General features: G+C 42.3%; 1 protein-coding gene across 1 annotated transcript; it reads right to left on the bottom strand.

The window, feature by feature from the left end:
- Positions 1 to 13,863: 13,863 nt before the first annotated feature.
- On the bottom strand, positions 13,864 to 40,043 carry LOC138851664 (piggyBac transposable element-derived protein 3-like). Its single transcript, XM_070081018.1, has 4 exons — positions 39,883 to 40,043; positions 16,265 to 16,477; positions 15,539 to 15,836; positions 13,864 to 15,436 (listed from the first exon to the last, which is right to left on the bottom strand). The coding sequence occupies exons 1-4, from the start codon at positions 40,041 to 40,043 to the stop codon at positions 14,030 to 14,032; spliced, it is 2,079 nt and encodes a 692-aa protein (XP_069937119.1). The 3' UTR covers positions 13,864 to 14,029.
- Positions 40,044 to 72,089: the final 32,046 nt, after the last annotated feature.

Below are 72,089 nucleotides of genomic sequence, written 5' to 3'. Positions count from 1 at the left end.
GCTGAGGAAGCTGTCTTCAGCTTGATGGACACCAGTCCAGTTCCAGCTAACAGCTGAGGAAGCTGTCTTCAGCTTGATGGACACCAGTCCAGTTCCAGCTAACAGCTGAGGAAGCTGTCTTCAGCTTGATGGACACCAGTCCAGTTCCAGCTAACAGCTGAGGAAGCTGTCTTCAGCTTGATGGACACCAGTCCAGTTCCAGCTAACAGCTGAGGAAGCTGTCTTCAGCTGTCTTCAGCTTGATGGACACCAGTCCAGTTCCAGCTAACAGCTGAGGAAGCTGTCTTCAGCTTGATGGACACCAGTCCAGTTCCAGCTAACAGCTGAGGAAGCTGTCTTCAGCTTGATGGACACCAGTCCAGTTCCAGCTAACAGCTGAGGAAGCTGTCTTCAGCTTGATGGACACCAGTCCAGTTCCAGCTAACAGCTGAGGAAGCTGTCTTCAGCTTGATGGACACCAGTCCAGTTCCAGCTAACAGCTGAGGAAGCTGTCTTCAGCTTGATGGACACCAGTCCAGTTCCAGCTAACAGCTGAGGAAGCTGTCTTCAGCTTGATGGACACCAGTCCAGTTCCAGCTAACAGCTTGAGGAAGCGGTCTTCAGCTTGATGGACACCAGTCCAGTTCCAGCTAACAGCTGAGGAAGCTGTCTTCAGCTTGATGGACACCAGTCCAGTTCCAGCTAACAGCTTGAGGAAGCTGTCTTCAGCTTGATGGACACCAGTCCAGTTCCAGCTAACAGCTGAGGAAGCTGTCTTCAGCTTGATGGACACCAGTCCAGTTCCAGCTAACAGCTGAGGAAGCTGTCTTCAGCTTGATGGACACCAGTCCAGTTCCAGCTAACAGCTGAGGAAGCTGTCTTCAGCTTGATGGACACCAGTCCAGTTCCAGCTAACAGCTGAGGAAGCTGTCTTCAGCTTGATGGACACCAGTCCAGTTCCAGCTAACAGCTGAGGAAGCTGTCTTCAGCTTGATGGACACCAGTCCAGTTCCAGCTAACAGCTGAGGAAGCTGTCTTCAGCTTGATGGACACCAGTCCAGTTCCAGCTAACAGCTGAGGAAGCTGTCTTCAGCTTGATGGACACCAGTCCAGTTCCAGCTAACAGTTGAGGAAGCTGTCTTCAGCTTGATGGACACCAGTCCAGTTCCAGCTAACAGTTGAGGAAGCTGTCTTCAGCTTGATGGACACCAGTCCAGTTCCAGCTAACAGCTTGAGGAAGCTGTCTTCAGCTTGATGGACACCAGTCCAGTTCCAGCTAACAGCTGAGGAAGCTGTCTTCAGCTTGATGGACACCAGTCCAGTTCCAGCTAACAGCTGAGGAAGCTGTCTTCAGCTTGATGGACACCAGTCCAGTTCCAGCTAACAGTCCAGTTCCAGAGGAAGCTGTCTTCAGCTTGATGGACACCAGTCCAGTTCCAGCTAACAGCTGAGGAAGCTGTCTTCAGCTTGATGGACACCAGTCCAGTTCCAGCTAACAGCTGAGGAAGCTGTCTTCAGCTTGATGGACACCAGTCCAGTTCCAGCTAACAGCTGAGGAAGCTGTCTTCAGCTTGATGGACACCAGTCCAGTTCCAGCTAACAGCTGAGGAAGCTGTCTTCAGCTTGATGGACACCAGTCCAGTTCCAGCTAACAGCTGAGGAAGCTGTCTTCAGCTTGATGGACACCAGTCCAGTTCCAGCTAACAGTTGAGGAAGCTGTCTTCAGCTTGATGGACACCAGTCCAGTTCCAGCTAACAGCTGAGGAAGCTGTCTTCAGCTTGATGGACACCAGTCCAGTTCCAGCTAACAGTTGAGGAAGCTGTCTTCAGCTTGATGGACACCAGTCCAGTTCCAGCTAACAGCTGAGGAAGCTGTCTTCAGCTTGATGGACACCAGTCCAGTTCCAGCTAACAGTTGAGGAAGCTGTCTTCAGCTTGATGGACACCAGTCCAGTTCCAGCTAACAGCTGAGGAAGCTGTCTTCAGCTTGATGGACACCAGTCCAGTTCCAGCTAACAGCTGAGGAAGCTGTCTTCAGCTTGATGGACACCAGTCCAGTTCCAGCTAACAGCTGAGGAAGCTGTCTTCAGCTTGATGGACACCAGTCCAGTTCCAGCTAACAGCTGAGGAAGCTGTCTTCAGCTTGATGGACACCAGTCCAGTTCCAGCTAACAGTTGAGGAAGCTGTCTTCAGCTTGATGGACACCAGTCCAGTTCCAGCTAACAGTCTGAGGAAGCTGTCTTCAGCTTGATGGACACCAGTCCAGTTCCAGCTAACAGCTGAGGAAGCTGTCTTCAGCTTGATGGACACCAGTCCAGTTCCAGCTAACAGCTGAGGAAGCTGTCTTCAGCTTGATGGACACCAGTCCAGTTCCAGCTAACAGCTGAGGAAGCTGTCTTCAGCTTGATGGACACCAGTCCAGTTCCAGCTAACAGCTGAGGAAGCTGTCTTCAGCTTGATGGACACCAGTCCAGTTCCAGCTAACAGCTGAGGAAGCTGTCTTCAGCTTGATGGACACCAGTCCAGTTCCAGCTAACAGCTGAGGAAGCTGTCTTCAGCTTGATGGACACCAGTCCAGTTCCAGCTAACAGCTGAGGAAGCTGTCTTCAGCTTGATGGACACCAGTCCAGTTCCAGCTAACAGTTGAGGAAGCTGTCTTCAGCTTGATGGACACCAGTCCAGTTCCAGCTAACAGCTGAGGAAGCTGTCTTCAGCTTGATGGACACCAGTCCAGTTCCAGCTAACAGCTGTCTTCAGCTTGATGGACACCAGTCCAGTTCCAGCTAACAGCTGAGGAAGCTGTCTTCAGCTTGATGGACACCAGTCCAGTTCCAGCTAACAGCTGAGGAAGCTGTCTTCAGCTTGATGGACACCAGTCCAGTTCCAGCTAACAGCTGAGGAAGCTGTCTTCAGCTTGATGGACACCAGTCCAGTTCCAGCTAACAGTTGAGGAAGCTGTCTTCAGCTTGATGGACACCAGTCCAGTTCCAGCTAACAGCTGAGGAAGCTGTCTTCAGCTTGATGGACACCAGTCCAGTTCCAGCTAACAGCTGAGGAAGCTGTCTTCAGCTTGATGGACACCAGTCCAGTTCCAGCTAACAGCTGAGGAAGCTGTCTTCAGCTTGATGGACACCAGTCCAGTTCCAGCTAACAGTTGAGGAAGCTGTCTTCAGCTTGATGGACACCAGTCCAGTTCCAGCTGACAGTTGAGAAAGCTGTCTTCAGCTTGATGGACACCAGTCCAGTTCCAGCTAACAGCTCACCAGTCCAGTTCCAGAGGATGGACACCAGTCTTCAGCTTGATGGACACCAGTCCAGTTCCAGCTAACAGCTGAGGAAGCTGTCTTCAGCTTGATGGACACCAGTCCAGTTCCAGCTAACAGCTGAGGAAGCTGTCTTCAGCTTGATGGACACCAGTCCAGTTCCAGCTAACAGCTGAGGAAGCTGTCTTCAGCTTGATGGACACCAGTCCAGTTCCAGCTAACAGCTGAGGAAGCTGTCTTCAGCTTGATGGACACCAGTCCAGTTCCAGCTAACAGCTGAGGAAGCTGTCTTCAGCTTGATGGACACCAGTCCAGTTCCAGCTAACAGCTGAGGAAGCTGTCTTCAGCTTGATGGACACCAGTCCAGTTCCAGCTAACAGCTGAGGAAGCTGTCTTCAGCTTGATGGACACCAGTCCAGTTCCAGCTAACAGTTGAGGAAGCTGTCTTCAGCTTGATGGACACCAGTCCAGTTCCAGCTAACAGTTGAGGAAGCTGTCTTCAGCTTGATGGACACCAGTCCAGTTCCAGCTAACAGTTGAGGAAGCTGTCTTCAGCTTGATGGACACCAGTTGATGGACCAGTTCCAGCTTCACTTGAGGACACCAGTTGCTAACAGGAAAGCTGTCTTCAGCTTGATGGACACCAGTCCAGTTCCAGCTAACAGTTGAGGAAGCTGTCTTCAGCTTGATGGACACCAGTCCAGTTCCAGCTAACAGTTGAGGAAGCTGTCTTCAGCTTGATGGACACCAGTCCAGTTCCAGCTAACAGCTGAGGAAGCTGTCTTCAGCTTGATGGACACCAGTCCAGTTCCAGCTAACAGCTGAGGAAGCTGTCTTCAGCTTGATGGACACCAGTCCAGTTCCAGCTAACAGCTGAGGAAGCTGTCTTCAGCTTGATGGACACCAGTCCAGTTCCAGCTAACAGCTGAGGAAGCTGTCTTCAGCTTGATGGACACCAGTCCAGTTCCAGCTCACAGCTGAGGAAGCTGTCTTCAGCTTGATGGACACCAGTCCAGTTCCAGCTAACAGCTGAGGAAGCTGAGGAAGCTGTCTTCAGCTTGATGGACACCAGTCCAGTTCCAGCTAACAGTTGAGGAAGCTGTCTTCAGCTTGATGGACACCAGTCCAGTTCCAGCTAACAGTTGAGGAAGCTGTCTTCAGCTTGATGGACACCAGTCCAGTTCCAGCTAACAGTTGTGGAAGCTGTCTTCAGCTTGATGGACACCAGTTCAGTTCCAGCTAACAGTTGTGGAAGCTGTCTTCAGCTTGATGGACACCAGTTCCAGCTAACAGTTGTGGAAGCTGTCTTCAGCTTGATGGACTCCAGTTCAGTTCCAGCTCACAGTTAAGGAAGCTGTCTTCAGCTTGATGGACACCAGTCCAGTTCCAGCTAACAGTTGAGAAAGCTGTCTTCAGCTTGATGGACAGTTCCAGCTAACAGCAGGAAGCTGCTCACAGTCTGTCTTCAGCTTGATGGACACCAGTCCAGTTCCAGCTAACAGTTGAGAAAGCTGTCTTCAGCTTGATGTTTCCAGCTGACAGTTGACGAAGCTGTCTTCAGCTTGATGGACACCAGTCCAGTTCCTGCTCACAGTTGAGGAAGCTGTCTTCAGCTTGATGGACACCAGTCCAGTTCCAGCTCACAGTTTAGGAAGCTGTCTTCAGCTTGATGGACACTAGTTCAGTTCCAGCTCACAGTTGAGGAAGCTGTCTTCAGCTTGATGGACACCAGTTCCAGCTCACAGTTGAGGAAGCTGTCTTCAGCTTGATGGACACCAGTTCCAGCTCACAGTTGAGGAAGCTGTCTTCAGCTTGATGGACACCAGTCCAGTTCCAGCTCACAGTTGAGGAAGCTGTCTTCAGCTTGATGGACACCAGTCCAGTTCCAGCTAACAGTTGAGGAAGCTGTCTTCAGCTTGATGGACACCAGTCCAGTTCCAGCTAACAGCTGAGGAAGCTGTCTTCAGCTTGATGGACACCAGTCCAGTTCCAGCTAACAGTTGAGGAAGCTGTCTTCAGCTTGATGGACACCAGTCCAGTTCCAGCTAACAGTTGTGGAAGCTGTCTTCAGCTTGATGGACACCAGTCCAGTTCCAGCTCACAGTTGAGAAAGCTGTCTTCAGCTTGATGGACTCCAGTTCAGTTCCAGCTAACAGTTGTAGAAGCTGTCTTCAGCTTGATGGACACCAGTTCCAGCTCACAGTTGAGGAGCTGTCTTCAGCTTGATGGACACCAGTCCAGTTCCCGCTAACAGTTGATGGACACCAGTCCAGTTCCAGCTAACAGTTGAGGAAGCTGTCTTCAGCTTGATGGACTCCAGTTCAGTTCCAGCTAACAGTTGTGGAAGCTGTCTTCAGCTTGATGGACACCAGTCCAGTTCCAGCTAACAGTTGAGGAAGCTGTCTTCAGCTTGATGGACACCAGTCCAGTTCCAGCTAACAGTTGAGGAAGCTGTCTTCAGCTTGATGGACACCAGTCCAGTTCCAGCTCACAGTTGAGGAAGCTGTCTTCAGCTTGATGGACACCAGTCCAGTTCCAGCTTGAGGAAGCTGTCTTCAGCTCACAGTTGAGGAAGCTGTCTTCAGCTTGATGGACTCCAGTTCAGTTCCAGCTAACAGTTGAGGAAGCTGTCTTCAGCTTGATGGACTCCAGTTCAGTTCCAGCTAACAGTTGAGGAAGCTGTCTTCAGCTTGATGGACTCCAGTTCAGTTCCAGCTAACAGTTGAGGAAGCTGTCTTCAGCTTGATGGACACCAGTTCCAGCTCACAGTTGAGGAAGCTGTCTTCAGCTTGATGGACTCCAGTTCAGTTCCAGCTAACAGTTGAGGAAGCTGTCTTCAGCTTGATGGACACCAGTCCAGGTCCAGCTAACAGTTGAGGAAGCTGTCTTCAGCTTGATGGACACCAGTCCAGTTCCAGCTAACAGTTGAGGAAGCTGTCTTCAGCTTGATGGACACCAGTCCAGTTCCAGCTAACAGTTGAGGAAGCTGTCTTCAGCTTGATGGACACCAGTTCCAGCTAACAGTTGTGGAAGCTGTCTTCAGCTTGATGGACACCAGTTCAGTTCCAGCTAACAGTTGTGGAAGCTGTCTTCAGCTTGATGGACACCAGTTCCAGCTAACAGTTGTGGAAGCTGTCTTCAGCTTGATGGACACCAGTCCAGTTCCAGCTCACAGTTGTGGAAGCTGTCTTCAGCTTGATGGACACCAGTTCCAGCTAACAGTTGTGGAAGCTGTCTTCAGCTTGATGGACACCAGTCCAGTTCCAGCTAACAGTTGTGGAAGCTGTCTTCAGCTTGATGGACACCAGTTCCAGCTAACAGTTGAGGAAGCTGTCTTCAGCTTGATGGACACCAGTTCCAGCTAACAGTTGTGGAAGCTGTCTTCAGCTTGATGGACACCAGTTCCAGCTAACAGTTGTGGAAGCTGTCTTCAGCTTGATGGACACCAGTCCAGTTCCAGCTAACAGTTGAGGAAGCTGTCTTCAGCTTGATGGACACCAGTCCAGTTCCAGCTAACAGTTGAGGAAGCTGTCTTCAGCTTGATGGACACCAGTCCAGTTCCAGCTAACAGTTGAGGAAGCTGTCTTCAGCTTGATGGACTCCAGTTCAGTTCCAGCTAACAGTTGAGGAAGCTGTCTTCAGCTTGATGGACACCAGTTCAGTTCCAGCTAACAGTTGAGGACGCTGTCTTCAGCTTGATGGACACCAGTTCCAGCTCTCAGTCGCCAACATCATCTTATTTTAATCCTTCGTCAAGTATTAAGTAATTTAACAATTTTTGAATGCTGCAAAATATTTTTTTTCGTATTCTTTACCTGGAAAAAATCAGCACTCATAATCTTATGAATTTTGTCTTGTTATTAATACTATTGAGACTTTGACCAAATGAAAGTTTTTCTGCATATTGTGTCTTCATTTCATTCAACTATATAATTTGGAAGAGTTTGTAATTTTTTTTAACTTGCAGTGATTTAATACGTAATATATTTTTTTTCTGCTTCTGATTTAGATAAAATCAGAAATGTATGTAGCATCAGCATTGTTAATAACATCAGTTAATAACTTCAGAATAGTACATAACATTAGTGTTGTACATTAAAAAACGTTGCATCAGTTTGAAACTTCTGAGTTGACAAACATTACTGTTGTTCATAATATCGTTGTACTCAGCATCAGTATTGTACATAATAAAGTTGGTAGAATTACCGAAAATATGTAAAGTAAAAGGACACAAGTGCAACTAATGTGACATTTTATTGTGGCAACGTTTCGCTCTCCAGGCTTGATAAAGCTCCTGGAGAGCGAAACGTTGCCACAATAAAATGTCACTTTAGTTGCACTTGTGTCCTTTTACTTTACAGTACTGTACATAACAGCAGTACTGTACAGCTGCGAAAAAAGTTCCTATACCCTCTCTGCTGGGCAGAAGTGACGTCTGGCAACTCAGACGTAGTAAACACAGCAGTAAAGACAATTTTCGTGAATGAATTAACCCAGTTCGTAACGACGATAGTGATTGATTGACAAAATTAATTGCCTTTACTTTCTGTGTTTACATATAAAAGAAGATTTATGAATAAATAAATGAATTAATTACCTTGCAGTGCTCCTCTTAGTATTTGGCTGACTCCACTACTACTACTACCACTACTACCACTACTACCACTACTACCACTACTACCACTACTACCACTACTACCACTACCTTTCTTCTTCCTTTCCTACTATCTCTCTTCTTCCTTTCCTACAACCTCTCTTGTCCCGTCACTGTCTGCTGGCCTATATATACTCCCTCCTTCTCTTAAATGGTCCAAGTCGGACCGAAACGTTGTCGTAAGCTCCTATGTGTGGGTTATTTGTCTAATATAATATCCAGAATTAAAAAAAATATTTTAAAAGGTGACCGAGTATACTGAAAGGGTATTGTTATGATGGCAGGTCCATAATCATTATACATCAGTCACATATACTCAAGTGAATCATAATTGTTATGATGGCAGGTCCATAATCATTATACATCAGTCACATATACTCAAGTGAATCATAATTGTTATGATGGCAGGTCCATAATCATTATACATCAGTCACATATACTCAAGTGAATCATAATTGTTATGATGGCAGGTCCATAATCATTATACATCAGTCACATATACTCAAGTGAATCATAATTGTTATGATGGCAGGTCCATAATCATTATACATCAGTCACATATACTCAAGTGAATCATAATTGTTATGATGGCAGGTCCATAATCATTATACATCAGTCACATATACTCAAGTGAATCATAATTGTTATGATGGCAGGTCCATAATCATTATACATCAGTCACATATACTCAAGTGAATCATAATTTTGCTGGACGAGTTGAGTCAAAGTGTGAATCTTGGTTTACATGTCTTACACAATATTGGTAATTTGTATGAAATATAATATAAAAAAATATTCCAGGAATTATCGTGTGCTACTTTTTATATTATTTAACACATAAATTACAGCATACACTCGTTCTGTAACTTTATAATGAAACTAACGCCACACACACACACACACACACACACACACACACACACACACACACACACACACACACACACACACACACACACACACACACACACACACACACACACACAAACATACACATCTCACTCCAAACCGCATGCTACCAACAATTACATACACATTCAAGAGTACACATACTTATAAGCATATTTGCACTATTCCTCACGGCTGATTAAATTAAACAATATTGTATAATCAATGTAAGACAATTAAAGAAAAATCTTCATTATATAATTTTAATATTCTTAAGAAAATAGAATGCTGGTTTACAGTATTTTGAGAGTTAAGGTTAAGGTAAAGACACTCCTATCAATTATTTAATGAAACATTAAATTTAATTAGAATTAATTATTAAACAGTTGAATAAGTCTCTCAGTTTTCAAATACTTGTCTCGCACATTCTGTAATGATAATAAACCACAGACACAAAACAAAAATTCTTGAATGTGAGGGAAAAGTTCAGTAGATAGGAGTGGTGGAAGTATGAATGAATGGTAGTTGTAGTTTGTTGGGCAGTTTGCTGGTACAGTTAAGGTGGGTGCCTAGTTCTCGCTACCCCCTCCCCCCCCCCCACTTCGATGACAGGTGACGAGTGTGTGTCCAACCTGTGGTTAGTCACTTGACTTGCGGCTCCCATCGAATCTGTAAGTATTCGTTCCAGTCCTGTCTCAGTTATTATGTGTTTGGGGATTTGGTTTCAGTAAAAGTTTAACTCTTGCTTAGAGTTTCAGACTCTACTTTATTCCTGCCTTGTTGTGAATTTACGCAGTTATAATCCTCACCATTCCTTTTAAAGGCTGTACGCCTATCGTGTGTCATTTATCGAGTGGTGTGCAGCTGTTTCCTTTTTTTCCATTTTCAGCCTTGATTGTCGGCTTGCGTCATCCGACTCATGCGGGATAAAGAAAAGGGCAGCGTCTATCTTGCGACGATAAAGAGACGTCACCTGGACACGTCTACCTACACTGGGCCCCTCTTCAACACGTAGCCAACCACCCAGTCAGCTAAACAACATTCAAGCAGCCTTGTCCCAGCTGTAACTACACCAGCGTTCATTGTGGTTCTTGACTGGCTACTTAACTGCTTCAACTGTATTGTGGTGTTCCGAGGATCAGTCAATCTAAAAAAAATATTTTGTGTAGAATTAAAAAAACTAAAGCATTTGATTTATAGAATTTAGCAAAAATTAAAAATTCGTTAACTTATGTTTTAAAGTAAGGTTTGGTCTGGAAATAAAGCTTTCTATATCATTGTCAATGAATAAAATATATTTTTTTCTTGTGAAGCATACATTTTAAGGGAGTTTGGCCTGTTGGGCAAGTTAGCGTTGTATATTTATTTGTTTAACCCACCAGCAGTATCCTACCAAGGAAAGATGGGACAAAAAAGAAGAAACACTTTCACCATCACTCGCATCATCACCGTCATGTCCAAAGCGCGCATACATTACAACTCGTATCCCCTCCATCAGAGTGCAGGCACGTGCGAACGTGCAGGACGTGCGGCCAGCAGTAACTGCCTGGTTGATCACTCCCTGATCCACTGCGAGGCCTGGTCGTGGACCGGGCCACGGAGATTTTGATCCCCGGAACACCATCCAGGTAGGTAGACTCCAGGTCCACACCATCCCTGAACTCAAGTCCGACCATCCTCTAACAGATTTATACAGTCTTCAAGTTATCCTATTTAACTCTATCCTCTCTAAATGCTCAAACCACCTAAGTACCTCCTCCAACCCTCTGGATAATATTTTTAGTAACCCAACACGCCTCTTAATCTCCAAACTATCAAGTCTCTCCATAATATTCACACTGCACATTGCCCTCAGGCACGACATCTCCACTGCTCCACCATTATCCTTGCTGCAACATTTACAGCCCATACTTCACACCAATGTAAGTGTTGATACCACTATACTTTGATACATTTCCATTTTTGCCTCCATGTATAACATTCTTTGTCGCCAACTTTTTCTCCTTCTCATTTCTAATGGTTCATCTTGTCTTTCATGGACCCTTCTGGCGACAAGTCCACTGCCAGATATGTGAACACATTCACTTCTTCCATGCTCCCTATCTGATATCCAGTCTTTCATTACCTAATTTTGCTGTTACTTTCATTGTTTTGCTCTTTAAAGTCTATCGAAAACCCACCAACCAAAACGATCTTCTCCACTTCTACTCTCACCACGACACCAAAACTAAACGTGGTGTAATTATAGGCTTCTTCCTGCGCGCACTCAGAATCTGCAGCAATGAGTTCCTGGAGGAAGAATGCTCTATAACTGAACAAGTATTTTCTAAACTTCACTATCCTCGTCACTTCATCAGAGACTGCAGACGACGGGCATTAAACATCTTCAACACACCCAGAGAAGACACTGCCGAGAAGAGATACATAGTCCTCCCCACCAACTCCATTGCCAAACACGTTTCCAACATCTTTTCCAATACCTCATTCCAAGTATCTACCTCCACAACTACGACCATCAAGGACATTACCAGTAATAGACAGGACAAGCTTCCATCCTTTGCAGGGGTATACATAATCCCTTGTAATGGCTGCAGCAAATTATATGTGGGCGAAACATCAAGAGACCTCGAAACACGTATTTCAGAACACCAATACGCAAGCAGGTCTGACGATACAAGGAATGCCTGTGTACAACACGGTAATTCACACAACCATTTAATAAACTACAGAAACTCAAGACTTATCGCCAGAGAAGACAACACTCAATACCGAAAAATCCTGGAATCATCACTCATCTCTGTATCCAAAAACTTCAACCAGGACAACGGCTTCTATAACATAGCTGAACCACTTGCGAAGAAACTTCTTCATCGCTATCCCACATAAGAGCATAGGAATGGTGGAACACTGCAGAAGGTCTGCTCACAAACTTATCCACTCTCCCTTCCAAGCTACCCAAGATTTTAGAATCTATAACCCCACTCGGTAGATCATCAGATGCAGCATTCTCCACCTGACCACAGCATTCTGAACCTGACTATAAATACTTGCGTACCTTTCACCCCAGGTAGATCTGTTTGTGACTTGAAAAAGCCCACTGTGTGGGCGAAAAGTTGTCAAGAAAGGTTCACATTATACTGCATGTATGTTTATATTTCCAGTTTCTGAAGGGTGAACCAGAGTTTGCCACAGAATTACATGGGTTGAATTACTCTGGCTATCTTTCTTCCTATTACTGTTGCCTCCCTCTTTAAATGAGTTTATGTTGATGAGCGCTAACTTTTAGAAGTCTTCCCTTTAAATGTTTCCGTTTTCTCATAACTTTAAATGGGCAAACTGTCCGGTGGGAGGCTACCCCATAATTGACAGTGACATGTATATCACTGGCAATATATTTATGTATGTAAATTTACTGATACCACAGCGAGGAGAGGCCGATTTTTTTATTATTGCCACGTTAATTTCATTTACGCTGTTGCAACATCAATGCTTGTGAGATTTTTCGAATGATATAATATTCATCCTTCTGGCTATGGGCTCTGGTGTGCCCAGCTGGGGACACTTTTTGCTCTCTTCTCACTCTCTCTCTCTCTCCCTCCCTCACTCACTCACTCCAGTGAAGACGTCCTTTGGGAACGTACTTGCTTGGACATCCTCCTCTTTTCTGCAATTATGCAAGCTCCTGATGATGTGTTGATTGTAACTCGAAAGGCCTAGAGCTATCATTCTACTCTCCCATGGGGGGAGTAGAATATATATAATTATATATATATATATATATATATATATATATATATATATATATATATATATATATATATATATATATATATATATATATATATATATACCCGGAGCAAAGGTATTCAATAAGAATGGTAATGCTTTTCTGTCCATCCCACCGAGAAATGACAATAATCCTCCGCCCCTCCCTCTAGCTTTATATATGATATCATCTAAACCTCCCCCTTTTACCCTGGAAGTATCAAAGAGTTTCATTCATAATTCCACTGAAGGAGGAGAGAAACTCGTTCTCATATTGAAGATTCGTTCAATATTAACTCAACTTGATCATTTACTCTCGTTTTATAGGTCTTAAATGTAGTACACATACAGTAGAACACTTATCATTATATTGAATTAACCTTCCTTTCTGATCAGCGAGCTTAATACTCACTTGATCAATTATCTTTTTATTAAGTGGTTTGTACATTGTGGGGTCATAATTAGATCTTAATGTATTAATATCAACTACTCCCAAAAGAGATACCAACTGATCGCCAAAATTAATGGGATCAATCAAATCACTATATATTAACATATATTTAATACCTTATTCAGGATCGGGTGGGTTTACCGCCTTCACACCAGACTCGTTAAAAATAATCTCTTTTTTATTGGTAAAGACATACAAAATTTCATTACCTGAGAACCCTAACATATCGCTTCCTTTATCAAATTCCAACCCCACATAACAGCTAGTAATATCAGAAGGTAGTATAATTTTTTTTTTCAAGTTAATAACCACTCTGTTTATTCCTGGATGATATGTGAACACAATTGAGTTTTTGGGGATGATAATACCCGTTATATGTTTAACTGCTATTAGCAGATTTTCATTAATATCCTCATTTATTGCCTCTAAAATCCTTGTCATATCACCTCCAATAATTTTGAACATTAAAATGGTATAAAATACCGACAGGTTGTTAGGTAAGACACATATGCAACAGTTAGGTATCTTTATTTCGATACGTTTCGCCTACACAGTAGGCTTCTTCAGTCGAGTACAGAAAAGTTGATAGAAGCAGAAGAGACTTGAAGATGATGTAATCAGTCCATCACCCTTAAAGTTTTGAGGTGGTCAGTCCCTCAGTCTGGAGAAGAGCAATTCTAAGACATATTTATTTGTGATCATTTTTTGAGTTTATTTATTTTTGGGCCATAAAATGCCCTTTTTGGCCGTATCAAATATGAGGCACTCCCCGACAATGGTTAAACTGTAGGTGACAGATCAGGCATCAAATTTGATGCAAGCCTGAAAAAGGTATTTGTCTAAAAGAATCATAACAGCTGTTATAACTGATAATTAAAGGCATAAATTTACTTTTAAGGTTTATTCATAAACAACTTGGGTAAACAAAAGGCACAGAAACTTGATTTCAATAAATTTAAGACATTTTTAGTAATTGACATTTTATAAAAAAATTGAAAAAAATGTTACAAAAATATTATCAGAGGAATTTAAGCATGTTGTTGCCTATGGAATTCCAGGAAACAATTCCTCATTGAATTTAGACATAAATTAACCTTGCAGAAGGAACAAGCAAAGGAAGAGTAGGTCCTCTTGCTCTTGGTGTTGCAATGTTTACATGAAAGCCTCTTTGCAGAAACTCGCCAGTGTTTTTGTGTTTCATCAAATATTGTATCATTAGACCTTTTTCTATGCCGATTGGGAATGTCATCAACTGAAGAAGACCTTGAAGAAGACCGTGAAGTTGAACAACTTGGAGATATCAGGCTCCTTGGGATTCCATTGGTTGACTTTCTTGCAGAATTGGAGATGGAAAACCGAAATTCCTTGAGGTTCATGTATTTCTCTTTCAAAACACCACATTCACGCCTGTACAACAACCAGCCATTGACACAACAAAGATCAATGACATATCCAAAGAGCCTCATGTACCAGCGTTTTGCTTTGAGTGGAGACTTGTAGAGATGCACCAACATATCATTCTTATCTATGCCCCCCATATGGGCATTATAATTCTTTATCACTGCAGGACAGTCAACTTTCACCTTTTGTTTGAGCTCCTTGCTGTACCTCTTTATCTTTGTCACTGGGTTGATACCAATATCATTAGTCAGTAAAGTAACAATCTTACTGTCTTTCCAACGTACAGCAAGGACACTATCCAATGAACAGTAATCCATAGCACTCCTTTTCACCTTTGTTTTTTCCATGTCATTGACAGACATAAGTGGTGGTTTTCCAATTCTGCTGTCCCTTGCAGTGCCTGTGTACCTGCAATTGAATGTAGTATGCAGATATTTCACTAGAGGCAAACTGGTAAAGAAGTTATCTGCATAAATTGCACTGGTCTTTGTGTGGTCCATAGTCTTTGCAAGGCAAATAACAACCTTGGAACTTATAGGCATTTTCTTCTCCTCCTCTGTTAGACTAACACTGTGATAATCAAATGTTGTTTGACCTTGATACATCATTATGTCATGTATAAATCCATCATCGCTGGCCCGGCAAAATAGTTTAAACCCCCATTTATCAGGCTTGGTCCTGATATATTGCCTGAGATTTCCTGCTCTTGTTCCCTTATATCCTACCATTACCTCATCAACTGATTGCTTTGGTGTACCTGGAACTGTTAGGCATGCTTTTCTTAGACCTTCAAACAGTGGTCTTACTTTATGGAACCTGTCAGCTGTTGCCTTGGTATTATCATTTATATGAATAGCTGTCCTTAGTGACCTAAACCTTTTAGATGTCATAACAGTTGTAATATCAGGATGACAATGATTATGGGACCAGTAATCTTCTAAAGAGGGCAGGGTGTCCATACTCATGAATATCAGAATTCCAACAAATTGCATAAGCTCTTCACTAGTGGTGTTGAAGTTAGTATTAACATCTTTCTGTGTTGCATACAAGTTTGTGTTAAATACAAGGCTTTCTTACATTTCTGCAGTAAATAATTGACCAAAATATTGAAATGGTTCCTTGATATGTGTTGGTACCTCATGTTTGTAGTCAGGTAATGGAGTATTTGTTATGTCAAGTTTGCTCCAGGTGGCATTAGTGTTGTTGACAGTTGTTTCATCTACCTCAACCTCATCATCTTTAACTGCTTGTTTTCGTACATTTCTTCGTTTTACATTAACTTGCCCACTTCTCTTAGACAAATTTTCATGTTCATCTTCACTTGAAGAAGCATCATTTGCCTGTGGCTCATAATCATCTCCAGAATCCACTTCCTCATTAGGGTCACTGTCATCATGTAACTCTGGCACGATGTAATCCCTTCTTCTTTGAGCCCTTGATCCATAAAACACACTTGTGTTCAATTGAAATGAACAGAAAACACAAAATGAGCATTCTATATGAGCAAATATCATAAATTTACAAGGTAAAATTACTCATATTTCAATGAATTTGATTCAGCATGCAATTGTTAGCTATCAGTGACAAAGACGGTCTAATTATGATCTGTTAATCCATGATATATGATACCTTCATTGGCCCATTTCTTATCACCATTGTCAGGCTGAGCCTCAATATTGACACAAAAACAGTAAGTGATAATCTACCATTGTCAGGCCGGGCCTCAATATTGATACCAAAAAGGTAAACAAAACTTCAAGTGCATTTATTTGTTACTTCTCAATGCCTCAGGCAATTCATTTACATCTCAAAATGAAGTTCAAACATTCAATAATGCACTGGAAACACATTCAGAAACTTACTGACATTCTGGAGTGGTGTAAATTGGTGAAATATCAGGAGAGTGAGGGTCGAAATGCTGCTCCTTCAACAAGTCAAGCAGTACTGAACACTCAAGGAGCTCCCAGCCAATAGCAGAGGACAGTACCCGAGTGACGCCACCTTCAAGCTCCGCCCAGAAGGTGTGTGATTGGCTGGATTGAGGCGAGAAGTCTCTGGGAGCATATGCTTTGTGTCTATGGCGCCATGAAAACCATGCTTTTGGTGCCTCATTATTGAGGCACCGCCCGGTAAAGGGTTAAATATTTTAGGGTCTAATGGTATTTTATTCTTAATCAAATTCTTGAAAATCTCACTGATACAACTTATGTGTGTTTTCTTAAACGGTTGTAATAAACTTTTCCGTTGATTGCCTGGGAGACTATTAAGTAATGTAATTAATTCTTTAAATTTTTCTAATAATGATTTTTTCATTGTACCTTCAACAAATCTCCTTCTTTGACCCACGAATTAAAAGTGGAATCATAACCTTTATTAGATACCAAATAATGCGTAATTCCACCAATTTTTTTTCGTTTCAATACTCTGTCGATAATATATTCTGGAGGTGGTATGACTGGGTTCAATTCTTCGCGATAAAATGTTCCTTTAATCTTTTCACCTTTCAAATCTTTCAAATGATATGTTGTTATAGGTTGAGAATTATTAATTCTATATATTTTAAATATTTCCTCTGTATTTTGTGTGTGAAACCCTCGGTTAAACGCGGATGATCTGCTAAGAGTCACTCTTGTTGTGTCTCCAACAGCCAATTTCTTACTGATTCATTTCTTATTGGATCTTCCATTTTTATAATTTATCCGAAACTGATTCCTTATATCATTCAATGTCGTAACACCATGGACTTGCAATGGGGTTTTACCGCCAATCCCCGAGTGTGGAGTTGAATTATACGCATCTACTAAATCATTTAACACTTTTGAATAATTAAATGTATTGGCACTTGTCATATACTTGTATAATTTACGTTTCAACGTTTGCAAGCCTCTCTCTGCAATGGAAGCTTTTGTTTCTTTCGAAAATACATGATATAACTTTATATGCTTACTCTGGAGATAATTCTGTACCTGTTTATTTAGAAACTCCCTGCCTTTATCTGTAAATAATCTCGATATATTCTTCGCCTTTTCATTCTGCAATATGTTTTGTAATGCATGTAAAGTGCTCGGTCCGTCTTTCTTTTTCATGAGTACTGCTTGTAAATATCTTGAAAAAACATCGATACACACGAGAATGTATTTATATCCATCATTATATCTGGATAATTTAGACATATCACCCAAATCACAGGTTAATATCACTCTGGGTTTGGGAGCAATTATTTTTCTACGAGGAAACTTCTTAGGTTTAAGAACGTATAAAGTATATGATCTTTCTGAATTTAAGAAATTTCTGACCTCTTTCAAGGTTATGGACGGATCAATCTTTTTTACAGCTGTATATAAACTGTTTACACCAGAGAATGATCCCGCAGAACCAGGATCTCTATAAACCTTTTCAATTAATTTTGCTCGCTCCATTGGTATACAATTTCGTAGGAATCCTGACGTAACACATTGGTTCGCAACTGTAATGCTTCTGGTGTATTTAATGCAAGGTCTATGAAAAAATAACCAAAGGGTGATCGTTTTATAGCAGATTTATATATATTTACAAATTCCTTATTTTTTCCGAACACTTGTCGCCCCAGAATCTCTACTTGTCCAAGATCCCTCATTTTAAATAAAGCAAAATGCGTGGCGTTTAAAGCCATGGTACGACTATATCGTCCTCCGTGAAATATATTTTGAGTAATCAGAATAATGCTTATATTATGATGTCTACCTTTAGTAAAACATTCGAGAATAATTTCACTGTTACCAGCTTTTAAAAATAGATCATCAACAATAATGTATTGTATTTTCATCAGATGATGCAATGACATTCTGCGGGTCAATAATATCTTTACTTAATGTTAATTTATGAGATATCTCTGAATCTTGTTCTAAGGGATGTGATGTCACCCCGCATATTATAATGTTATGAAATTTCTCATGGTATAACTTTATTAATTTTGATGCGAAATAAGATTTGCCGCTATTCGAATAACCGGCAATGATAATCCTTGATGGATAACGAAATATATCAACGTCAGCAGATGTGTATGTTGTCAAGTTCAACATCTTCCCCTTATTATTTTAAAATGAACTAAAAGCTTCCTCCCATTAAGTTGAATGAACTAAAAAGGGTGTTTACCATAGAAAGGTTACTTGTACACTGTAAGTGTTAATGGGTTTTCAAGATATATAATACTTTTAGTTCAATAAGGGGACGCAGTTAATGTGGGAGCGGGACTGCCTCATCGAAATTAGTTACTTTAGGGTGGCGGCTGACTGATCTGTGTTGACCCAGGTGTGATTTTTCTACCTTGGGTGTGAATCGCATTACACAGTGGCGTCAGGGGGGAAGGGGTGGCCCATATAAGCTCAATGAGTCTCTCAGAGCGAGGAAAGTGTTTCTATTCGGAAATCGAGTAAATATTTCTACCTTGGGTGTGAACCGCATTACATGCCGTCTGTCTGTCCTGAGTTGACCCAGGTGTAGGATAAGGAGATGGCCGTGTGATTTTCTACCTTGGGTGTGAATCGCATTACATGCCGTCTGACTGACCTGAGTTGACGCAGGTGTTCGGTAAGGAGAAGAGCGTGTGATTTTCTACCTTGGGTGTGAATCGCATTACACAGTGGCGTCGGGGGAAGGGGCGGCCCATATAAGCTCAATGAGTCTCTCAGAGCGAGGAAAGTGTTTCTATTCGGAAATCGAGTAAATATTTCTACCATGGGTGTGTTTACCAACAAGAAAATAATGTTCGATTTTACGATAAAGTTTTCAAAACTAATTTGGAAATATCCAAAAATGGAGTCGTTCAAAGTAATTCTGGAGTACTCTAATGTATTTTGGAAGTGTTCCAATATATTTTAGGTTAGGTTAGGTTAGGTTAGGTTAGGTTAGGATAGGTTAGGTAAGGTTAGGTTAGGTTAGGTTAGGTTAGGATAGGTTAGGTTAGGTTAGGTTAGGTAATGTTAGGTTAGGTTAGGTTAGGTTAGGTTAGGTTAGGTTAGGTTAGGTAAGGTTAGGTTAGGTTAGGTTAGGTTAGGATAGGTTAGGTTAGGTTAGGTTAGGTTAGGATAAGATAGGTTAGGTTAGGTTAGGTTAGGATAGGTTAGGTTAGGTTAGGTTAGGATAAGTTAGGTTAGGGTATGTTAGGTTAGGTTAGGTTAGGTTAGGATAGGTAAGGTTAGGTTAGGTTAGGTTAGGGTAGGTTCGGTTAGGTTAGGATAGGTTAGGTTAGGTTAGGTTAGGTTAGGATAGGTTAGGTTAGGTTAGGTTAGGTTAGGTTAGGATAGGTTCGGTTAGGTTAGGTTAGGCTAGGTTAGGTTAGGTTAGGATAGGTTAGGTTAGGTTAGGTGTGTGTGTGTGTGTGTGTGTGTGTGTGTGTGTGTGTGTGTGTGTGTGTGTGTGTGTGTTAGGTGGTCATAGAGTTTTGTGAATATCTTGATTATAGTGATTTTAGTGGATTTGAGATGCATTTGTGGATGTGAAATGTGATTTTTTGTGTGTTCTGAAGAGGTGTGTTGGGAGATGGGTGAGTGGATGTGAAGAAAAATGCGGGTGAGATGGCGAGGTGTATGGGGAGGGTTGTAATTAGAAATATGGGGAGATTTTACTGAATATAAAGGTAATGTGTGAATATTTTAAAAAGAAATTATAGAAATGAAAAGTTATGATATATTGGAAAAGAATGGAGGGTGTTGAAACATGTCGCAATAGTTGGGTAGTTGATGCGAGTATAATATTAATTTATGTGGATACAAGGAGATGGGTATGGAGAGGATTTTATTAGAATTTTAGTACTGTAGGGAGGAATGTGTATTACTTTTAAGATTCAGTAAAAAGAAGGGGGAAAAAACATGTGAATAAATTGGTAATTGATGTGGGTTGTGGGTAATGTAGTCGAATTAGAGATGCTGAAAAGTGGTTATAAGTTGTTGTTGTGACTTTTTCTGATGTACTGTGTCCCCTTATTAACTTTAATGAACTAAAAAGGGTTAAAATGAGAAAAAAAAATTGTGGGATGTGGGTGATGTGGGGTGTTGTGACTTTTCTGATGAAATAAGTTGAAACGAGAAAAAATTGTGGGTTGTGGGTGTTGTGGGTTGTTGTTGTTGTGACTTTCTGATGTACTGTGCCCCCTTATTAATTTTAATGAACTAAAAGGGTTAAAACGAGAAAAAATTGTGGGTTGTGGGATGTTGTGGGTTGTGGGTTGTTGTTGTTGTGACTTTCTGATGTACTGTGTCCCCTTATTAACTTTAATGAACTAAAAGGGGTTAAAACGAAAAAAAATTGTGGGTTGTGGGTGTTGTGGCTTTTCTAATGAAATTAGTTGAAACGAGAAAAAATTGTGGGATGTGGGTGATGTGGGGTGTTGTGCCTTTTCTGATGAAATTAGTTGAAACGAGAAAAAATTGTGGGTTGTGGGTGTTGTGGGTTGTTGTTGTTGTGACTTTCTGATGAAATTAGCTAAAACGAGAAAATGCCTAGTCTGGAGACTGAGGGATGAGTTGTAATTTAATGAAAAGTGTAAGTGCAGATAAATTAGAGATGTCAAATCTTATTTGGGAGTACTCAAATAGTGTTTTGGAAATGTTCGAAGGTGTTCAAAGGTGTTTTGAGTGTGTTCAAATGTTGTTTTTTGAAGGTGATCAAGGGTGTTTTGATTGAATTCAGCGTGTTTTAGTAGTATTCAGTGGTGTAATTGGGAGTACTCAAATAGTGTTTTGGAAATGTTCAAAGGTGTTCAAAGGTGTTTTGAGTGTGTTCAAGAGTGTTTTGAAGGTGATCAAGGGTGTTTTGAAGGTGTTCAAGGGTGTTTTGAAGGTGTTCAAAGGTGTTTTGAGGTTATTCAAAGGTGTTTTGAGTGTGTTCAAATGTTTATGAGAGTGCTTTGAAGATGTTCAAAGGTGTTTTGAAGGTGTTGAAGGGTGTTTTGATTGAATTCAGCGGTGTTTTAGTAGTATTCAGTGGTGTAATTGGGAGTACTCAAATAGTGTTTTTTGGAAGTGTTTCAGTGTTGATTGAAAATGTTCAAAGGTGTTTTTGAAGGTGTTCAAGAGTGTTTTGAAAGTGTTCAAAGGTGTTTATGTGAGTATTCAAATGATTTATGAGAGTGTTTTGGTGATGTTCAAAGTAAAAGTGTTTGAGTTAGTTTTTGTGACTTTTTCTGATGTACTGTGTCCCCTTATTAACTTTGGGTTAGTTTGAGTTAGTTTTTTGTGATAATGTTGTGTTGTATTTTGTAAATAAATTGTGGGTATTAACGAAAAAATGCGACTTTCTGATGATGAAAAATTTGGGTTAAGAGTGAAAATGTTTTCGCTATGATGTAGGTACTATATCCCCTTATTAACTTTAATGAACTAAAAGGATCGACAAGATTCAGCCTGTATGTGTGACGTCACTGTCATAGGGGGAAGTCGACAAGTTTCAGCTTGTGTGTGCGCGGTCATCGCGTGACGTCACTGTCAGAAGGTGAGTGTCCCCTTATTAACTTTAATGAACTAAAAGGGTCGACAAGATTCAGCTTGTATGTGTGACGTCACTGACCGCCGAGTAAACACCCTTCTTAGGTCATTTGACTTGTTTAGACCTGTAGTAAGCATGCTTACCCCCAGAGGGGGGATTCAAAAAACTTGATCCGAGGAATTGGAGAATTTCGAAACCCCATAGGGGGATCCAAAAATTTGATCCAAGGAGATCATAAGAATTTCGAAAACCCCATAGGGGGGGAATCCAAAAACTTGATCCGAGGAATTGGAGAATTTCGAAACCCCCATAGGGGGGAATCCAAAAACTTGGTAATATTGAGAAATTTTTGGGATTGGGGGGGTGGGGGTGGAAGGAGGGACAATCCAAAAAACCTTGATCCAAGGAGATGGAGAATTTCGAAAACCCCATAGGGGGGAATCCAAAAACTTGTATTATCGAGAAAATTTGATCCGAGGAGATCATAAGAATTTCGAAAACCCCCATAGGGGGGAATCCAAAAAACTTGTAATATTGAGAAATTTTTGGGATTGGGGGGTGAAAGTGGGAGGGGGAACCTTAAAAATTTGATCCGAAGAGATGGAGAGCACAAGAAAATGAAATTCAAAAAAAATTCGAAAAAAATCGGAAAAAAATTCGAGACGCGGGGGCGATCCGGACGACGCTGCAGAAGGCGCAGCAGAAGGCGCGGGCGGGGGTCGCGAAGGGCGCGGGCGGGCGCGCGCGGGGGTCGCGAAGGGCGCGGGCGAGCGCGCGGCGCGACGGGGGGGTCGCGAAGGGGGGGTCGCGAAGGGGGGGTCGTGGGCGGGGGTATTGGTTGGGGGGGTCAAGGGTGAGGTAGTCTCGAGGGCGAGGTCAAGGTCAAAACCGGAAGTAACACCTAGGTGTGAAAAGGGGATGCCTCAGAAGAAGGTCCTAGACCGGATACACCGCTCAGTGGAAGGCCCTAAACCGGATACACCGCTCTGTAGAAGGCCCTAAACCGGATACACCGCTCTGTAGAAATTATGACTACTTATATATATATATATATATATATATATATATATATATATATATATATATATATATATATATATATATATATATATATATATATATATATATACATATATATATATATATATATATATATATGTATGTATGTATATATATATATATATGTCGTGCCGAATAGGCAGAACTTGCGATCTTGGCTTAAATAGCAACGCTCATCTTGCCATATAGGACAAGCGAAAATTTGTGTATGCAATAATTTCGCCAAAATCATTCTTAACCTAACGAAAAAAATATGTTTCACTGTGTTTGCTTACTATTAAATTATTGTAAACAAATCTAAAATATATTTAGTTGGGTTAGGCTAAAATAAATTACTCTTGTTATAATAAGGTTAGGTAAGTTTTCTAAGATTCTTTTAGTGCAAAATCATAAAATTTTACATTAACATTAATGAAAAATATATATCTTTAAACGTATAAGAGAAAATTTTAGAAAGGACTTAATTTTAAATGAGTTCTTGCTAATTGACCAGTTTTAAATATTCGGCACGACAGATATATATATATATATATATATATATATATATATATATATATATATATATATATATATATATATATATATATATATATATATATATATATATATATATATAGTAACCCCTTCTCCTGTAGACATTTACTATAAAACTGGGATGCTTAAATGTGCGTGGATGTAGTGCGGATGACAAGAAACAGATGATTGCTGATGTTATGAATGAAAAGAAGTTGGATGTCCTGGCCCTAAGCGAAACAAAGCTGAAGGGGGTAGGGGAGTTTCGGTGGGGGGAAATAAATGGGATTAAATCTGGAGTATCTGAGAGAGTTAGAGCAAAGGAAGGGGTAGCAGTAATGTTGAATGATCAGTTATGGAAGGAGAAAAGAGAATATGAATGTGTAAATTCAAGAATTATGTGGATTAAAGTAAAGGTTGGATGCGAGAAGTGGGTCATAATAAGCGTGTATGCACCTGGAGAAGAGAGGAATGCAGAGGAGAGAGAGAGATTTTGGGAGATGTTAAGTGAATGTATAGGAGCCTTTGAACCAAGTGAGAGAGTAATTGTGGTAGGGGACCTGAATGCTAAAGTAGGAGAAACTTTTAGAGAGGGTGTGGTAGGTAAGTTTGGGGTGCCAGGTGTAAATGATAATGGGAGCTCTTTGATTGAACTTTGTATAGAAAAGGGTTTAGTTATAGGTAATACATATTTTAAGAAAAAGAGGATAAATAAGTATACAAGATATGATGTAGGGCGAAATGACAGTAGTTTGTTGGATTATGTATTGGTAGATAAAAGACTGTTGAGTAGACTTCAGGATGTACATGTTTATAGAGGGGCCACAAATATATCAGATCACTTTCTAGTTGTAGCTACACTGAGAGTAAAAGGTAGATGGGATACAAGGAGAATAGAAGCATCAGGGAAGAGAGAGGTGAAGGTTCATAAACTAAAAGAGGAGGCAGTTAGGGTAAGATATAAACAGCTATTGGAGGATAGATGGGCTAATGAGAGCATAGGTAATGGGGTCGAAGAGGTATGGGGTAGGTTTAAAAATGTAGTGTTAGAGTGTTCAGCAGAAGTTTGTGGTTACAGGAAACTGGGTGCGGGAGGGAAGAGGAGCGATTGGTGGAATGATGATGTGAAGAGAGTAGTAAGGGAGAAAAAGTTAGCATATGAGAAGTTTTTACAAAGTAGAAGTGATGCAAGGAGGGAAGAGTATATGGAGAAAAAGAGAGAGGTTAAGAGAGTAGTGAAGCAATGTAAAAAGAGAGCAAATGAGAGAGTGGGTGAGATGTTATCAACAAATTTTGCTGAAAATAAGAAAAAGTTTTGGAGTGAGATTAACAAGTTAAGAAAGCCTAGAGAACAAATGGATTTGTCAGTTAAAAATAGGAGAGGAGAGTTATTAAATGGAGAGTTAGAGGTATTGGGAAGATGGAGGGAATATTTTGAGGAATTGTTAAATGTTGATGAAGATAGAGAAGCTGTGATTTCGTGTATAGGGCAAGGAGGAACAACATCTTGTAGGAGTGAGGAAGAGCCAGTTGTGAGTGTGGGGGAAGTTCGTGAGGCAGTAGGTAAAATGAAAGGGGGTAAGGCAGCCGGGATTGATGGGATAAAGATAGAAATGTTAAAAGCAGGTGGGGATATAGTTTTGGAGTGGTTGGTGCAATTATTTAATAAATGTATGGAAGAGGGTAAGGTACCTAGGGATTGGCAGAGAGCATGTATAGTTCCTTTGTATGAAGGCAAAGGGGATAAAAGAGAGTGCAAAAATTATAGGGGGATAAGTCTGTTGAGTATACCTGGCAAAGTGTATGGTAGAGTTATTATTGAAAGAATTAAGAGTAAGACGGAGAATAGGATAGCAGATGAACAAGGAGGCTTTAGGAAAGGTAGAGGGTGTGTGGACCAGGTGTTTACAGTGAAACATATAAGTGAACAGTATTTAGATAAGGCTAAAGAGGTCTTTGTGGCATTTATGGATTTGGAAAAGGCGTATGACAGGGTGGATAGGGGGGCAATGTGGCAGATGTTGCAGGTGTATGGTGTAGGAGGTAGGTTAATGAAACAAGTGAAGAGTTTTTACGAGGATAGTGAGGCTCAAGTTAGAGTATGTAGGAAAGAGGGAAATTATTTCCCAGTAAAAGTAGGCCTTAGACAAGGATGTGTGATGTCACCGTGGTTGTTTAATATATTTATAGATGGGGTTGTAAGAGAAGTAAATGCGAGAGTCTTGGCAAGAGGCGTGGAGTTAAAAGATAAAGAATCACACATAAAGTGGGAGTTGTCACAGTTGCTCTTTGCTGATGACACTGTGCTCTTGGGAGATTCTGAAGAGAAGTTGCAGAGATTGGTGGATGAATTTGGTAGGGTGTGCAAAAGAAGAAAATTGAAAGTGAATACAAGAAAGAGTAAGGTTATGAGGATAACAAAAAGATTAGGTGATGAAAGATTGGATATCAGATTGGAGGGAGAGAGTATGGAGGAGGTGAACGTATTCAGATATTTGGGAGTGGACGTGTCAGCGGATGAGTCTATGAAAGATGAGGTGAATCATAGAATTGATGAGGGGAAAAGGGTGAGTGGTGCACTTAGGAGTCTGTGGAGACAAAGAACTTTGTCCTTGGAGGCAAAGAGGGGAATGTATGAGAGTATAGTTTTACCAACACTCTTATATGGGTGTGAAGCATGGGTGATGAATGTTGCAGCTAGGAGAAGGCTGGAGGCAGTGGAGATGTCATGTCTGAGAGCAATGTGTGGTGTGAATATAATGCAGAGAATTCGTAGTTTGGAAGTTAGGAGGAGGTGCGGGATTACCAAAACTCTTGTCCAGAGGGCTGAGGAAGGGTTGTTGAGGTGGTTCGGACATGTGGAGAGAATGGAGCGAAACAGAATAACTTCAAGAGTGTATCAGTCTGTAGTGGAAGGAAGGCGGGGTAGGGGTCGGCCTAGGAAAGGTTGGAGGGAGGGGGTAAAGAAGGTTTTGTGTGCGAGGGGCTTGGACTTCCAGCAGGCATGCGTGAGCGTGTTTGATAGGAGTGAATGGAGACAAATGGTTTTTAATACTTGACGTGCTGTTGGAGTGTGAGCAAAGTAACATTTATGAAGGGGTTCAGGGAAACCGGCAGGCCGGACTTGAGTCCTGGAGATGGGAAGTACAGTGCCTGCACTCTGAAGGAGGGGTGTTAATGTTGCAGTTTAAAAACTGTAGTGTAAAGCACCCTTCTGGCAAGACAGTGATGGAGTGAATGATGGTGAAAGTTTTTCTTTTTCGGGCCACCCTGCCTTGGTGGGAATCGGCCAGTGTGATAATAATTATATATATATATATATATATAATATATATATATATATATATATATATATATATATATATATATATATATATATATATATATATATATATATATATATATATATAATATATATATATATACATATATATATACATATATATGTATATATATATATATATATATATTTATATATATATATATATATATATATATATATATATATATATATATATATATATATATATATATATATATATATATATATATATATATATATATATATATATATATATATATAGATATATATATATATATATATATATATATATATATATATATATATATATATATATATATATATATATATATATATATATATATATATATATATATGTATATATACATATATATATAGATATGTATATATATATATATATATATATATATATATATATATATATATATATATATATATATATATATATATATATATATATATATATATATATATATATATGTATATATATATATACATATATATATATATATATATATATATATATATATATATATATATATATATATATATATATATATATATATATATATATATATATATATATATATATATATATATATATATATATATATATATATATATATATATACATATATATATATATATATATATATATATATATATATATATATATATATATATATATATATATGTATATATACATATATATATACGTATATATATATATATATATATATATATATATATATATATATATATATATATATATATATATATATATATATATATATATATGTATATATACATATATATATATATAAATATATATATATATATATACATATATATATATATATATACAGACACCGTTATAGCAGCATCATAAATTAGGGTACACATTCCTGCATGCCAGTATTCCAGTACAAAAAAATGAATACATACTAAGCACAAAATCTTTTATACATGTCCACTCTACATCTTCCTTAACAATTTTAATTGAATAGTAAATCATCTTCAGAACACAAAAAGTTATCATGATTCCTCACACATACAATAATGCAATTACAATTTTCCTCTCTAAATAATCAGTTACAGGTTGTAATAAAGTTGGTAGAATTACCGACAATATGTAAAGTAAAAGGACACAAGTGCAACTAATGTGACATTTATTGTGGCAACGTTTCGCTCTCCAGGAGCTTTATCAAGCCATTACAAACAATACATGCACTGAACGTCTCAAAAGTACTTACACAAGCTAACACCAGAGTCGCCATCGCTTCTAGCACTTCAATAAGGGATCTAACCAGGACACAATCCAAGCACCACGAACCAGTCAATGCAGGAGTTTACACTATTCCCTGTGGAGGCTGTGACAAGATTTACGTAGGTGAAACAGCAAGAAACCTCGACACCCGCCTCACTGAACACATGTACGCATGTTGAAGATTGAGACACTTATGCAGCATATGGGAATCTTTATTCAGGAAACGTTTCGCCACACAGTGGCTTCATCAGTCCAATACAAAGAGGAAGGCGTAAGGAGAGGAGGAGAATGAGTTAATCAGTCCCTCAACCTGGAGTCGATGAGTTCAGTCCATCAATCTTGTAGAATGTACAGCATAGGGCCGTAGACGTGGCTTATATACTGTAGTGAGGTGACGTGAAGCAGGTGGAGGCGGGGTCATAGTGGTACCATCCACTAGTCGAAGTAGGTCTTCGTCCAAAGGTTGAACAAGTGTTGAAAAATTCTTTGTAACAAGATCCCATGATGCTGCAGAGTCTGACAGTTGTGATGAATGGTTTGAAAAACCGACAAGTTGAAGATTGAGACACTTATGCAGCATATGGGAATCTTTATTCAGGAAACGTTTCGCCACACAGTGGCTTCATCAGTCCAATACAAAGAGGAAGGCGTAAGGAGAGGAGGAGAATGAGGTAATCAGTCCCTCAACCTGGAGTCGATGTGTTCAGTACATCAATCTTGTAGCATGTACAGCATAGGGCCGTAGACGTGGCTTATATACTGTAGTGAGGTGAGGTGAAGCAGGCGGAGGCGGGGTCATAGTGATACCATCCACTGTTACTGTACTGGTCTTCTCTGTTACAGTACTGGTCTTCTCTGTTACTGTACTGGTCTTCTCTGTTACAGTACTGGTCTTCTCTGTTGCTGTACTGGTCTTCCCTGTTACTGAACTGGTCTTCTCTGTTACTGTACTGGTCTTCTCTGTTACTGTACTGGTCTTCTCTGTTACTCTACTGTACCCATTCTTCTGTGTTACTGTACTGGTCTTCTCTGTTACTCTACTGTACCCATTCTTCTGTGTTACTGTACTGGTCTTCTCTGTTACTATACTCCTCTTCTCTGCTACTGTACATAAGAACATAAGAACATAAGAACGATGGAACACTGCAGAAGGCCTACTGGCCCATGCGAGGCAGGTCCAAGTCTCCACCGGCTTAGCCAATGCACCCAACCTAGTCAGGTCAGGTCACATTGACTTAAGGGAGGAACACGGCAACCGACCTGGTAGCACAAGCTATCAGGTCTAACTCACACCCACCCACATCTACTCATGTATTTATCCAACCTATTTTTAAAGCTACACAACGTTCTGGCCTCTATAACGGTACTTGGGAGTTTGTTCCACTCATCCACAACTCTATTACCAAACCAGTACTTTCCTATATCCTTCCTGAATCTGAATTTTTCCAACTTAAAACCATTGCTGCGAGTCCTGTCTAGGCTAGATATTTTCAGCACACTATTTACATCCCCTTTATTTATTCCTGTCTTCCATTTATACACCTCAATCATATCCCCCCTAATTCTACGTCTTTCTAGAGAGTGCAGTTTCAGGGCCCTTAGTCTATCCTCATAGGGAAGGTTTCTGATACATGGGATCAACTTTGTCATCCTCCTTTGTACATTTTCCAGAGAATTTATATCCATTCTGTAATACGGTGACCAAAACTGTGCAGCATAATCTAAATGAGGCCTAACCAAGGATGTATAGAGTTGAAGAACAACCTGAGGACTCCTATTATTTATGCTTCTTGATATGAAGCCAAGGATTCTATTAGCTTTATTGCGAACACTTATGCACTGTTGTCTTGGTTTCAGATTACTGCTAACCAGAACTCCTAAATCTTTTTCGCAATCCGTAATATTAAGATCTACATTATTTAGTTTATATGTGGCATGGTTATTGTCCTGTCCAACATTTAGAACTTTGCATTTTTCTATATTAAACTGCATCTGCCACTTCTCCGACCACTGCATCAGTCTATTCAAATCTTCCTGGAGTGCTCGAATGTCCTCGTCAGAATGAATTCGACGGCCTATTTTGGTGTCATCGGCAAACTTGCCGATGTCGCTCTTTATGCCCTCATCTATGTCGTTTATGTAGATTGTGAACAGCAGGGGGCCCAACACTGACCCCTGTGGAACACCGCTCGTGACACTTCCCCACTCTGATTTCTCCCCATTTATGCAAACTCTCTGCTGCCTATTTGTCAACCATGCCTCTATCCAGGAAAAAATCTCTCCTCCTATTCCATGTGCTTTAATTTTCCTCAATAGTCTCTGATGTGGGACCCTGTCAAAAGCCTTACTGAAGTCCATATACACAATATCATATTCATTACCATGATCTACCTCCTCAAATACCTTAGTGAAAAAAGTTAATAAATTCGTAAGGCAGGAACGCCCCTTTGTAAAACCATGCTGAGATTCGTTGATTAATTTATGCTTTTCAAGGTGGCTACGAACTGCCTCGGCAATTATTGATTCCATAAATTTTCCCACTATGGAGGTTAGGCTTATTGGTCTATAGTTCGAAGCAAAGGACCTGTCACCTGTTTTGAAAATAGGTATCACATTTGCCATTTTCCACTTATCTGGCACCATGCCAGTTTGTAGTGATATGTTGAAAAGATTAGCCAAAGGTGTGCTAAGCTCCTCTTTACATTCCTTTAGAACCCTTACATACAGTTCATCAGGGCCTGGGGATTTGTTAGGTTTTAATTTATCTATTTGCCTAAGGACCATGTCACTTGTGACCCTAATAGTGCACAGTTTATTATCGTCCTGTTCTACATAATTTATCGTTACTGGAATATCGCTGGTATCCTCCTGTGTAAAAACTGAGAGGAAGTATGTGTTAAAAATTCTACACATTTCCTTATCACTGTCAGTGAGCTGACCCGAGGGACTTTTGAGTGGGCCTATCTTGTCCCTGATCTTACTTCTGTATACCTGAAAGAATCCTTTTGGGTTAGTCTTCGATTCTCTTGCAACTTTAACCTCATAATCTCTTTTTGCTTTTCTAATTCCCTTTTTTATTTCTCTCTTTAACTGAATATATCGATTTCTCAATTGCCCCTCTCCTCTTTTGATTTGCCTATATATGCCTCTCTTTTGACCAATCAGATATTTTAATCTATTGTTCATCCATTTAGGATCATTTTTGTTTGATCTGATTTCCCTATTTGGAACATAATTTGACTGAGCAGCTAGAACTATGCCCTGGAAAGCATCATATCGGCAACCATCACCACCTACCTGACCCTTAGTCAGGTCATTCCAGTTCAGCCCACCTAAGTAATTTTTCAGTCCTATGAAATCAGCCAAGCGAAAGTCAGGGACGGAGACTTGACTGCCATTATTAGGGGAATTCCATGATATATTAAAACTGAGTGATTTGTGATCACTTTCCCCAAGCTCATCATTAACCTCAAGATTATTAATTAGTGTTTCCCTACTGGCAAGAACCAAGTCAAGGAGGTTATTTCCCCTAGTTGGCTCTGTCACAAACTGTTTTAAAAAACAATCCTGGATCGTATCAAGAAAGTCACCTGACTCTAAATTTCCTGTCAAATTGCTCCAGTCAATCTGTCTATAGTTGAAATCTCCCATTAGCACAACATTTTCGTATGTAGATGCCTTACGAATTTCGTCCCATAGAAGTTTACTGCACTCCCTATCAAGATTTGGGGCCCTGTAAATCACACCCAAAATTAGTTTTTCTCGGCCCTCGAGAAGCTGTAACCAAACAGATTCAGTGGCTGACGCTTCTAATTTAATATCTTGTCTAACACAACAATTTAAATTGTCTCTGACATACATCGCTACTCCACCACCTTTCCTGTTGACCCTGTCAGTGTGGAATAATTTATAGCCTTGTATATGACATTCAGAGGGCATCTCTCTATCTTTCAGATTGAGCCAGGTCTCTGTTATAGCAATAATATCTATGTTTCCTGCACTTGCAATTAATCTTAGCTCATCTATCTTATTTCTTACACTCCTGCTATTAGTATAGTAAACCTTAAGGGAGCTAGTCCCTTGCTGCCCTCTGCTGTCCCCCTTTGTTTGCTGACCTGATCTATTGTCTTTATTGATAACTTCATGCTGAATGCCTTTTATACATTTACTGTTTCCAACCCAAGTGTTGCAACCTGCTTGTTTCCCACACACACCCATACCTCTATCTTCCATGAGTTTAAAATCATAGGCATTTCACCAATGGCCTTCTCAATCGAGTCTGCAAGTGCTACCACCCCAGCCCCAGAGAGATGTACCCCATCCCTTGCATACATATCATGTTTGCCATAAAAGTTGTTCCAGTTGTCAATGAATGGGATTGCAAGTTCCTTGCAGTATCTGTCTAGCCAGCAATTTACACCAATTGCCCTAGACAACCATTCATTTCCTACTCCCCTTCTAGGCAAGATGCTACATATGATTGGGATCCCTCCCTTAGACTTAATGAAATCTATAGCTGACCTGTACTTATCTAGCAGCTCTTCTCTCCTACCCTTCCCAATATCATTTCCACCAGCACTGAGACAGATAATGGGCTTGTTCCCATTACCTGACATGATATTATCCAGCCTGTTGACAATGTCCCCAACACCAGCTCCAGGGAAGCACACTCTATCTCTCATCTTCTTATTCCTATTACAAAAAGCACGGTCAATATATCTTACCTGAGAGTCACCAACCACAAGAATGCGCTTACCTCCATTAGCAGGGGCAGTAGTACCCTTACCTTCACTGGCCACTGAAGTACATTCATCCTGAAGAACAGAGAAGCGATTTCCTACCTTCAGATCTTCACTCTTAACTTTCCTTAGTCTGATGCGCCTTCCATTACTGTGAACCACTCGCCACTTGTAGCAGGTGCTGGACTGCACCTCACTGCTGGTAGCCGTTGCTACCTCCCCAACTACAGCCTCCTCACAGCGAAAGACAGACTGCACCTCACTGCTAGAAGCCTCATTCCCCACAACTCCAGCCACCTCACACTCTCTCCCATACCCATTGAGGTGGACCTTCAGCCTCCTAATCTCCTCCTGGAGAAGCAAGACCTCCTCCTTCAACTCTCCAACCTCAATTTTTAAAACACTGCAGAAGCAAGCCATGCTTTGTAACCGTCCACACTAATCCCCAAAGCAGCTCAGGGTCTGTGACCTCACGTGACGACTGACCACTGAGTACTGTGACGACTGACCACTGAGTACTGTACCACTTCTGTGTTACTGTACTGCACCACTTCTTCTGTGTTACTGTACTGCACCACTTCTTCTGTGTTACTGTACTGCACCACTTCTTCTGTGTTACTGTACTGCACCACTTCTTCTGTGTTACTGTACTGATCTTCTGTGTTACTGTACTGGTCTTCTCTGTCACTATACTGGTCTTCTCTGTTACTATCTTGGCCTTCTCTGTTACTATATTGTACCAGTTCTGTGTTGCAAATTCTGGCCACAAAATAGAGCGAAACACCAACGTCAAAGACCTGGGAGTGATCACGTCGGAGGATCTCACCTTCAAGGACCTTAACATTGTATCAATCGCATCTGCTAGAAAAATGACAGGATGGATAATGAGAACCTTCAAAACTAGGGAGGCCAAGCCCATGATGACACTCTTCAGGTCACTTGTTTTATCTAGGCTGGAATATTGCTGCACACTAACAGCACCTTTCAAGGCAGGTGAAATTGCTGACCTAGAAAATGTGCAGAGAACCTTCACGGCGCGCATAACGGAAATAAAACACCTCAATTACTGGGAGCGCTTGAGGTTCCTAAACCTGTATTCCCTGGAACGCAGGCGGGAGAGATACATGATTATATACACCTGGAAAATCCTAGAGGGACTAGTACCGAACTTGCACACGAAAATCACTCACTACGAAAGTAAAAGACTTGGCAGACGATGCAACATCCCCCCAATGAAAAGCAGGGGTGTCACTAGCACGTTAAGAGACCATACAATAAGTGTCAGGGGCCCGAGACTGTTCAACTGCCTCCCAGCATACATAAGGGGGATTACCAACAGACCCCTGGCAGTCTTCAAGCTGGCACTGGACAAGCACCTAAAGTCGGTTCCTGACCAGCCGGGCTGTGGCTCGTACGTAGGTTTGCGTGCAGCCAGCAGCAACAGCCTGGTTGATCAGGCTCTGATCCACCAGGAGGCCTGGTCACAGACCGGGCCGCGGGGGCGTTGACCCCCGGAACTCTCTCCAGGTAAACTCCAGGTAAACTGTACTGGTCTTCTCTGTTACTATACTGGCCTTCTCTGTTACTGTACTGGCATTCTCTGTTACTGTACTGCCCTTCTCTGTTACTGTACTGGCCTTCTCTGTTACTGTACTGGCATTCTCTGTTACTGTACTGGCCTTCTCTTTACTGTACTGGCCTTCTCTGTTACTGTACTGGCATTCTCTGTTACTGTACTGGCCTTCTCTGTTACTGTACTGGCCTTCTCTGTTACTGTACTGGCCTTCTCTGTTACTGTGCTGGCCTTCTCTGTTACTGTACTGGCCTTCTCTGTTACTGTACTGGCATTCTCTGTTACTGTACTGCCCTTCTCTGTTACTGTACTGGCCTTCTCTGTTACTGTGCTGGCCTTCTCTGTTACTGTACTGGCCTTCTCTGTTACTGTACTGGCCTTCTCTGTTACTGTATCCGTTCTTCTGTGTTGCTGTACTGGTCTTCTCTGTTACTGTACTGGCCTTCTCTGTTACTGTACTGGCCTTCTCTGTTACTGTACTGGCCTTCCCTGTTACTGTACTGGCCTTCTCTGTTACTGTACTGTCCTTCTCTGTTACTGTACTGGCCTTCTCTGTTACTGTACTGGCCTTCTCTGTTACGGACTGGCCTTCTCTGTTACTGTACTGGTCTTCTGTGTTGCTGTACTGGTCTTCTCTGTTACTGTACTGGACTTCTGTGTTACTGTATTGTGCCCGTCCTTCTGTGTTACTGTACTGTGCCCGTTCTTCTGTGTTACTGTACTGGTCTTCTGTGTTACTGTACTGGTCTTGTGTGTTTCTGTACTGGTCTTGTGTGTTACTGTACTGGTCTTCTGTGTTAATGTATTGATCTTCTGTATTACTGTACTGGTCTTCTGTGTTACTGTACTGGTCTTCTGTGTTACTGTACTGGTCTTCTGTGTTAATGTATTGGTCTTCTGTATTACTGTACTGGTCTTCTGTGTTAATGTATTGGTCTTCTGTGTTACTGTACTGGTCTTCTGTGTTACTGTACTGGTCTTCTGTGTTACTGTACTGGTCTTCTGTGTTACTGTACTGGTCTTCTGTGTTACTGTACTGTTCTTCTGTGTTACTATGCTGTTCTTCTGTGTTACTGTACTGGTCTTCTGTGTTATTGTACTGTTCTTCTGTGTTATTGTACTGTTCTTCTGTGTTACTGTACTTGTCTTCTGTGTTATTGTACTGTTCTTCTGTGTTATTGTACTGTTCTTCTGTGTTACTGTACTGGTCTTCTGTGTTATTGTACTGTTCTTCTGTGTTATTGTACTGTTCTTCTGTGTTACTGTACTGGTCTTCTGTGTTACTATGCTGTTCTTCTGTGTTACTGTACTGATCTTCTGTGTTACTGTACTGGTCTTCTGTGTTACTGTACCGTTCTTCTGTGTTACTGTACTGGTCTTCTGTGTTACTGTACTGGTCTTCTGTGTTACTGTACTGGTCTTCTGTGTTACTGTACCGTTCTTCTGTGTTACTGTACTGGTCTTCTGTGTTACTGTACTGGTCTTCTGTGTTACTGTACTGGTCTTCTGTGTTACTGTACCGTTCTTCTGTGTTACTGTACCGTTCTTCTGTGTTACTGTACTGGTCTTCTGTGTTACTGTACCGTTCTTCTGTGTTACTGTACCGTTCTTCTGTGTTACTGTACTGGTCTTCTGTGTTACTGTACTGGTCTTCTGTGTTACTGTACTGGTCTTCTGTGTTACTGTACCGTTCTTCTGTGTTACTGTACCGTTCTTCTGTGTTACTGTACCGTTCTTCTGTGTTACTGTACTGGTCTTCTGTGTTACTGTACTGGTCTTCTGTGTTAACATTGTCATGGACACGTCTTCCTCCTGAAGAAGAGAATGGAAAACTAACTGATGAATAACTTATTGGATAATAATTATGATAATTTTCTGAGGATTTTAATTAAAAATATATCAAATAAAAATTGGAGGCTGTGGTCCCAGTAGGATGTTGGGACATGAGTATCTTATTCCCAGGATGATGTTTTAGAATAAATGGTGTTGGTTATCCTGGGTGGCGGAGTTCGTCCTATGTTCTGAAAATCCTGCCACTACTTGGTTGTAGCACCACAATTTAGATTTCAGAGGTGAGGAGTCGTAATGTTCCACTACGTCCTGTAGACAGAGATCTCGCTCCAATTAACTAGTGTCTACCCTGGTTAACCAGGTCAGCAGCAGAGCTGATAATCAAGAAACTAACACTGGTTATATAATTGTTAAATAAGTTTAATATTGAAGAAAGACAAAGTGTGGTGTTCCACTTCAATGTCATTACTGGTAACCAGGTAAATCAGTAACAATGAACAGAAATATTCCTGGTAGATCAACCTACCTGATCAGAAGAAGAGTGAAGGTGAAGTGGTTCACAAAGTTCAACCCACATCAGGTAAGGTTAATACTACCAGGAGTAGAAATTAAAGCAAATCAGACCTGAGGAACTGAAGTTTAGCCTCAGCCCGCTAGATGGTAGTGCGGGCAGTAACACGCTGATGGTTCCTGGGTGTCTGAACAACCATAAGCCCCACTTTTTAAGGGCTTTTCCCTTACAATATCCCCTTTCCAAAACTTATGGTCGGAGGCAGTAAGTTAATTTACAGAGGGAAAAGTGCTATGTACACTCTCGGTTCAGCCAATCTGAGAAGTGGTTTTATTAGCCAGATATATATATATATATATACAACTTTAAACTTATAGGACTGGATAGCCAAAGCCCATCTTAAGAGTCAGCTATTTGAAGCTTTGAAGTTTCCCAGGTACATCAGTGGTTTGTGATCTGTTTCAAGCACAAAGGGTTTTCCGTATAAGTAGTATTTGAACCTACTTATACCCCATAAAAATGTATAACTTTCCTTATCCACAGTGGAGTATCTTTCTTCCCTCGGCAGAAGCTTCTTATTGGTGGAAGATATAGGGAAGTGAATCTCATCATAATACTGTAGTAGAACAGTCCCGAGTAATGAATGGTTGGCATCTGTTCTGAGACAAAAGACTTTATTAATATCTGGTTGTTTTAGAACAGGAGAGTTGGAAAATATTCTTCTAATTTGTTCGAAGCTTTCATCAGCCTCTTCTGAACACACAAGAGGTTCTTTTACATTCTTTTTTAAATAGTCTGTGAGAATCGAAGTCAGACCTTTTAAATTATGTACAAAAATTGTATAGAAATTTACTGACCCAAGGAAACTTCTTAGCAATTTACTTGTAGTTGGGAAGGAGCTTCGTAGAACTGCTTTCGTCTTGTTATTGTCAGAAATAATAAACCCAAGGAATTGTGCCTTCAAATATCCAAGAAAACACTTACGTGGTTTAATTGTAAGACAATGAGCTATTAGTCCTTATATAACCAGCGACAGTTTAGCAAGATGATCCTCCCAGACATGAGTCATGATGTAAATATTATCGAAATACGCTGAAACATTCTTGAGGTCAGAAAGGACTATTCTCATAAGCCGGATATACGTGGCACACGGGGTGACCAAGCCATAAGGCATTGTGCCATATTGCATTAAGAACATAAGAACATAAGAACGAAGGAACACTGCAGAAGGCCTACTGGCCCATGCGAGGCAGGTCCAAGTCTCCTACCGGCTTAAGCCAATGCACCCAACCTAGTCAGGTCAGGTCACATTGACTTAAGGGAGGAACACGGCAACCGACCTGGTAGCACAAGCTATCAGGTCCAACTCACACCCACCCACATCCACTCATGTATTTATCCAACCTATTTTTAAATCTACACAACGTTGTGGCCTCTATAACTGTACTCGGGAGTTTGTTCCACTCATCTACAACTCTATTACCAAACCAGTACTTTCCTATATCCTTCCTGAATCTGAATTTTTCCAACTTAAAACCATTGCTGCGAGTCCTGTCTAGGCTAGATATTTTCAGCACACTATTTACATCCCCTTTATTTATTCCTGTCTTCCATTTATACACCTCAATCATATCCCCCCTAATTCTACGTCTTTCTAGAGAGTGCAGATTCAGGGCCCTTAGTCTATCCTCATAGGGAAGGTTTCTGATACATGGGATCAACTTTGTCATTCTCCTTTGTACATTTTCCAGAGAATTTATATCCATCCTGTAATACGGTGACCAAAACTGTGCAGCATAATCTAAATGAGGCCTAACCAAGGATGTATAGAGTTGAAGAACAACCTGAGGACTCCTATTATTTATGCTTCTTGATATGAAGCCAAGGATTCTATTAGCTTTATTGCGAACACTTATGCACTGTTGTCTTGGTTTCAGATTACTGCTAACCAGAACTCCTAAATCTTTTTCGCAATCCGTAATATTAAGATCTACATTATTTAGTTTATATGTGGCATGGTTATTGTCCTGTCCAACATTTAGAACTTTGCATTTGTCTATATTAAACTGCATCTGCCACTTCTCCGACCACTGCATCAGTCTATTCAAATCTTCCTGGAGAGCTCGAATGTCCTCGTCAGAATGAATTCGACGGCCTATTTTGGTGTCATCGGCAAACTTGCCGATGTCGCTCTTTATGCCCTCATCTATGTCGTTTATGTAGATTGTGAACAGCAGGGGGCCCAACATTGACCCCTGTGGAACACCGCTCGTAACGCTTCCCCACTCTGATTTCTCCCCATTTATGCAAACTCTCTGCTGCCTATTTGTCAACCATGCCTCTATCCAGGAAAAAATTTCTCCTCCTATTCCATGTGCTTTAATTTTCCTCAATAGTCTCTGATGTGGGACCCTGTCAAAAGCCTTACTGAAGTCCATGTACACAATATCATATTCATTACCATGATCTACCTCCTCAAATACCTCAAATACCTCTATGAGTAGGGAAAGCCGTGTGTGGTTTAGAGTCTGGGTGTAATGACATTTGATGGTACGCTTTTGAGATGTCTAATTCAGAGAATTAGACAATTTATACAAGTCATGATCGATTACTGGTATGGGCTCAACGTCCCATTCAGTGATAACATTTAATAGCGAAAATCTTGAGCCAGTCGGTAAGAATTGTCTGGTTTCTTAACCATGACAACTGCTGAACAGAAAGCTGATTTAGAAGGTTCTATGATATTTAACTTTAAGAGTTTGTCAACTTCGTTATCAAATGTTTTCCATAAGTGAACGGGAACAGTATAGATTTTCCGTCCTACTGGTTCATGAGCTGACAATTCAGTCTTGTGTACAACGGTAGTGGTAAGTCCTGGGATCGAAATAAATGGTATAAAATACCGACACAATGGAAATATAAGCACATATGCAGTATAATGTGATCCTTTATTGATAACGTTTCGCCCACACAGCGGACGTTTTCAAGTCACAAACAGATCTACCTGGGTGGAAGGTACGAGAGTATTTATAGTCAGGTTGAGAATGTTGGGTCAGGTTGAGAATGCTGCATCTGATGATCTACCTTCCACCCAGGTAGATTTGCTTGTGACCTGAAAAAGCCCACTGTGTGGGCGAAACGTTGTCAACAAAGGATCACATTATATTGCATATGTGTTTATAATTCCAAGTCCTGGGATCCCTGTGAATACGTCTGATAAAGTATTTACTCTGGCACTTACTTGAGACTTTTGTTTACTAGATAGTTCACTGTTGATGTTGATGTTGGAGGATGATCCGTTAAGATATGAAGCAGCTGCATCGATTCTGTGTGAGACTCGTCATCTATAATACAAACTTTACACTCACAAGAATCATTACTGTTAACTAAGCTGTAAGACATTGCATCTTCATCAAAGGAGTTTAAACGAAGGTTAACTTCTCTCCGGTGGTGCAGTTACCCTGGACATCCAAGAGATAATCTACCTTATTACAGACCTTTAATTCTTCATCCGGTCTGCAACAGGAAATATGATTGCTGAGTGTAATATTCAAGGGTTTAAGTTGTTCCATGTGGATAGATATAATGGGAAGGAAGGGGTGAGTTGCAGCGTTTTTTGTGGGCCCTTATCTCTCCTGCAGTGTTCCTTGTAGGTCCTTATATCTCCTGCAGTGCTCCTTGTGGGTCCTTATCTCTCCGGCAGTGTGCCTTGAGGGTCCTTATATCTCCTGCAGTGCTCCTTGTGGGTCCTTATCTCTCCTGCAGTGTTCCTTGTGGGTCCTTATATCTCCTGCAGTGCTCCTTGTGGGTCCTTATCTCTCCTGCAGTGCTCCTTGTGGGTCCTTAGCTCTCCTGTAGTGCTCCTTTTTCTTTTCACTTTTTCTACTACTACTACTTCTACAACTACCACTCCTTTACTATTATTTCTGTCTATTCTGCTACTATTACTACTATCTCTTGTGGCACAAATTACTCCCACTTCTACTTCTACTTCCACCACCATCATTACCACTTCCACTACTACTCTTTCCACCCCTTTTTCTCCCGTCACTGTCCTCCTCACCTATATATACTGACTCACTCTCTTCATAAGTTTTTCCCTCTGCTATGTGCGGGTTATTTATGTATGAGCTGAAGATGTTATATGCACAGCGTCTGCAGTCTATAATGAAGTGATGAGAATACTCAAGTTTAGAAAATACTTGTTCGATGAAAGAGAATTCTTCCTCAAGGAATTCGCTACTACAGATTTCAAGGTCATGAAGGAAGAAGCTTATGATAACGTCACGTTTAGTTTTGGTGTTGTGGTGAGAGTAGAAGTGGAGAAGATCCTGCTCGTTGGTCGGTTTTCACTAGACTTTAAAATGTAATTTTTACAACATAGCTGAACCTCTTGCCAGGAACTTCTCCAGCGTTGTTCTAAACAGCAACAAACCTCTTCAGATCATTAATTCTCCACGCATCATCACCACTCCCAACAAAGTTATAATTCTTCCCAACAGCCAGGTTGCACTGAACGTCTCAAAAGTACTTTCACAAGCTAACACCAGAGTCGCCATCGCTTCTAGCACTTCAATAAAGGATCTAACCAGGACAAAATCCAAGCACCACGAACCAGTCAATGCACGAGTTTACACTATACCCTGTGGAGGCTGTGACAAGATTTACGTAGGTGAAACAACAAGAAACCTCGACACCAGCCTCAATGAACACATTTACGCATGTAGGAACGATAACTTGAACAACGCCTGTGTACAACACCGAAATTCCACCAATCATCTCATGAAATTCAGAGACGCCCAATTAGTGATCAAAGAAACTAATTTCCGCAGACGCAAGTGCCTCGAATCAGCACTGATCGCTGTTTCGAATACAATTAAACAAAACAACGGCAGCTTCACCATCTCCGAAGTCTTAGCAAGAATCCTCCTGAAAACAGTAAACCCTGCCATCACATAGTCTCTCCTGTTATACTACACAAAGCACATTACAGAGAGTGAACACTGAAACAAGCTAGAACATAAAACATAAGAAAGGAGAAACACTGCAGCAGGCCTGTTGGCCCATACTAGGCAGGTCCTTTACAAATCATCCCACTAACAAACATTTGACCAACCCAATTTTCAATGCCACCCAAGAAACAAGCTCCGATGTGCAAGTCCCTCTCAAATCCAACCCCTCCCACTCATGTACTTATCCAACCTGAATTTGAAACTACCCCAAGTCCTAGCCTCAATAACCCAACTAGGTAGACTGTTCCACTCATCAACTACCCTATTTCCAAACCAATACTTTCCTATGTCCTTTCTAAATCTAAACTTATCTAATTTAAATCCATTACTGCGGGTTCTCTCCTGGAGAGATATCCTCAAGACCTTGTTAATATCCCCATTATTAATACCTATCTTCCACTTATACACTTCGATCAGGTCTCCCCTTATTCTTCGTCTAACAAGTGAATGTAACTTAAGAGTCTTCAATCTTTCTTCATAAGGAAGATTTCTAATGCTATGTATTAATTTAGTCATCCTACGCTGAATGTTTTACATAAGAACATAAGAAAGGAGGAACACTGCAGCAGGCCTGTTGGCCCATACTAGGCAGGTCCTTTACAGGAAATGGTATGGTGATACCGTTACATCGTTTTACCGGTCAGCAACGTTACCACTAATGTTTCAAAAATGTTTGACGGAAAACTGGCTAAAATATCTACCAGCTCTTCAACTACTATTAGGAACCTGATACAAAAACCCAAGCATGATTCTGGCACAAGTGCAGGAATCTACACTATACCATGTGGGGGGTGTGACAAAGTATATGTAGGGGAAACAGCCAGAACTCTGGACATTAGGATAGCAGAACACAAAAATGCTTGCAGAAATGATGACCGCAAAAACGCATGTGTTCAACATAGAGACGATGTTGGACACCTCATGAAATTCAATGAAGCTAAACTAGTTATTAAAGAAGACGACTTAAGACGGAGAAAATGCATTGAAGCTGCACTAATTTCTGTCAGTAACACTATAAAGCAAAAATCCGGTAGTTACAGTATTTCAAAATTACTAAGCAAGAGGATATTACCCATCCTGGGAACTGGTATTACTTGATGCCAGCAGGTCCCTCTCTAGCCTCACCTCCTTAGTTTCATTACTACTACTACTACTACTACTACTACTACTACTACTACTACTACTACTACTACTACTACTACTACTACTACCACCTCTACCCACGCATCACCTCACCTGACTCCCGCCACTATATATATATGTGTTTTCTTAGTTTTCTCTGTATTAGGACTGAAGAAGCCACTCGTGGCGAAACGTTTCCTTTAATAAATGTCCTGAACTGTACATAAGTGTCTTTTTCCACAGGTCCTTTACAATTCATCCCACTAACAAACATTTGACCAACCCAACTTTCAATGCCACCCAAGAAACAAGCTCCGATGTGCAAGTCCCACTCAAATCCAACCCCTCCCACTCATGTACTTATCCAACCTAAATTTGAAACTACCCATAGTCCTAGCCTCAATAACCCAACTAGGTAGACTGTTCCACTCATCAACTACCCTATTTCCAAACCAATACTTTCCTATGTCCTTTCTAAATCTAAACTTATCTAATTTAAATCCATTACTGCGGGTTCTCTCTTGGAGAGATATCCTCAAGACCTTGTTAATATCCCCCCTATTAATACCTATCTTCCACTTATACACTTCGATCAGGTCTCCCCTCATTCTTCGTCTAACAAGTGAATGTAACTTAAGAGTCTTCAATCTTTCTTCATAAGAAAGATTTCTAATGCTATGTATTAATTTAGTCATCCTACGTTGAATGTTTTCCAACGAATTTATGTCCATTCTGTAATATGGAGACCAGAATTGAGCTGCATAATCTAGGTGAGGCCTTACTAATGATGTATAAAGCTGCAGTATGACCTCTGGACTTCTGTTGCTTACACTTCTTGATATAAATCCCAGTAATCTATTTGCCTTATTACGTACGCTTAGGCATTGCTGTCTTGGTTTAAGGTTGCTGCTTACCATAACCCCCAAGTCCTTTTCGCAATCTGTATGGCTAAGTTCTGTTAGGTAAGACACATATGCAACAGTTAGGTATCTTTATTATGAAACGTTTCGCCTACACAGTAGGCTTCTTCAGTCAAGTACAGAAAAGTTGATAGAAGCAGAAGATACTTGAAGACGATGTAATCAGTCCATCACCCTTAAAGTTTTGAGGTGGTCAGTCCCTCAGTCTGGAGAAGAGCATTGTTCCATAGTATGAAACAATATGGAGATGAAGTGACAGAATGGAGCTTTTTATAGCGCCAAGAGATGAGACGTAGGCCACTAGGAGAGGTAAGAACTCAGATGTTGAAAGGTCAGGTCCCTCTCAAATCCAGCCGCTCTCACTAGTGGAAGTTGTCGAAGTTGATTGCAGGTCTGTACCAAAACAGGTGACAGGTCCTTAGCTTCGAACTATAGACCAATAAGCCTAACCTCCATAGTGGGAAAATTTATGGAATCAATAATTGCCGAGGCAGTTCGTAGCCACCTTGAAAAGCATAAATTAATCAACGAATCTCAGCATGGTTTTACAAAGGGGCGTTCCTGCCTTACGAATTTATTAACTTTTTTCACTAAGGTATTTGAGGAGGTAGATCATGGTAATGAATATGATATTGTGTATATGGACTGCAGTAAGGCTTTTGACAGGGTCCCACATCAGAGACTATTGAGGAAAATTAAAGCACATGGAATAGGAGGAGAAATTTTTTCCTGGATAGAGGCATGGTTGACAAATAGGCAGCAGAGAGTTTGCATAAATGGGGAGAAATCAGAGTGGGGAAGTGTCACGAGCGGTGTTCCACAGGGGTCAGTGTTGGGCCCCCTGCTGTTCACAATCTACATAAACGACATAGATGAGGGCATAAAATCACCTCTTTCAGCAGACTTTTGGACTACCCATGGGTTCGCCACTCAGTGCAGTCCTGGCGAACCTATACATGGAACATCTAGAAGCCGAACGTTTCTCCACCATCATTCCTTCGTCTGTCACCTGGCTCCGTTATGTTGACGACATTCTCCTCATAACTCCTAAACGCTTCAACGTTCAAGCTCTCCAAGACAAGCTCAACCAGGTCGAGCCTTCAATCCAATTCACACTTGAAGAAGAAGTCGACAACACTCTTCCTTTCCTTGATGTTCTGCTCTGCAAAGCTGACCACGAACTTCGTTTTAAAGTCTATCGAAAACCCACCAACCAAAACGATCTTCTCCACTTCTACTCTCACCACGACACCAAAACTAAACGTGGTGTAATTATAGGCTTCTTCCTACGTGCACTCAGAATCTGCAGCAATGAGTTCCTTGAGGAAGAATGCACTATAATTGAACAAGTATTTTCTAAACTCCACTATCCTCGTCACTTCATCAGAGACTGCAGACGGCGGGCATTAGACATCTTCAACACACCCAGAGAAGACACTGCCGAGAAGAGATACATAGTCCTCCCAACCAACTCCATTGCCAAACATGTTTCCAACATCTTTGCGAAAACATCATTCCAAGTATCTACCTCCACAACCACGACCATCAAGGACATCACTAGTAGTAGACAGGACAAGCCTCCATCCTCTGCAGGGGTATACATAATCCCTTGTAATGACTGCAACAAATTATATGTGGGCGAAACATCAAGAGACCTCCAAACACGTATTTCAGAACACCAATATGCAAGCAGGACTGACGATACAAGGAATGCCTGTGTACAACATCGCAATTCACACAACCATTTAATTAACTACAGAAACTCAAGACTTATAGCCACAGAAGACAACACTCAATACAGAAGAATCCTGGAATCATCGCTCATCTCTACAACCAACAATTTCAACCAGAACAATGGCTTCTATAACATAGCTGAACCACTCGCCAAGAAACTTCTTCATCGCTATCCCACATAAGAACATAGAACACTGCAGAAGGTCTACTCACAACTTGTCCAATACCCCTGCCAAGCTACCCAAGACTCTATAACCCCACCCGGTAGATCATCAGATGCAGCATTCTCCACCTGACCTCAACATTCTGAACATGCCTATAAATACCCTCGTACCTTCCTACCCCAGGTAGATCCGTGTGTGACTTGAAAAAGCCCACTGTGTGGGTGAAACGTTGTCAATAAAGGATCACATTATACTGCATTTGTGTTTATATTTCCATTGTGTCGGTATTTTATACCATTTATTTCCATCGACAAGTTTGCCGATGACACCAAAATAGGCCGTCGAATTCATTCTGACGAGGACATTCGAGCACTCCAGGAAGATTTGAATAGACTGATGCAGTGGTCGGAGAAGTGGCAGATGCAGTTTAATATAGACAAATGCAAAGTTCTAAATGTTGGACAGGACAATAACCATGCCACATATAAACTAAATAATGTAGATCTTAATATTACGGATTGCGAAAAAGATTTAGGAGTTCTGGTTAGCAGTAATCTGAAACCAAGACAACAGTGCATAAGTGTTCGCAATAAAGCTAATAGAATCCTTGGCTTCATATCAAGAAGCCTACTGTGTAGGCGAAACGTTTCATAATAAAGATACCTAACTGTTGCATATGTGTCTTACCTAAGAACCTGTCGGTATTTTATACCATTTTAATGTTCAATCTGTCAGACACTGCAACACAAGGGTATCTTGGTACAGACCTGCAATCAACTTCGACAACTTCCACTAGTGAGAGCGGCTGGATTTGAGAGGGACCTGACCTTTCAACATCTGAGTTCTTACCTCTCCTAGTGGCCTACGTCTCACCTCTTGGCGCTATAAAAAGCTCCATTCTGTCACTTCATCTCCATATTGTTTCATACTATGGAACAATGCTCTTCTCCAGACTGAGGGACTGACCACCTCAAAACTTTAAGGGTGATGGACTGATTACATCGTCTTCAAGTACCTTCTGCTTCTATCAACTTTTCTGTACTTGACTGAAGAAGCCTACTGTGTAGGCGAAACGTTTCATAATAAAGATACCTAACTGTTGCATATGTGTCTTACCTAACAACCTGTCGGTATTTTATACCATTTTAATGTTCATGGCTAAGTTCTACATTGAAGATTGAGACACTTATGCAGCATATGGGAATCTTTATTCAGGAAACGTTTCGCCACACAGTGGCTTCATCAGTCCAATACAAAGAGGAAGGAGTAAGGAGAGGAGGAGTATGAGGTAATCAGTCCCTCAGCCTGGAGTCGATGTGTTCAGTCCATCAATCTTGTAGAATGTACAGCATAGGGCCGTAGACGTGGCTTATATACTGTAGTGAGGTGACTTGAAGCAGACGGAGGCGGGATCATAGTGGTACCATCCACTAGTCGAAGTAGGTCTTTGTCCAAAGGTTGAACAAGCGTTGAAGAATTCTTCGTAAGAAGATCCCATGATGCTGCAGTGTCTGACAGTTGTGATGAATGGTTTGAAAAACCGACAAGTTGAAGATTGAGACACTTATGCAGCATATGGGAATCTTTATTCAGGAAACGTTTCGCCACACAGTGGCTTCATCAGTCCAATACAAAGAGGAAGGAGTAAGGAGAGGAGGAGTATGAGGTAATCAGTCCCTCAGCCTGGAGTCGATGTGTTCAGTCCATCAATCTTGTAGAATGTACAGCATAGGGCCGTAGACGTGGCTTATATACTGTAGTGAGGTGACTTGAAGCAGACGGAGGCGGGATCATAGTGGTACCATCCACTAGTCGAAGTAGGTCTTTGTCCAAAGGTTGAACAAGCGTTGAAGAATTCTTTGTAAGAAGATCCCATGATGCTGCAGTGTCTGACAGTTGTGATGAATGGTTTGAAAAACCGACAAGTTGAAGATTGAGACACTTATGCAGCATATGGGAATCTATTGTATTGGACTGATGAAGCCACTGTGTGGCGAAACGTTTCCTGAATAAAGATTCCCATATGCTGCATAAGTGTCTCAATCTTCAACTTGTCGGTTTTTCAAACCATTCATCACAACTGTCAGACACTGCAGCATCATGGGATCTTCTTACAAAGAATTCTTCAACGCTTGTTCAACCTTTGGACAAAGACCTACTTCGACTAGTGGATGGTACCACTATGATCCCGCCTCCGTCTGCTTCAAGTCACCTCACTACAGTATATAAGCCACGTCTACGGCCCTATGCTGTACATTCTACAAGATTGATGGACTGAACACATCGACTCCAGGCTGAGGGACTGATTACCTCATACTCCTCCTCTCCTTACTCCTTCCTCTTTGTATTGGACTGATGAAGCCACTGTCTGGGGAAACGTTTCCTGAATAAAGATTCCCATATGCTGCATAAGTGTCTCAATCTTCAACTTGTCGGTTTTTCAAACCATTCATCACAACTGTCAGACACTCCAGCATCATGGGATCTTCTTACAAAGAATTCTTCAACGCTTGTTCAACCTTTGGACAAAGACCTACTTCGACTAGTGGATGGTACCACTATGATCCCGCCTCCGTCTGCTTCAAGTCACCTCACTACAGTATATAAGCCACGTCTACGGCCCTATGCTGTACATTCTACAAGATTGATGGACTGAACACATCGACTCCAGGCTGAGGGACTGATTACCTCATACTCCTCCTCTCCTTACTCCTTCCTCTTTGTATTGGACTGATGAAGCCACTGTGTGGCGAAACGTTTCCTGAATAAAGATTCCCATATGCTGCATAAGTGTCTCAATCTTCAACTTGTCGGTTTTTCAAACCATTCATCATAAGTTCTACATTATTTAACTTATAAGTGCTAGGGTTATGGACACTCCCGAGCTTCAGAACCTTGCATTTATCTACATTGAACTGCATCTGCCACTTTTCTGACCAAGAGTAGAGTTTGTCTAAATCCTCCTGAAGTTCCCTAACAACTACGTTTGAATCAATTATCCTACCTATCTTCGTGTCATCGGCGAATTTGCTCATATCACTAGTAATTCCTTCATCAAGATCATTGATATATATTATAAACAACAACGGGCCCAAGACTGATCCCTGTGGAACGCCACTTGTTACTGATCCCCACTCGGATTTAACCCAGTTTATGGACACTCTCTGCTTCCTGTCTGTGAGCCATGATTCGATCCACGAGAGCACTCTTCCCCCAATGCCATGAGCTGCTACTTTCTTCAACAGTCTTTGGTGCGGAACTCTATCAAATGCCTTACTAAAATCTAAGTAAATAATATCAAATTCTTTATCGTGGTCAACAGCCTCAAAAGCTTTACTGAAGAAAGTTAATAAATTAGTTAGACAAGACCGGCCTCTTGTGAATCCATGCTGAGTATCATTAATCAAGCTATGCTTATCGAGATGGCTTCTTATAATCTCAGCTATAATTGACTCTAGTAATTTGCCTACAATTGAGGTCAGGTTTATTGGGCGGTAATTTGACGGTAACGACTTGTCCCCTGTTTTAAAAATAGGAATTACATTAGCCATCTTCCACATATCAGACACTACACCTGTTTGAAGAGATAAATTAAAAATATTAGTTAATGGTTCACAGACTCCATTTTGCATTCCTTTAGAACCCTTGAAAAAACCTCATCAGGACCCGGTGACTTATTTTGCTTCAGTCGGTCTATCTGCTTCACAACCATTTCACTAGTGACTGTGATGTTACATAATTTATCTTCTTCTGGCCCACTATAAAAATTAATTACCGGAATATTATTAGTGTCTTCCTGTGTATAAACCGAGAGAAAATAATTATTTAAAATCGAGCACATTTCATTCTCTTTGTCAGTAAGCTGCCCATAGTTATTTTTAAGGGGACCTATCTTATCTCTGACTTTTGTTCTATATACCTGGAAAAAACTTTTTGGGTTAGTTTTAGAATCCCCAGCAACTTTAATTTCATAGTCCCTTTTAGCTTTTCTTATCCCCTTTTTAATGTCCCTCTTAATGTCAATATACTGATTCATAAGATGACCCTCGCCTCTTTTGATACGCCTATAAATTCCTTTCTTATGCCCTAGTAGATATTTCAGCCTATTATTCATCCATTTTGGGTCATTTCTATTTGATCTAATTTCTTTATAAGGGATAAATGTTTTTTGAGCAGCATGTATTGTGTTCAGAAAACTGTCATATTGATAGCTCTCTTCGTTACCCCAGTCAACAGATGATAAGTGTTCTCTAAGCCCATCGTAATCTGCTAAGCGAAAATCTGGGACTGTTACTGAGTTATCCCTACTATCATACTTCCATTCAATTCTAAATGTAATTGATTTGTGGTCGCTAGCACCCAGTTCCTCTGAAACTTCTAAATTATTAACAAGGGATTCATTGTTTGCCAGAACTAAGTCAAGCAGGTTATTACCCCTTGTAGGTTCTGTCACAAACTGCTTCAAAAAACAATCCTGAACTACTTCTAAGAAGTCGTATGATTCTAAATTCCCAGTCAAGAAATTCCAATCAATATGACTAAAGTTAAAGTCTCCTAGAATTACTACATTATCGTGCCTTGTGGCCCTAACAATTTCCTCCCATAGAAGTCTTCCCTGGTCCCTATCTAAATTTGGGGGACGGTATATCACACCTAAAGTTAATTTTTCATGCCCCTCTGAAAATTCTATCCAAACAGACTCTGCATGTGTTACTTCAGACTTAATACCCGTTTTTATGCAACAGTTCAAGCGATCTCGGACATACAATGCCACCCCACCCCCCTTCCCGATACTTCTATCTACTTGGAACAATTTGAAACCCTGAATGTGACATTCTGCAGGCATGTCCCGACTTTTTGAATTAAACCACGTCTCAGTAATGGCAAATACATCTATGTTACCTGCACTAGCAACTAGTCTCAACTCGTCCATCTTATTCCTAGCACTGCGACTATTTGTGTAATATATACTTAAGGACCCTCCTTTCTCTTTACCGTTCCTGCTCCTTTCTGTTATTCCACTAAACCTATTACTGTCCTTGTCAATTAGTGCCACTGGCTTTCCAATATCCACCTCATTTTGCCTATTACTAGTTCTCCTAGTACTCATGTTACTACCCTGCGACTTCACAGTTTTCCCGCCAAAACCCATACCACTAACTATTCCTAGTTTAAAGACCTAACAGCTCCCTCCACTGCGTTGGCCAGTGCTCCCACCCCATACCTAGATAAGTGAACCCCATCCCTGGCATACATGTCATTTCTGCCATAGAAGAGGTCCCAGTTGTCAATGAATGTTACCGCATTTTCCTTACAGTATTTGTCTAGCCAGCAATTGACACCAATTGCTCTGGACAACCATTCATTTCCAACTCCTGTCCTTGGCAAAATGCCACATATGACAGGTTTCCCACCCTTCCTCCTAATTATCTCTATTGCTGACCTATACCTGCTAATCAGGTCCTCACTCCTACGTCTGCCAACATCGTTGCCTCCAGCACTGAGACAGATAATAGGATTGCTCCCATTACCTCTCATGATGTCATCCAGACGGCTAACAATATCCTTCATCCCAGCCCCAGGAAAACACACTCTCTGCCTCCTACTCCTATCCTTCAAGCAGAATGCCCTATCCATGTACCTAATCTGGCTATCCCCAACAACAACAATGTTTTTACCTTCCTTGGCGTCGTCCATCGTGATGCTCCGAGTAGTCGACTCACATTCGCCAGGTAGCATTACACCACTTGTAGAATTCGTCAAGACGTTCTCGATGGTCTTCGTTGGGGTTTCTAGGGATGTCTTACTCACGTCTGCCAATGCTTCTTTGGTGCTCGTTGTGGCATTCCCAGTAGAACACTCACATTCGTCAGGTAGCACCGAGAATGAGTTGGAAGTTTCCACGGTAGTCTTCTGGTTTCTCGTTGTTTCTGCCTCTCCAACCGTTTTCTTGATCTTCAGCTTGGTTCCATGTTGCCCGGCCACTGACCAAGCTCCCCTCTTAACCTGGGGACTCACAACAGAAGGATTACTACGAATTCTCTTGTTCTTCTCCGTTAATCGCCTATCTCCATCTTAGCAACTCTGAGCTCTTCTCTCAGCTGCTGGTAAAGTTGCTCAAGAGAGGGCATCCTGGTACAGATTCACAGAGAGCACACAAACAGGTCTTCACCTGTCCATTCTGTAATATGGAGACCAGAATTGAGCTGCATAATCTAGGTGAGGCCTTACTAATGATGTATAAAGCTGCAGTATGACCTCTGGACTTCTGTTGCTTACACTTCTTGATATAAATCCCAGTAATCTATTTGCCTTATTACGTACGCTTAGGCATTGCTGTCTTGGTTTAAGGTTGCTGCTTACCATAACCCCCAAGTCCTTTTCGCAATCTGTATGGCTAAGTTCTACATTATTTAACTTATAAGTGCTAGGGTTATGGACACTCCCGAGCTTCAGAACCTTGCATTTATCTACATTGAACTGCATCTGCCACTTTTCTGACCAAGAGTAAAGTTTGTCTAAATCCTCCTGAAGTTCCCTAACATCTACGTTTGAATCAATTATCCTACCTATCTTCGTGTCATCGGCGAATTTGCTCATATCACTAGTAATTCCTTCATCAAGATCATTGATATATATTATAAACAACAACGGGCCCAAGACTGATCCCTGTGGAACGCCACTTTTTACTGATCCCCACTCAGATTTAACCCCATTTATGGACACTCTCTGCTTCCTGTCTGTGAGCCATGACTCGATCCACGAGAGCACCCTTCCCCCAATGCCATGAGCTGCTACTTTCTTCAACAGTCTTTGGTGCGGAACTCTATCAAATGCCTTACTAAAATCTAAGTAAATAATATCAAATTCTTTATCATGGTCAACAGCCTCAAAAGCTTTACTGAAGAAAGTTAATAAATTAGCTAGACAAGACCGGCCTCTTGTGAATCCATGCTGAGTATCATTAATCAAGCTATGCTTATCGAGATGGCTTCTTATAATCTCAGCTATAATTGACTCTAGTAATTTGCCTACAATTGAGGTCAGGCTTATTGGGCGGTAATTTGACGGTAACGACTTGTCCCCTGTTTTAAAAATAGGAATTACATTAGCCATCTTCCACATATCAGACACTACACCTGTTTGAAGAGATAAATTAAAAATATTAGTTAATGGTTCACAGACTTCCATTTTGCATTCCTTAAGAACCCTTGAAAAAACCTCATCAGGACCCGGTGACTTATTTTGCTTCAGTCGGTCTATCTGCTTCACAACCATTTCACTAGTGACTGTGATGTTACATAATTTATCTTCTTCTGGCCCACTATAAAAATTAATTACCGGAATATTATTAGTGTCTTCCTGTGTAAAAACCGAGAGAAAATTTTATGTTACCCAAATAATAGCTTTTTTATCCTTTTACTCATGTACGAATTAATTGCTCTATCATATTGTATTACTTTTGTCACTACCACTACTACTACTACTACTACTACCACTAGTGAACATCGAAATGGTATCTCACTAGTATTGCACCTCACGCTGAGCCTTTATATACCCTCTGTGTCCGTGTATTGTTTGTAATGGCTTGATAAAGCTCCTGGAGAGCGAAACGTTGCCACAATAAATGTCACATTAGTTGCACTTGTGTCCTTTTACTTTACATATTGTCGGTAATTCTACCAACTTTATTACAACAAACCTACTGACCCATGCTGGGTAGGTCTTTCTCAACTCCAATCTCTTCTGAGCAATCAACTTCAACATTCTCCACCTGACTCTTCACATCATTATGCTGCCTATATATACTCACGTACCTGCTTAGGTAGATCTGTGTGTGACTTGTGTTAGGAACGTTGTCTATAAAGAATCGCGTTATAAGAACATAAGAACATAAGAAGGAACACTGCAGCAGGCCTTCTGGCACATGCGAGGCAGGTCCAAGTCTCCTACCGGCTTAAGGCAATGTCCCAACCTAGTCAGGTCAGGTCACATTCACTTAAGGAAGGAACACGGCAACTGACCTAGTAGCACAAGCTAATCAGGTCCAACTCACACCCACCCACACCCACTCATGTATTTATCTAACCTATTTTTAAAACTACACAACGTTTTACCCTCTATAACTGTACTCGGGAGTTTGTTCCACTCATCCACAACTCTATTACCAAACCAGTACTATCTTATATCCTTCCTGAATCTGAATTTTTCCAACTTAAAACCATTGCTACGAGTCCTGTCTAGGCTAGATATTTTCAGCTCGTTATTACATCCCCTTCATTTATTCCTGTCTTCAATTTATACACCTCAATCATATCCGCCCTCATTCTACGACTTTCTAGAAAATGCAGATTCAGGGCCCTCAGTATATCGTCATAGGGAAGATTTCTGATACATGGGATCAACTTTGTCATCCTCCTTAGTATGCTTTCCAGAGCATTTATATCCATTCTGTAATACGGTGACCAGAACTGTGCAGCATAATCTAAATGAGGCCTAACCAAGGATGTATAGATTTAAAGAACAACCTGAGGACTCCTATTAGTTTTGCTTCTTGATATGAAGCCAAGAATTCAGTTAGCTTTATTGCGAACACTTATGCACTGTTGTCCTGGTTTCAGATTACTGCTAACCAGAACTCCTAAATCTTTTTCACTATCCGTAAAGATCTACATTATTTATTTTATATATGGCATGGTTATTTTCCTGTCCAACATTTGCAACTTTGCATTTGTCTATATTAAATTGCATCTGCCACTGCATCAGTCTATTCAAATCTTCCTGGAGTTGTGCAAGAAAGGTATAAAATACCGACAATATGAAAGTTAAGACACATGTGCAACATCTGGATATCTTTATTGTAGACGTTTCGCCATCCAGTGGCTTTATCAATACAAATTCTAGGACATAATAGGAAGACAGTAGAACTATATACAAAAGATGAGGTAATCAGTCCCTCGGCCTTGGAGTTATAGTTCTACTGTCTTCCTATTATGTCCTAGAATCTGTATTGATAAAGCCACTGGATGGCGAAACGTCTACAATAAAGATATCCAGATGTTGCACATGTGTCTTAACTTCCTGGAGTGCTCTAATGTCCTCGTCAGAATGAATTCGACGGCCTATTTTGGTGTCATCGGCACACTTGCTCATGTCGCTCTTTATGCCCTCATCAATGTCGTTTATGTAGATTGTGAACAATAGGCGGCCCTGTGGAACACGGCTCGTGACGCTTTCCTACTCTGATTTCTCCCCATTTTTGCAAACTCTCTGCTGCCTATTTGACAACCATGCCTCTATCTAGAAAACAATTCTCCTATTCCATGAGCCATAATTTTCCTCGAAAGTCTCTGATGTGGGACCCTGTCAAAAGCCTTACTGAAGTCCATATACACAATATCATATTCGTTACCATGATCTACCTCCTCAAATACCCTAGTGAAAAAAGTTAATAAATTTGTAAGGCAGGAATGCACCTTTGTAAAACCAAGCTGAGATTCGTTGATTAATTTCTGCTTTTCATTGTGGCTACGAACTGCCTCGGCAATTATTGATTCCATAAATTTTTCACTATGGAGGTTGGGCTTATTGGTCTACAGTTCGAAGCTAAGGACCTGTCACCTGCTTTGAAAATAGGTATCACATTTGCCATTTTCCACTTATCTGGCGCCATGCCAGTCTATAGTGATATATTGAAAAGATTAGCCAAAGGTTTGTTAAGCTCCTCTTTACATTCCTTTAGAACCCTTGCGTACAGTTCATCAGGGTCTGGGAATTTGTTAGGATTTAATTTATCTATTTGCCTAAGGACCATGTCACTTGTGACACTAATCTTGTATAGTTTATTATTATTATATTGCATGTGTGTCTACTTTTCTATCGTGTCGGTTATGTTAATATCTTATTAATATAGCAAAGCATAATATAACAACCCTCTCTACCAAGAAAAAAAAATATAAAAGAAGGTAGGAAGCTTGGTGGCCAAGTTGTATCATCAGGAGGTGAACATCAAAATGGTATACAATACCGACAGGTTGTTAGGTAAGACATATGTGTCTTACCTAACAACCTGTCGGTATTGTATACCATTTTGATGTTCATCTTGTCAGACACTGCAACACATGGCATCTTGGTACAGAAAACACCTTGGACAAGCTTTTCAAGTGAGAAGTGTTGGATCTGAGAGGGACATGACCTCTCAGTGGTTACATTCTCACTACTACTACTACTACTACTACTACTACTACTACTACTACTCTGCACCTCTCCTTCTGACAGTATTTAAGTCTCCGCACTGTCGCTTGATCTTCAGATAGTTCCTGACTATGGAACTGAACTTCTCCAGGCCGAGGGACTGACAACCTCAAATTCTACGACTACAAGGGTGATGGACTGATTACATCGTCTTCACATCTCTACTGTTCCTGCCTATTTTCTGTATTCGACTGAAGAAGCCTACTGTGTAGGCGAAACGTTTCGGAATAAAGTTGTCTAAGTGTTGCATATGTGTCTTACCTAACAATCATCAGGAGGTAAAGTTTGTTGAGTCACCAGGTCAAGTCTTCCTGGAATACTTCTAACTTACATTTTTTCTGTATTTTTATTGTCATTCAATCGTAGAATTAACGAGGGGAAAAATGTGAGTGGTGCATTGAGGAGTCTGTGGAGACTAACAACATTATCCATGGAAGCAAAGATGGGAATGTATGAGAGTATAGTTATACCGATGATCTTGTATGGGTGTGAAGCATGGGTGGTGAGTGTTGCAGCAAGAAGACTGGAGACAGTGTGAAGCCTGAGTGGTGAATGTTGCAGCAAGAAGACTGGAGACAGTGTGAAGCCTGAGTGGTGAATGTTGCAGCAAGAAGACTGGAGACAGTGTGAAGCCTGAGTGGTGAATGTTGCAGCAAGAAGACTGGAGACAGTGTGAAGCATGAGTGGTGAATGTTGTAGCAAGAAGACTGGAGACAGTGTGAAGCATGAGTGGTGAATGTTGCAGCAAGAAGACTGGAGACAGTGTGAAGCCTGAGTGGTGAATGTTGCAGCAAGAAGACTGGAGACAGTGTGAAGCCTGAGTGGTGAATGTTGCAGCAAGAAGACTGGAGACAGTGTGAAGCCTGAGTGGTGAATGTTGCAGCAAGAAGACTGGAGACAGTGTGAAGCATGAGTGGTGAATGTTGTAGCAAGAAGACTGGAGACAGTGTGAAGCATGAGTGGTGAATGTTGCAGCAAGAAGACTGGAGACAGTGTGAAGCCTGAGTGGTGAATGTTGCAGCAAGAAGACTGGAGACAGTGTGAAGCCTGAGTGGTGAATGTTGCAGCAAGAAGACTGGAGACAGTGTGAAGCATGAGTGGTGAATGTTGCAGCAAGAAGACTGGAGACAGTGTGAAGCATGAGTGGTGAATGTTGCAGCAAGAAGACTGGAGACAGTGTGAAGCATGAGTGGTGAATGTTGCAGCAAGAAGACTGGAGACAGTGTGAAGCATGAGTGGTGAATGTTGCAGCAAGAAGACTGGAGACAGTGTGAAGCCTGAGTGGTGAATGTTGCAGCAAGAAGACTGGAGACAGTGTGAAGCCTGAGTGGTGAATGTTGCAGCAAGAAGACTGGAGACAGTGTGAAGCCTGAGTGGTGAATGTTGTAGCAAGAAGACTGGAGACAGTGTGAAGCCTGAGTGGTGAATGTTGTAGCAAGAAGACTGGAGACAGTGTGAAGCATGAGTGGTGAATGTTGCAGCAAGAAGACTGGAGACAGTGTGAAGCATGAGTGGTGAATGTTGCAGCAAGAAGACTGGAGACTGTGTGAAGCCTGAGTGGTGAATGTTGCAGCAAGAAGACTGGAGACTGTGTGAAGCCTGAGTGGTGAATGTTGCAGCAAGAAGACTGGAGACTGTGTGAAGCCTGAGTGGTGAATGTTGCAGCAAGAAGACTGGAGACAGTGTGAAGCCTGAGTGGTGAATGTTGCTGCAAGAAGACTGGAGACAGTGTGAAGCCTGAGTGGTGAATGTTGCAGCAAGAAGACTGGAGACAGTGTGAAGCATGAGTGGTGAATGTTGCAGCAAGAAGACTGGAGACAGTGTGAAGCATGAGTGGTGAATGTTGCAGCAAGAAGACTGGAGACAGTGTGAAGCCTGAGTGGTGAATGTTGCAGCAAGAAGACTGGAGACAGTGGAGATGTAATATCTAAGGTCAATGTAGAGAATCCGTAGTATGGAAATTAGGAGAAGGTGCGGGATTACCAAAACATGTAGAGAGGATGGAACGAAGTAGAATGGCTTCGAGAGAGTATAAATCTATAGTGGAGGGGTGGCGAGGTCGGGGTCGGCCTAGGAGGAGTTGGAGGCAGGGGATAAAGGAGGTTTTGTGAGTGAGATGCTTGGACTTCTAGCAAGCATACATGTATGTTGAGTGTGAGCAAGGTAACATTTATGAAGGGATTCAGGGAAACTGGCAGACCGGACTTGAGTCCTGGAGATGTAAAGTACAGAGCCAACACTCTGAAGGAGGGGTGTTAGTGTTGCAATTTCATAACTGTGGTGTGAGTGCGCCTCTGGCAAGACTGCCTTGGTGGGTCACCCTGCCTTGGTGGGTCACCCTGCCTTGGTGGGTCACCCTGCCTTGGTGGGTCACCCTGCCTTGGTGGGTCACCCTGCCTTGGTGGGTCACCCTGCCTTGGTGGGTCACCCTGCCTTGGTGGGTCACCCTGCCTTGGTGGGTCACCCTGCCTTGGTGGGTCACCCTGCCTTGGTGGGTCACCCTGCCTTGGTGGGTCACCCTGCCTTGGTGGGTCACCCTGCCTTGGTGGGTCACCCTGCCTTGGTGGGTCACCCTGCCTTGGTGGGTCACCCTGCCTTGGTGGGTCACCCTGCCTTGGTGGGTCACACTGCCTTGGTGGGGAACCGACGATGTGTTAATAAAAAAATAAAAAACAATAATAATAATTATAATAATAATCTGACATTACTAAAAGTACATGATACAATTATTACAGACCAGCTGACAGACATTGTTGACGGGATCCAGCCAGCTGAATAAGTGATAACAATAACTACTTACTACTAGGTGAACAAGTGATAACAACTACTTACTACTAGGTGAACAAGTGATAATTACTTACTACTAGGTGAACAAGTGATAACAATAACTACTTAACACTAGGTGAACAAGTGATAATAACTACTCACTACTAGGTGAACAAGTGATAACAATAACTTACTAGGTGAACAAGTGATAACAATAACTTACTAGGTGAATAAGTGATAACAATAACTACTTAACACTAGGTGAACAAGTGATAACAATAATTTCTAACTACTAGGTGAACAAGTGATAACAATAACTATTTAACACTAGGTGAACAAGTGATAACAATAACTACTCACTACTAGGTAAACATGTGATAACAATAACTACTCACTACTAGGTAAACATGTGATAACATTAACTACTCACTGCTAGGTGAACAAGTGATAACAATAACTACTTAACACTAGGTGAACAAGTGTTACTGTTCTGTACTGGTCATCTCTGTTACCGTATTGGTCTTCTCTGTTACTATGCTGGTCTTCTCTGTTACTGTACTGTACCCGTTCTTCTGTGTTACTGTACTGGTCTTCTGTAGTAGTGTACCCGTTCTTCTGTGTTACTGTACTGGTCTTCTGTAGTAGTGTACCCGTTCTTCTGTGTTACTGTACTGGTCTTCTGTAGTAGTGTACCCGTTCTTCTGTGTTACTGTACTGGTCTTCTCTGTTACCGTATTGGTCTTCTCTGTTACTATGCTGGTCTTCTCTGTTACTGTACTGTACCCGTTCTTCTGTGTTACTGTACTGGTCTTCTGTAGTACTAGTGTACCCGTTCTTCTGTGTTACTGTACTGGTCTTCTGTAGTAGTGTACCCGTTCTTCTGTGTTACTGTACTGGTCTTCTGTAGTAGTGTACCCGTTCTTCTGTGTTACTGTACTGGTCTTCTGTAGTAGTGTACCCGTTCTTCTGTGTTACTGTACTGGTCTTCTGTAGTAGTGTACCCGTTCTTCTGTGTTACTGTACTGGTCTTCTGTAGTAGTGTACCCGTTCTTCTGTGTTACTGTACTGGTCTTCTGTAGTAGTGTACTCGTTCTTCTGTGTTACTGTACTGGTCTTCTCTGTTACTGTGAACAAGTGATAACAATAACTATTTAACACTAGGTGAACAAGTGATAACAATAACTACTCACTACTAGGTGAACATGTGATAACAATAACTACTTACTACTAGGTGAACAAGTGATAACAATAACTACTTACCACTAGGTGAACAAGTGATAACAATCATTACTCACTACTAGGCGAACAAGTGATAACAATAACTACTCACTACTAGGTAAACAAGTGATAACAATAACTACTCACTACTAGATGAACAAGTGATAGCAATAACTACTCACTACTAGGTGAACATGTGATAGCAATAACTACTTACTACTAGGTGAACAAGTGATAACAATAACTACTCTCTACAAGGTAAACAAGTGATAACAATAACTACTCACTACTAGGTGAACAAGTGATAACAATAACTACTTACTACTAGGTGAACAAGTGATAACAATAACTACTTACTACTAGGTGAACAAGTGATAGCAATAACTACTTACTACTAGGTGAACAGGAGCAACAAGTGTCAGGAAACCTGCCGGGATTGATCCAGGTGAAACACTGAGCATATTACCACTGTCAGCCACTGAGTTACCAGACCTTGCAAAGTGGAGGCACGTAGTTCGTCTTTAAGGTCCACTTACTGTGTTTTTGATGGTTTCCCCAGGTTCATGTGTCCCCTCAGATATTCTCCCTTCTTCACTTCCTATCCTACACTCAGTAATCTTGCAACTAAGTCTTCCCCAGGTTCATGTGTCCAGGAGTCCATCTGTGTCCCCTCAGATATTCTCCCTTCTTCACTTTCTATCCTACTCTTCCTATTCTAAACTTCCTATCCTACACTTCCCATCCTACACTAAGTCTTCCCCAGGTTCATGTGTCCAGGAGTCTATCTGTGTCCCCTAAGACATTCTCCCTTCCTCACTTCCCATCCTACACTTCCTATCCTAAACTTCCTATCCTACACTTCCCATCCTACAATTCCTATCCTAAATTTCCTATCCTACACTTCCTATCCTAAATTTCCTATCCTACACTTCCCATCCTACACTAAGTCTTCCCCAGGTTCATGTGTGCAGGAGTCTATCTGTGTCCCCTCAGATATTCTCCCTTCCTCACTTCCCATCCTACACTTCCTATCCAACACTTCCCCTGGTTCATGTGTCCAGGAGTCTATCTGTGTCCCCTCAGACATTCTCCCTTCCTCACTTCCCATCCTACACTTCCTATCCTACACTTCCCATCCTACACTTCCTATCGTACACTTCCCATCCTACACTAAGTCTTCCCCAGGTTCATGTGTCCAGGAGTCTATCTGTGTCCCCTCAGACATTCTCCCTTCCTCACTTTCCATCCTACTCTTCCTATCTTAAACTTCCTATCCAACAATTCCCATCCTACACTAAGTCTTCCCCAGGTTCATGTGTCCAGGAGTCCGTCTGTGTCCCCTCAGACATTCTCCCTTCCTCACTTCCCATCCTACACTTCCTATCCAACACTTCCCATCCTACACTAAGTCTTCCCCAGGTTCATGTGTCCAGGAGTCTATCTGTGTCCCCTCAGACATTCTCCCTTCCTCACTTCCCATCCTACACTTCCTATCCAACACTTCCCATCCTACACTAAGTCTTCCCCAGGTTCATGTGTCCAGGAGTCTATCTGTGTCCCCTCAGACATTCTCCCTTCCTCACTTTCCATCCTACACTTCCTATTCAACACTTCCCATCCTACACTAAGTCTTCCCCAGGTTCATGTGTCCAGGAGTCCATCTGTGTCCCCTCAGATATTCTCCCTTCCCCACTTCCTATCCTACACTTCTTATCCTACACTTCCCATCCTACACTTCCTATCCTACACTTCCCATCCTACACTTCCCACCTTACACTTCCTATCCGAACTTTTGCATCTAAGCCTTCCCCGGGAATTCATCCGTGGGCCCCCGGATGTCTTCCCTTGAAGTCTGGTGATGCCTCACCTAGTCCTACCCCCGGTCCTTGGTCAGCAAGTCCCACCCCAGGCCCGTGGTTCCAGGTATACACCCGTCACCACTTCCCTGAGGTCACCAAGTCCCACCCCAGGTCAGTGGATCCAGGTATTCACCCTTCACCATTTCCCTGAGGTCAGCAAGTCCCACCCCAGGTCCATAGTTCCAGGTATTCACCCGTCACCACGTCCCTGAAGTCAGCAAGTCCCACCCCAGATCCGTGGTTCCAGGTATTCACCTGTCACCACTTCCCTGAGGTCAGCAGTCCCACCCCAGGTCCGTGGATCCAGGTATTCACCCTTCACCACTTCCCTGAGGTCAGCAGTCCCACCCCAGGTCCGTGGATCCAGGTATTCACCCTTCACCACTTCCCTGAGGTCAGCAGTCCCACCCCAGGTCCGTGGTTCCAGGTATTCACCTGTCACCACGTCCCTGAGGTCAGCAGTCCCACCCCAGGTCCGTGGTTCCAGGTATTCACCCGTCACCACTTCCCTGAGGTCAGCAAGTCCCACCCCAGGTCCGTGGATCCAGGTATTCACCCTTCACCACTTCCATGAGGTCAGCAAGTCCCACCCTAGGTCCGTGGTTCCAGGTATTCACCCGTCACCACTTTCCTGAGGTCAGCAAGTCCCACCCCAGGTCCGTGGATCCAGGTATTCACCCGTCACCACGTCCCTGAGGTCAGCAAGTCCCACCCCAGGTCCGTGGTTCCAGGTATTCACCTGTCACCACTTCCCTGAGGTCAGCAGTCCCACCCCAGGTCCGTGGATCCAGGTATTCACCCTTCACCACTTCCCTGAGGTCAGCAGTTCCCACCCCAGTCCCACACCCAGGTCCGTGGATCCAGGTATTCACCCCAGGTATCACCACTTCCCTGAGGTCAGCAGTCCCACCCTAGGTCCGTGGATCCAGGTATTCACCCTTCACCACTTCCCTGAGGTCAGCAGTCCCACCCTAGGTCCGTGGATCCAGGTATTCACCCTTCACCACTTCCCTGAGGTCAGCAGTCCCACCCCAGGTACGTGGATCCAGGTATTCACCCGTCACCACTTCCCTGTGGTCAGCAAGTCCCACCCCAGGTCCGTGGTTCCAGGTATTCACCTGTCACCACTTCCCTGAGGTCAGCAGTCCCACCCCAGGTCCGTGGATCCAGGTATTCACCCTTCACCACTTCCCTGAGGTCAGCAGTCCCACCCTAGGTCTGTGGATCCAGGTATTCACCCTTCACCACTTCCCTGAGGTCAGCAGTCCCACCCTAGGTCCGTGGATCCAGGTATTCACCCTTCACCACTTCCCTGAGGTCAGCAGTCCCACCCTAGGTCCGTGGATCCAGGTATTCACCCTTCACCACTTCCCTGAGGTCAGCAGTCCCACCCCAGGTACGTGGATCCAGGTATTCACCCTTCACCACTTCCCTGAGGTCAGCAAGTCCTACCCCAGGTCCGTGGATTCAGGAATTCACCCTTCACCACTTCCCTGAGGTCATCAAGTCCCACCCCAGGTCCGTGGTCCGTCCAGGTATTCACCCTTCACCACTTCCCTGAGGTCAGCAGTCCCACCCCAGGTACTGTGGATCCAGGTATTCACCCTTCACCACTTCCCTGAGGTCAGCAGTCCCACCCTAGGTCCGTGGATCCAGGTATTCACCCTTCACCACTTCCCTGAGGTCAGCAGTCCCACCCTAGGTCCGTGGATCCAGGTATTCACCCTTCACCACTTCCCTGAGGTCAGCAGTCCCACCCTAGGTCCGTGGATCCAGGTATTCACCCTTCACCACTTCCCTGAGGTTCCCTGTGGAGGTATTCAGAGGTCAGTCCCACCCCAGGTCCGTGGATCCAGGTATTCACCCTGTCACCACTTCCCTGAGGTCAGCAGTCCCACCCCAGGTCCGTGGATCCAGGTATTCACCCTTCACCACTTCCCTGAGGTCAGCAGTCCCACCCCAGGTCCGTGGATCCAGGTATTCACCCTTCACCACTTCCCTGAGGTCAGCAGTCCCACCCTAGGTCCGTGGATCCAGGTATTCACCCTTCACCACTTCCCTGAGGTCAGCAGTCCCACCCTAGGTCCGTGGATCCAGGTATTCACCCTTCACCACTTCCCTGAGGTCAGCAGTCCCACCCTAGGTCCGTGGATCCAGGTATTCACCCTTCACCACTTCCCTGAGGTCAGCAGTTTCAGCCAGCCTTGAAGCACTGTCCATATATGATATTACTACACAAGTGTATTAATATCAGTATACGAAGGTAGATGTTATTACAGAGGAGGACACGCAGATAATCTGCGCTCTGTAATAACATCCTCCTGGACAGACTCGAACGTCGACTACCTGAGACATGAGAGATCTCTATCACAGTTCGTCCACCAAGAACTGGCCACTAGTCAAAATCTGGAACATATATTTATATTTAATATTTTACTTATGTTAATTATTAGCTTGATTAATTATTTAGTTGTGTAAGTACATTTATGAACGTATTTAGGTGCGTAGATTAGTGTTGTTGTGTGAACGTTAGCGGCGCGTGACTCGTCAAGCGCTGAATTATACGGAAAATACGAAAAGTATTGAAAAATGAGTTAATGTTACCGAGAAAGAGCTCAAGAATCTGGTAATATTTTGGTGTATGTCTCGTCTCTGTACGATAATTCTCTAAAAAAGTTACCGTAATTATAGTAAATGAGGTAAATGCGTAATTGTTGTGACGTATACCATAACAGTAATACATTTGTTGTTATTTTTAGACATTTCTCGTCATTTTTTGTTCATATTTTAGTGTCAAATGCTACAAAATACAAATTGGTAACTCTGTGAGTGGCTGCAGTTTGAGCTGCTTCAACCACACGAGTCTCAGTGCTGACTAACAGTCAGCAGGAGGAGGTGGTGTGTCGCTCTGAGTGACCGCAGCAGACCCAAGTGACCCGTAATTTTGCCATATATTGTGCAAATTTCATACATAATGCGTAGCCCGAAGAAACAGTATTCGCATACGATCAGCCGGAAGCGATTAGAAATGATGAAAAAAAGCTAAAGAAATGAAGGCAGTAGCAGGTAGAACATGACTCGTGGCTGCCATCACAACACTTGTCAAGACCAACACATTGTTTACTGCTGGGGAAATAACTGATGTTTCTGAAACCCAGTCAGTTGTTGAACAAGTAAAGCAAAGTGTAAGATGACCTGTGTAGCCAGCCCCTCAAGGAAGGTTCCTTGATGTTGGTGAGGGGCTCTTGATTTAGGGAATTGGATCTGTGCTCCAGTTCCCCGAATTAAGCCTGAATGCCTTCCACATCCCTCCCACGCGCTGTATAATCCTCCAGGTTTAGCGCTTCCCCCTTGATTATAATAATAATAATGTGTAGCCAGCACCTCGATGGCCACCCCAGATGCTGGCAGCATCACCGTGGCCACCCCAGATGCTGGCAGCATCACCGTGGCCACCCCAGATGCTGGCAGCATCACCGTGGCCACCCCAGATGCTGGCAGCATCACCGTGGCCACCCCAGATGCTGGCAGCATCACCGTGGCCACCCCAGATGCTGGCAGCATCACCGTGGCCACCCCAGATGCTGGCAGCATCACCGTGGCCACCCCAGATGCTGGCAGCATCACCGTGGCCACCCCAGATGCTGGCAGCATCACCGTGGCCACCCCAGATGCTGGCAGCATCACCGTGGCCACCCCAGATGCTGGCAGCATCACCGTGGCCACCCCAGATGCTGGCAGCATCAGCATGGCCACCCCACGTGACCATGGCAGACCTAGAGGAATGAAGCGTAAACTAGGTGACTCATCTGTGGCCACCACCACCACCATTGTGGCCACAGTGACCACGCCTTCACCCATATATACATCTGTCTTGACCACACCTGTGGTTACATATGTGACAACCTCGCCACAAATAACCATATTTTCTGCGACCACCCCAGACGTGGCCACTCTAGACATGGCCACCCCAGATGTGGCCACCACTGTCCCCAGCTCAGCTGTCACCATCTCAGCTGACTACAGTTCAGCTGATCCCGTCTCAGCCGTCACCAGCTCAGCTAACCCCAACACATCTACTGTCTACAGCTGGAGACGGTGAAATATTTGTTGAAAGTGATATTGTACATGATATATCAAGTGCTACAAGGTGAGTGTCCTTATTGCAGCAATTAAATCCTGTTATAGAAGAAAAGCATATGATATTGATGGAACGTTGTAATTTTGAGGTTATTATGAAGTGTGTGTTTTGTTAAGAATGTTTTAGTAATAAAGTCACTTTTATATTTGATCACCATCACCTAGAGACACTTGTTAGTACAAACTGTACTGAGTGTAAGTATGTAGTGTTGGAAAAACCCAGTTGGTACGAGACACTGAATGCTGCAACTAGTAGGATGGTATATGCTGAAATGCTTGCACATTATTTGATAGTCAACTACCAATTTGGTCACAGCATCAATTGTGGCACCAATGCCATAATTTGAATGATGGTCCCTTGTGTGTCAAGTTCCATCATATGTAACGTCAATATCAAGAACTCCACTTTGGTCAGGTACACTGCCTACTTTGGCGTATTCCTGTGTAACAATTATTGCCACGTCCAACTTCGCACTTTTTTATGTTTATTTATTGGACGATTTTGATGTAACTTTTATTTAATATACTATGACATGCCTAGAGTCTGTGATAAAAATTCCAATGAAATCGTACGAAGGCAAAAAAAAAAAAAAAGTCCAACCGTCCCATAGTGTTCCCTGCATGATAACTATAATTAACTGTTATCAGTTACTTTTTTCCCCTCGTCATGGTACACAATGGTTCACCAGCACACTCTTCCCTCGTCATGGTACACAAAGGTTCACCAGCACACTCTTCCCTCGTCATGGTACACTAAGGTTCACAAGTACACTCTTCCCTCGTCATGGTACACAGAGGTTCACAAGTACACTCTTCCTTCGTCATGGTACACAAAGGTTCACAAGCACACTCTTCCCTAGTCATGGTACACAAAGGTTCACCAGAAATCACTCCCTACGAAAGTAAAAGACTGGGCAGGCGATGCAAAATGCCCCCAATAAAAAGTAGGGGCGCCATTGGTACACTAAGGGAAAACACCATAAGTGTCCGGGGCCCAAAACTGTTCAACAGCCTCCCATCAAGCATTAGGGGAATTGTCAATAAACCCCTGGCTGCCTTCAAGAGAGAGCTGGACAGATACCTAAAGTCAGTGCCGGATCAGCCGGGCTGTGGCTCGTACGTTGGACTGCGTGCGGCCAGCAGTAACAGCCTGGTTGATCAGGCCCTGATCCATCGGGAGGCCTAGTCATGGACCGGGCCGCGGGGGCGTTGATCCCCGGAATAACCTCCAGGTAACCTCCAGGTAGCACACTTTTCCCTCATCATGGTACACAGAGGTTCACAAGCACACTCTTCCCTCGTCATGGTACACAAAGGTTCACAAGCACACTCTTCCCTCGTCATGGTACACAGGTTCACAAGCACACTCTTCCCTCGTCATGGTACACAAAGGTTCACCAGCACACTCTTCCCTCGTCATGGTACACAGGTTCACCAGCACACTCTTTCCTCGTCATGGTACACAGAGGTTCACAAGCACACTCTTCCCTCGTCATGGTACACAGAGGTTCACCAGCACACTCTTCCCTCGTCATGGTACACAGGTTCACAAGCACACTCTTTCCTCGTCATGGTACACAGAGGTTCACCAGCACACTCTTTCCTCGTCATGGTACACAGAGGTTCACCAGCACACTCTTTCCTCGTCATGGTACACAGAGGTTCACAAGCACACTCTTCCCTCGTCATGGTACACAGGTTCACCAGCACACTCTTTCCTCGTCATGGTACACAGAGGTTCACAAGCACACTCTTCCCTCGTCATGGTACACAGAGGTTCACAAGCACACTCTTCCCTCGTCATGGTACACAGGTTCACCAGCACACTCTTTCCTCGTCATGGTACACAGAGGTTCACCAGCACACACTTTCCTCGTCATGGTACACAAAGGTTCACAAGCACACTCTTCCCTCGTCATGGTACACAGAGGTTCACCAGCACACTCTTTCCTCGTCATGGTACACAAAGGTTCACAAGCACACTCTTCCCTCGTCATGGTACACAGAGGTTCACAAGCACACTCTTTCCTCGTCATGGTACACAGAGGTTCACAAACACACTCTTCCATACGCTCAATTCTGTATTTCCACATATACATCTTACACACACTGAACGAAACAGACGCACGAACAAAGCAGCACATACACATGTACATAACGTGTACAAACACAGATACTCCTTCAGCAGACACTGACGGGTCACCACACACCATCAGCAGACAGTGAGAGGTCACCACACACCTTCAGCAGACACTGACGGGTCACCACACACCTTCAGCAGAGGGTGACGGGTCATCACACACCTTCAGCAGACACTGACGGTTCACCACACACATTCAGCAGACACTGACGGGTCACCACACACCTTCAGCAGACAGTGACGGGTCACCCCACACCTTCAGCAGAAAGTGACGTGTCACCACACACCTTCAGCAGACAGTGACGGGTCACCACACACCTTCATATATATATAATATACAATTGCATACATCTTAAAGTACGTTCTTGTATGTATACATGTATACATTTGCCAGTGATTCCATCTGCGACCTTCAAACTCATTTACGAAACACGAGAAACAGAGATTATTATAATTTTTCTACAGTTTTTATGGAGGAGATTTAGTGATTCGCATTTGACAGTCATCAATGCACAATAATATGTACACTCACACACAATATGTGACGCTCATACATAATATTTGACAGTCATCAATGCACAATAATATGTACGTTCACACACAATTTGATAAATTAGACACATGTGCAACTCTTGGGTATCTTTATTGAGGAAACGTTTCGCCACACTGTGGCTTCATCAGTCCATACAATGGAGAAACTTGGAGAACAGGAGGAGAATGAGGTAATCAGTCCCTCAGCCTTGAGTCGATGTGATCAGTCCATCAATCTTGAATAGATTGATGGACTGACCACATCGACTCAAGGCTGAGGGACTGATTACCTCATTCTCCTCCTGTTCTCCAAGTTTCTCCTTTGTATGGACTGATGAAGCCACAGTGTGGCGAAACGTTTCCTCAATAAAGATACCCAAGAGTTGCACATGTGTCTAATTTATCAACGTGTCGGTTCTGTGAACCATTCATCTACACACACAATTTGCGACGCTCATAAGCAATATGTGACACTCATACACATTACATGAACCATACATTCATTCTTACAAAATAGCATGTACACATGACAATCATCAACATACAATAACATGACACCTATTCACAATTACACGTAAGAATATGTACATAAGAATATGTACACAGGACACAGTCCTGCATTAGTGTCACAAACGTGTTCCGCCGGTGATCCAGTTCCCAGGCTCCTGGACAGGTCAGTCATGAAGCGTCACATCACTGGTGATCCAGCTGTCAATCTCCTGGACAGGTCACTCATGAAGCGTCACATTACTGGTGATCCAGCTCCCAGGCTCCTGGACAGGTCACTCATGAAGCGTCACATCACTGGTGATCCAGCTGCCAGGCTCCTGGACAGGTCACTCATGAAGCGTCACATCACTGGTGATCCAGCTGCCAGGCTCCTGGACAGGTCACTCATGAAGCGTCACATCACTGGTGATCCAGCTGTCAGGCTCCTGGACAGGTCACTCATGAAGTGTCACATCACTGGACAGGTCACTCATGAAGTGTCGCATCACTGGATAGGTCACTCATGAAGTGTCACATCACTGGACAGGTCACTCATGAAGTGTCACATCACTGGACAGGTCACTCATGAAGTGTCACATCACTGGACAGGTCACTCATGAAGTGTCACATCACTGGACAGGTCACTCATGAAGTGTCACATCACTGGACAGGTCACTCATGAAGTGTCACATCACTGGACAGGTCACTCATGAAGTGTCACATCACTGGACAGGTTACTCATGAAGTGTCGCATCACTGGATAGGTCACTCATGAAGTGTCACATCACTGGACAGGTCACTCATGAAGTGTCACATCACTGGACAGGTCACTCATGAAGTGTCACATCACTGGACAAGTCATACCCCTCAAGGAAGGTTCCTTGATGTTGGTGAGGGGCTCTTGATTTAGGGAATTGGATCTGTGCTCCAGTTCCCCAAATTAAGCCTGAATGCCTTCCACATCCCCCCCCCCAGGCACTGTATAATCCTCCGGGTTTAGCGCTTCCCCTTTGATAATAATAATAATAATGGACAAGTCATAATAAAAAAATGCTTTCTACGTAGGTGGAATGTGTCCATCTACTTATTGTTTTAGCAGCACAACTCACTTGGTGCTTGGTAGACAAAGTTGTAGTGGGTGATCTTGTGAGTGACGACAACGTTACCTTCTTGGAGTTTGAAGATGTTGCTACCCAGGTCAGTCTCAAGTTGAGGATTGACTGCAAAGTGGGACAAAGCATCTGTGACTTCGAGGAAGAACTTTCACGCTCCCCATGCTGAAGTCTTACTGTATCCGCCTTAGAAAAAGATATCAGAGGAAACGTTTCGCCAGCCAATATATGTTCATTCCAGTAAAGAGATGTTACTACAATAAAGATACCCAAATGTTGCACAAAAGTCTCATTCATCCACTTTTTGCTTCTCTAAACCATTTATCAACAATAGTATCATAGTTTTTGAAGTTGTGGAAAACACGCAGAATCAGTGCTGCTCTTTTCTTAGTCTACGGGAGATGGTATTGACATGCATTTATATATAAAATTGTTTCCAGTATGAAGGCCACCTCCCCATATACTTGCAGCTGGACCTACAAGGATCACAGCAACGTATGTACAAATTAGGCGAGCTGACATGCCACACAAAAGCCCATCTTGCACGTTAATAAGAATTATGATGATGACAACCTTCTTTTCAGGTGGGAAGACCATGTTGGCAGTCTTGCTGGAAGACCATGTTGGCAGTCTTGCTGGAAGACCATGTTGGCAGTCTTGCTGGAAGACCATGTTGGCAGTCTTGCTGGAAGACCATGTTGGCAGTCTTGCTGGAAGACCATGTTGGCAGTCTTGCTGGAAGACCATGTTGGCAGTCTTGCTGGAAGACCATGTTGGCAGTCTTGCTGGAAGACCATGTTGGCAGTCTTGCTGGAAGACCATGTTGGCAGTCTTGCTGGAAGACCATGTTGGCAGTCTTGCTGGAAGACCATGTTGGCAGTCTTGCTGGAAGACCATGTTGGCAGTCTTGCTGGAAGACCATGTTGGCAGTCTTGCTGGAAGACCATGTTGGCAGTCTTGCTGGAAGACCATGTTGGCAGTCTTGCTGGAAGACCATGTTGGCAGTCTTGCTGGAAGACCATGTTGGCAGTCTTGCTGGAAGACCATGTTGGCAGTCTTGCTGGAGAGGAATTCGTAAAGATTTTGCTTGTTGTTTGGATATTTCAATAAGTCCTGCTGGTTTTCAGAGATTTGTTCTGGCCATCTACCTCTTTGTTAATGCTTTTGCCAATTATCCTGGTAGAGTTCACCAGTTGTTTAGTGATGTGTGGAAGGAAGATTCATCTGAATATGAGTGTTTGTGATTTCAAAAATAGAATGATAGAAGGTGTAGGGCAGCCGTGCCACCTAAGGTATTAATATCAAATGAACATGGGAGATCTGTTGAAGAATTGAGACACTTATACAACACATGGGAATCTTTATTGAAGAAACGTTTCGCCACACAGTGGCTTCATCAGCCCAATACAAAGTAGAATTGGGTAAGGAGAGGAGAAGTTTGAGGTAATCAGTCTCTCAACCTGGAATCGATGTGTTCAGTCCATCACTCTTGTAGGAAGTGACGGTTGAGGGACTGATTACCTTAAACTTCTCCTCTCCTTACCCAATTCTACTTTGTATTGGACTGATGAAGCCACTGTGTGGCGAAACGTTTCTTCAATAAAGATTCCAATGTGTTATATAAGTGTCTCAATTCTTCAACTTGTCGGTTTTCAAAACCATTCATCACATGGGAGATCTGATGGCATAATTTCGTTATGTATCTTCTTCTGGCAGCTTAACACATCAGTTATCCCAGACATAATTTTCCTGTCAGGTATTCTCATGCTTGATGACCTTTCCAAATTCTGTTTTTATGTTTTTCTTTTCAATCTGGAGATGTCAGCATATGTGTTGTGTATAAAGATCTCACCATCAGTCATTCTGCGGTTAACGTCACTCACATCATATTTCTTCCCCATTCTAATGTTCAGTCTGAACAACAACTGAACGTCTTGACCATGTCTGCAGCACTCAGGTACTGTCACCTGATTCACTGTTTGGGTAG

The sequence above is a fragment of the Cherax quadricarinatus genome, unplaced genomic scaffold (genome assembly GCF_038502225.1).
Source record: "Cherax quadricarinatus isolate ZL_2023a unplaced genomic scaffold, ASM3850222v1 Contig1466, whole genome shotgun sequence".
In the NCBI taxonomy this organism is placed as follows: Eukaryota; Metazoa; Arthropoda; class Malacostraca; order Decapoda; family Parastacidae; genus Cherax; species Cherax quadricarinatus.
The sequence above is the reverse complement of the archived record's forward strand: the minus strand, read 5'-3'. Positions and strand labels throughout refer to the sequence as shown.

Coding starts and splice junctions, on each gene's coding strand:
- LOC138851664 (XM_070081018.1), bottom strand. CDS start 40,043: ATGTCTTACAGCTTAGTTAACAGTAATGATTCTTGTGAGTGTAAAGTT. Junction 15,837..16,264: donor TACACCACTCCAGAATGTCA/GTAAGTTTCTGA, acceptor TTATGGATCAAG/GGCTCAAAGAAGAAGGGATT. Junction 15,437..15,538: donor TACCTGACTACAAACATGAG/GTACCAACACAT, acceptor TATGCAACACAG/AAAGATGTTAATACTAACTT.